Source organism: Oncorhynchus gorbuscha, linkage group LG02 (assembly GCF_021184085.1).
Source record: "Oncorhynchus gorbuscha isolate QuinsamMale2020 ecotype Even-year linkage group LG02, OgorEven_v1.0, whole genome shotgun sequence".
Classification (NCBI taxonomy): Eukaryota; Metazoa; Chordata; class Actinopteri; order Salmoniformes; family Salmonidae; genus Oncorhynchus; species Oncorhynchus gorbuscha.
The window spans coordinates 52,911,579-52,972,526 of NC_060174.1; the positions used below are offsets into that span (position 1 = coordinate 52,911,579).

The 60,948-nt window shown below is 43.6% G+C and overlaps 1 protein-coding gene across 4 annotated transcripts; it reads left to right on the top strand.

Moving 5' to 3' along the window:
- Positions 1-8,522: 8,522 nt before the first annotated feature.
- Positions 8,523-60,304, top strand: LOC124004143 (zinc finger protein AEBP2-like). 4 transcript variants are annotated; one of them, XM_046312929.1, is made up of 9 exons: positions 8,523-9,238; positions 19,231-19,468; positions 19,767-19,874; positions 20,056-20,248; positions 24,047-24,189; positions 49,181-49,248; positions 57,654-57,767; positions 59,572-59,601; positions 59,703-60,304. In XM_046312929.1, exons 1-9 carry the CDS (start codon positions 8,604-8,606, stop codon positions 59,707-59,709), a joined length of 1,536 nt encoding a protein of 511 aa, XP_046168885.1. In that variant the 5' UTR covers positions 8,523-8,603; the 3' UTR covers positions 59,710-60,304. The 4 variants fall into 4 exon arrangements, with proteins under 4 accessions (XP_046168885.1, XP_046168893.1, XP_046168890.1 ...); XM_046312937.1 differs by having other exon boundaries at positions 24,065-24,189; XM_046312934.1 differs by having other exon boundaries at positions 19,231-19,453.
- Positions 60,305-60,948: the final 644 nt, after the last annotated feature.

The window sequence follows — 60,948 nt, forward strand, 5'->3', positions numbered from 1 at the left end:
TATGTGCAGGTCTCCTACCTGGCATAACTATTCTCCCTTCTAGCCCCCCAATAATTTTTTGGGGCTGTTTTTTTTCCAACCGCGTCGCCGTGCTGCCTCCTCATACCTGCGCCTCTCCGCTTTAGCTGCTTCTATTTCCTCCTTGGGACGGCGATATTCTCCCGGCTGCGCCCAGGGTCCTTTACCGTCTAATATCATCTCCCAAGACCAGAAGTCCTCATATTGCTGCTCCTCAATTAACAGGGAGAGTAGGCTCAGGTCTGACTCCTGACTCAGCCACTTCTCTCTGCGCTTTGCCCGTTACTTTCGGGCTCTGTATAGCCGTGCTTTCCTTTTCGACTCCATTCGTCTATAGCCCTCTTCGCATTGCTGTAGGGAATCCCAGGCGGGCGCCTGCACTCGGTCGGCCGCCCACCTGTCGATTTCTTCCCACGTCGTATAATCCATGCTTCTGCCGTCCATAACGTCCTCCTTTAGATCCTGCCAGTTCACACGCTGCTCGGTCTGTGAGTGGTGGGTGTTTCTGTAACGTCGTTCGTCTGTTGAATGAAGAGAGTCAGACCGAAATGCAGCGTGTAGGTTACTCATGACTTTAATGAATGAAAACTGTACATAAAATAACTGATATAAGAAAACAACAAACGAAACGTGAAACTAATTACAGCCTAGCTGGTGACTACAACACAGAGACAAGAACAAACACCCACAAAATACAACGCGAAAGTCAGGCTGTGTAAATACGGTTCTCAATCAGAGACAACGACAAGCACCTGACTCTGATTGAGAATCGCCCCAGGCAACCAAGCCTAACTAGACACACCCCTAATCAGCCGCAATCCCAAATAATACAAACCCCAATACGAATACAACATATAAACCCATGTCACACCCTGGCCTACCCAAACATATAACAAAAACACAAAATACAATGACCAAGGCGTGACAATAACAAAAGTTTATCTCAATACTTTGTTATATATCCTTTGTTGGCAATGACAGAGGTCAAACGTTTTCTGTAAGTCTTCACAAGGTTTTCACACACTGTTGCTGGTATTTTGGCCCATTCCTGCATGCAAATATCCTCTAGAGCAGTGATGTTTTGGGGCTGTTGCTGGGTAACACAGACTTTCAACTCCCTCCAAAGATTTTCTATGGGGTTGAGATCTGTAGACTGGCTAGGCCGCTCCAGGACCTTGAAATGCTTCTTACGAAGCCACTCCTTCTTTGCCCGGGCAGTGTGTTTGGGATCATTGTCATGCTGAAAGACCCAGGCACGGTTCATCTTCAATGCCCTTGCTGATGGAAGGAGGTTTTCACTCAAAATCTCACGATACATGGCCCCATTCATTCTTTCCTTTACACGGATCAGTCATCATGGTCCCTTTGCAGAAAAACAGCCCCAACCCCCCCCCCCCCCACCCACGGGGTGAGATCTTGCATGGAGCCCCAGATCGAGGGAGATTATCAGTGGTCCTGTATGTCTTCCATTTCCTAATAATTGCTCCCACAGTTGATTTCTTCAAACCAAGCTGCTTACCTATTGCAGATTCAGTCTTCCCAGCCTGGTGCAGGTCTACAATTTTGTTACTGATGTCCTTTGACAGCTCTTTGGTCTTGGCCATAGTGGAGTTTGGAGTGTGACTGTTTGAGGTTGTGGACAGGAGTCTTTTATACTGATAACAAGTTCAAACAGGTGCCATTATACAGGTAACGAGTGGAGGACAGAGGAGCCTCTTAAAGAAGAAGTTACAGGTCTGTGAGAGCCAGAAATCTTGCTTGTTTGTAGGTGACCAAATACTTATTTTCCACCATAATTTGCAAATAAATTCATTCAAAATCCTACAATGTGATTTTCTGGATTTTTTTTCTCTCATTTTGTCTGTCATAGTTGAAGTGTACCTATGATGAAAATTACAGGCCTCTCTCGTCTTTTTAAGTGGGAGAACTTGCACAATTGGTGGCTGACTAAATACTTTTTTGGCCCACTGTATCTGACCTGAGTCAAGGTTGGTTCACACACCAAGCTTCCGGATGAAAACTTTCAGAAACAGAGACTTACTGAGACAACGATGTATCTGAAACAGAGACATATCTGAACTATCCAATAAGACATTTTCATCTTCCGTTTTAAAACAGTTTGCTACATGTACCTTGAGGATCAGACCCTTTTTTAAAATTTTCGCCTAAAATGACATACCCAAATCTAACTGCCTGTAGCTCAGGACCTGAAGCAAGGATATGCATATTATTGATACCATATGGAAGGAAACAGTTTGAAGTTTGTTCAAATGTGAAATTAATGTAGGAGAATATAACACATTAGATCTGGTAAAAGATAATACATACATTTTGGGGGGGTTATTTGTTTTTACCATCAATTTTGAAATGCAAGAGAAAGGCCATAATTGTCACGATCGTCTAATGAATGAAAAGACCAAGGCACAGCGTACGTAGAGTTCCACATGTTTAGTCAAATGAAACTCACAAAAACAACAAAGAAGAATAAACGATACGTGAAGCTCAAGCCGTGCTCACAGGCAACTACACAGAAACAAGATCTCACAAAACACTGTGGGGAAATGGCTGCCTAAATATGATCCCCAATCAGAGACAACGATAAACAGCTGCCTCTGATTGGGAACCATACCAGGCCAACATAGAAATAAATGCACAAAATCTTCCACCCTAGTCCATCCGGCCGCAAAACCTGACTCTATAGGGGAGGGTCCGGGTGAGCGTCTAGCGTCGGCTCCGGTGCGGGGCGAAGTACCCACTCCGCTCGTGGTTTCACCAGCATTGGTGGAGGCTCTGGTGCTAGACTTTGCCCCCGCCCAGACCACGGGTCCGGCCATGGTTCCGGGTAGAAGCCGTGCCCAGACTGGGCCCCGGCGCTGAAGAAGGCTCCTCCCATGGATCAGGACCGGACGCCATGCCTGGACTGGACATCGGCGCAGAGGAAGGCTCCTGCCTTGGAGCGGGACTGGACGCCGTGCCTGGACTGGACATCAACGCAGAGGAAGGCTTCTGCCATGGAGCTGGACTGGACGCTGTGCTCGGACTGGGCATCGGCACCGAGGAAGGCTCCTGCCATGGAGCAGGACTGGACACGGTAACTGGACTGGGCATCGGCACAGAGAAGGGCTCCTGCCATGGAGCTGGACCGTGGACCTTCTCAGGAGGTTCCGGACTGTGAAACGTGGACTGGGGACCGTCGCTTGAAGCTCTGGACTGGGGACCGTCGGCTGAAGCTCTGGACTGGGGAGGTGCACTGTAGGCCTGACACGTGGGGCCGGCACAGGTGGCACCGGACTGGTGACATACACTTCGGGGCGAATGCGGGGAGCAGGCACAGGACGTACCTAACTGGGAAGGCTCACTTGAGGGAGAGTGCGAGGAGGAGGCACAGGACGTACCGGACTGGGGACACGCACTTCGGGGAGAGTGCGAGGAGGAGGCACAGGACGTACTGGGCTGTGGAGGCGCACTGGAGACCTGGTGTGTAGAGCTGGCACAGATGGTGCCGGAACGATGACACACTCCGCACGGTGAGTGCGGGGAGCTAGCACTGAACGTACTGGGCTGTGGAGGCGCACTGGAGACCTGGTGCGTAGAACCGGCAGAAAGAACGGTGACACACACTTCAGGGCGAGTACGTGGAGGAAACACAGGATGTACCGGACTGGGGAGGTGAACTGGAGGCCAGATGCGTGAAACCGGTGCAGATGACACCGAACTGGTGTCACGCTCCTCAGCACGCCCACACTGCAGCACTCTCATCGCCACCACCTCTCTCCTGAATCTTTCAGGGGGGGAATTAATGTCTGTCACCTGGTCCCAAATCATTCCCTTCCCCTTGGCTCTAAGATCTGTAGATCTGAATGGTTTGGATTGATATAAGCAGTGTAGTGGTGGAGCTTACACCATATCGCTTCAACCTTACAGATCTACCTCTATTGAAGGGTTACGGCCAAGGGGAAGGGGCAGAGAGTAAATTTGAACAGGGCGTAGTGTCTGTCATTATCATCTGCTGTATCAGATCTCTAACACCATCCCATTTTCTCTCTCTCTCCCTCTCTCTAGTTGTCAGTCCCTGAGAAGGTGTAGATTCCAGAGCGTTATGTAGAGTCAGATCCAGAGGAGGCTCTCAGCCCAGAGCAGGAGGCTGGAAGAAGGTGGACCGTATTAAAGCCCTCATCGCCAAAAACAGGTACTTTTCGCTTTGTCCTTGACAGTTTGGTTGCAGGTACTATGGTGGATGTGCATTCAGACCAACACAGTACATTTTGGCTCAGCTTGGCTCCTCAGTAGTTTCAAAAGGGTATTACTGTGATAAAGAAACATGACCTATGACTCAACCACATCTACTTATCTTTCCCAGGTATCTGAATCACCCTGTGTAAGGTAATTTATTACAGCTGGTCAGGGTTGATGTTTACCAGTGCACAGTACACAGCAAATACAGTGAAGGAAGAGAGTTCTGTGTAACTAGGGCTCTCTCCGGAATAGCTGGATATCAGGACAGGCAGGCTCAAATGAGTCCCCACCACACATGCTTCCTTCCTGGTCAGTGCAGATCAGTGCATAGAAAAACCATGCTATTTTCCATTAGCTACATTCTACATTTTAAATATCAGACACAAGAAATTAACCAATTTGAAGTGTGTGTGCGTAACAAACAAGGTCCTGTGTGTCTCAGTTCTTGGTAAAAATGGGGAAGGTTGTGGCTGTGGGTTCAATCCCTGGCGAGATCAAACTCACATGTACTCACTATACTTTGTCCCTTTGGATAAAAAAGTCTGCTAAATGCCATATGTCTGCCCAGTATGCAGAATGTGCTCTCACCTCCCAGTGAGGAGGAGGCTACAACTCAAGAGCAGGAGAAGATGATCAACATCTCCTATGAACTGGCTGCTGAGGCTTCCAAACGCAGCAAGCTGGTCGCAGGTACAGTACAGCACATGACAGTATGAAGTATGGGAGGAGGTAGAGCAGGACCAACTAAACTAAGTGACAAAGATGGCGGAGATTAGACCTTTGAATCATAAATGATTGCAATCCTCTTTAATCTGTCCGGTTCTTTTTATAATAAGCGATCCATGATCATCCTGCTAATAGCAGTATTCATTTGATTTAGATCAAATGTATTTCCTTTACTTGTTTTATCATTCACTAACATCCCACAACTTGTTTGTATTTGCCATTGTGTGTGTGATTATGTGTGTATGGTCCACGTGCGTCCTGTGTGGTCCTGTGTGGTTTGCAGTGCACAGCTTGTCCCCCTCCTCACCTTTTCCTGAGCCCCAACCTTCCTCATCTCCACCTCCTAACACACAACCACCACCCCAGCTCACTGATGGGTCCCACTTCATGTGTGTGTAATAGGAGTGGCATCAGTAATTGTGTGTAGGATTGCCCGTAAGAGCCTCCATCTCTACACAGTTTCTCCTCTCTTTACACTTGCTGCCTCTCAGGCTTTCAATTGCTGTCAACATTTTTGGCATAAATCTTTCCAACTGTTCTCTCTCTCTGTCTGACCTGTCTCTCTCTCTCACACAATTTTTATTTCGCTCTTTTTATTCTCTCCCTCTCGTTTTAGCCCAGGCCCTGGCTTCAGTGAAGACCTACAGGTGAGAGATGTGACACAGAGCGATGAGGAGGCTCCTGTTTGCTGTAAAGAAGACCTCTACACAAGGACATGATACACCCAGCACAAAGTGTAGACCAAGAGAAATGTACTCGACAGACAGATAGTTGGACCACGCCCTGAGCTGGGCCTTATATGCTGTCTTTTCAATCTATGCCTCACTGTGACATCACATCCTCCTGTGCCATGGCGTCACTTCCTGTGATGTCATCACCCTTTGACGTCATCACCACCACAATCTCCCCTCTCCCTCCCTTGCCCCATGGGATCACAACTTTGCAACAAAAAACACAACAATAAGACATCGATACTGTTGTTTGCTGTTAGAGTAGTTAGTTTCATTGTCGTAATTTATATTGTTTGGAGTTTGTTTGAATGTGGCTGATGTCTGTGTCAAGAATATATGGACTGAACCCTTCTGTGATGAGGATGGCACACTATTATGCCATTGATTCTTTCATAGTTTAAGAGTTCCACTGTTCAGCATTGTTTCATAACTCTTATTGCATTTCAGTTCGTATTTGAGTTCGTATTGAGTTTACATTTTAGTTTAATCCCAGAATTACCCAATCTACACACAATACCCCATAATGACAAACCAAAAATAGGTTTTTAGAAATGTTTGCAAATGTTAAAAAAAAGAAAGAAGGAAAAATAAGGACATTTACATAAGTATTCAGACCCTTTACTCAGTGGTTTGTTGAAGCACCTTTGGCAGCAATTACAGTCTCGAGTCTTCTTGGGTATGACGCTACAAGCTTGGCAGACCTGTATTTGGGGAGTGTCTCCCATTCTTCTCTGCAGATCCTCTCAAGCTCTGTCATGTTGGATGGGAAGCGTTGCTGCACAGCTATTTTCAGGTCTCTCCAGAGATGTTTGATCAGGTTCAAGTCTGACCTCTGGCTGGGCCACTCAAGGACATTCAGAGACTTGTACCAAAGCCACTCCTGAGTTGTCTTGGCTGTGTGTTACGGGCCATTGTCCTGGTGGAAAGTGAACCTGGTCCTGAGTGCTCTGGAGCAGGTTTTCATCAAGGATCTCGCTGTGCTTTGCTCCATTCATTTTTCCTTCGAGCATGACTAGTCTCCCAGTCCCTGCCACTGAAAAACATCCCCACAGCATGATGCTGCCACCACCACGCGCCACTGTTGGGATGGTGTCAGGTTTCCTCCAGACGTGACGCTTTGCATTCAGGCCAAAGAGTTCAATCTTGGTTTCACCATCAAACTAAGAGTCCTTTAGGTGCCTTTTGGCAAACTCCAAGCGGGCTGTCATGTGCCTTTTACTGAGGAGTGGCTTCCGTCTGGCCACTCTACCATAAAGGCTTGATTGGTGGAGCGCTGCAGAGATGGTTGTCCTTCTCGAAGTTTCTCCCATCTCAGAGTGACCATTGGTTCTTGGTCATCTCCATGACCAAGGCCCTTCTCCCCCAATTTCTCAGTTTGGCCAGGCGACCAGCTCTAGGAAGGGTCTTGGAGGTTCCAAACTCCTTCCATTTAAGAATTATGAAGGCCACTGTTTTTGGGGACCTTCAGTGTTGCAGAAATGTTTTGGTACCCTTTCACAGATCTGTGCCTTGACACAATCCTGTCTCGTAGCTCTACAGCCAATTCCATGGCTATGTTTTTGCTCTGACATGCACTGTCAACTGTGGGAACTTATATAGACAAGTGTGTGCCTTTCGAAAGCATGCCTAATCAATTGAATTTACCACAGGTGGACTCCAATCAAGTTGTAGAAATGACATGGTCATTAAAGGGTATTGTGTGTAGATTGTTTAAATTCATTTTTTTAATTTTAGAAAAAGGGTGTGACATAACAAAATTTGGAAAAAGGGTATGGGGCTGAATTCTTTCCAAATGCACATCCATAACAAGCTCCAATGCTATTATTAGAGTTGGGATATGAACATTTGCATATGATCTGTTGTATATAATGTTAAATGTTTCTGATATTACACAGTGGTTGTTTGGTGGTGGTTACTATTCTGTCATATAGAGATGAAAATGATTAGTATTTCCACCTAACAATCCTAACTGAGGGCTGTTAGACAATACACTATTGTATTGAACAAAATATGCCACATGTAGCACATGGGGATGTTGGAAACTTCCTTCTCAGCCTTAAGTGTCCCTCTTGCATTGCCTCGTTAGCTAGCTTTTGAGGTGGCGTGGTAGATAAGAAGCTTGTGTACAGCAGTACACAGTGTGGTTGTGCAGAGGTCCCAAGTTCACGCCAGGTACGGGTGAATCGGGAGGAAGTGGTCCTTGCTAAACAAGCAGCATGATGTCCTTTACACACAGATAGTATTTTTATTTTATTTTTTACTTTCCAGTTGCTTGGAGAACAATAAGAAACTCAGGCACAGGTGATCTTGGATGATCCATAAACAACTGAATGGATCTCAAACCAACGCTGAAGTTGTGGCCTAAGAGGTAAAACTGCTACAGGAGACCATTATGAAGGTCTTAAAAGTGATCGCAATCTGCATGTGTTTCCATATGATTTTAAATGAGATGTTGGTCGTTTTTGCACTCGGCATATAACAATGGAATGTCACTGGTATAGTAAGGTGAAGTTCAAAGGAAACCCCTAGAACGGAAGGTTTAAAATTAGAGCAATGGCTCCCCCATGTGGTCACAGATAAAACAGCTCTGGATTGGCGTACTGCTACCCGTTTTTAGACCTGTGATTATAAACATTTGCAACTGAGATACAATTGTGCAATGTATCGGCGATTGACCTATCCGTTCAATCTCAAATATCTGCAGGCTGCCTTGCAAACCCGTTTCTCACACACGTGATTTGTCAAGGAGCGAACATATGACGTCACTATTTATCCCCGCCCCGCTACGCTTCTGTCCAATGTGTACACCAGGCCAGTCGTGCGACAAATGACGATGGGCAGTACAGCAATAGCTGTGGAAATCGTGAACGTAGCCATTGGTGTTCTGCAAACATGGCTACCGATGCTTCTGAGTTGGAGACTCCCGTATTGAGCGAGGACAACAGCGAAATGCTTACAGAAAAGACCGAAAGGGAAAAGCAGCAAGATCCAGAAGCAGTGAAAGATGAGGCAGGTGATAGCTGTGTTGATGCACCGCTGAAAATGGCGGAAGCGGTTGAGGAGTGCGTGCAAGATGGAGAAGTAGGGGATGCGAAACCTGCTGCAGAGGAGGCCGTGGCTGCCCGAGCGGTAGCGGCTGCGGAAGCGGTAGTGGTGGTGACAGTGGCAACAACAGTCGCAGCGGCAACAAGGGACGCGAATGATGACGTGGTGGTGGGATGCCAACTTGCCAAATCAGAGGAAGATAGCCTGGGCCCGGAGGATGATGTTGATACCAGTGATAATGTTTTTGACGATACGGTAAATGAAATAGAAATGAAACCAGAAGAGCCGAGAGAAGAGCGCCAGTTGCCTGTTATAGTGAGTTGCGTGAAAGGCAAAGCCACCAGTGAGGATGCCCCGGAGTCTGCGGAAGAGAAAACAAACACAGGAGGCGGGGGGCTTGCGGTTGGGGACAAGAGGAGAGCCAGTGTAGAAATGTCATCCTCGGACGGAGAGCCACTCAGCCGGATGGATTCAGAGGACAGGTTGGTTCTTCTAATATGTCTAGACAAACATCGTCATGTTTTGATTTCACACTCAGCTAGAACCCTAATCACTATAAGAAAAGTTTTTCTGCGAATATGCTGGCGCATTCATGATCCAGTACATTGTATCCAGTGCCCTCTCTCCCATGCCACATCTTGTGCTAAAGAAATGTACTTAACCTATTTTGCTTCACAAATCATTTCTACGTAGGCTTCATTCGGGTGCGGATTTTGAGGCCCAAGGCAGTGACAGACCAGTTTATAACTATCAAAATGTCCTTCTGTAGCTCAGTTGGTAGAGCATGGCGCTTGTAACGCCAGGGTAGTGGGTTCGATTCCCGGGACCACCCATACGTAGAATGTATGCACACATGACTGTAAGTCGCTTTGGATAAAAGCGTCTGCTAAATGGCACATATTATTACCTTTTAATGCCAGTCTCAGCCCAGAGCTGTTTGGCGCTGGCTTGAAGGATATTGCAAATGCAGACTGAAAAGACTTGAAATTCCCATCACTAGTAAAGTTCTTTACATCATCACATAGAAGATAAGGAGGCAGGAAAATAGATAAGGGGAGAAAGAATATTACTCTTTTAAATTCATTGGATTTATTTGATATGATTATTAATACATTATATTTATTGTCTGGGCCCCTCTTAGGATCCTCTTAAGTGCTGCTTGGTGTGTGTGCCTGCGTGCCATTTTGTGGCTGCTGTGGTTTTCTGCCTGAGTGGTGATCTTCATCAGGTCTGTCCTGTAGTGTTGGGTCTTATCCAGATTTCCATACCTTCATACAGTGCCTGTGTCATCTTGCTGGGATATAAGGTATTAGCGGTAGTTCACACAAGAGGGAGCAATTATTATTATTTTTTTAAAGCCCCAAAACTTCACTTACCAGAATATGTGGGTGAGCGCATCTCCATCTCGCTGGGAGTCCTTCAATCTTTCTACTTCGACTGAATCGAGTTATCCATCCGGCTACACACACACACACACACGTAAATAAGAGCCGAAAGGTGAAAACAACTTCAGGAGATGAAATAACGCTTTGAACACATCAACAGCGTCATTGTGCAAAATAGTACGCAGCATCATCTGGATATGTGCGCAACAAAAGCTCAACATTCACCTTCTGCTACCATTTCTGTCAAGCCGTCTACACATAGTTTGACGCATTCGTTCAATAAATCCAACATCTGCACCCCACCGAATGCACTGCAACACAATGTCGCAAGGCAAAAGCAGCGTTTCATTGGAAATTGATGTAATTCTGGTGTACCGAAATGCAATGCTGTCAGTGTGATCAAAGCGTAAGGACTTGAACCTCGGCCCTCTAGTAGACAACACCCAGAGCAACCAAGACAGCACTCCTTCCCAGGGGCTTCGTCAGGATGACGCTGTCAGTGTGATCAAAGCGTCAGGACTTGAACCTCGGCCCTCTAGTAGACAACACCCAGAGCAACCAAGACAGCACTCCTTCCCAGGGGCTTCGTCAGGATGCGATCCCCATCGCTGCCAGTCGGCTGTTTGAAACAATCACTGATCTCCTTCAAATCATTAGCCCTGCACATCAGAGCTTTAGGCTGCACCCCATACTGCTTCTCCACCAAGTTAAAGTAGTCATGCTTCAGGCTGGACAATGGAACAAGTCGAAATTCACCCAAGGCTGAAAAATGGCCAAAGAATTGTGGCTGAGCTGGAACACTAGCTCGATGCCTTAGCAAATGAATTGAAACAAACCTTTGCAGAGCCTCTTCTGACTGGAGTGATGCTTAGAATTCAATTTCCCCTAAATTGCACAAAAAATCTGTCTTTCAAAGATAATTCGTAAAAATCTAGCCATGACCCGGCAGCATGGGAACTCAAGTTTAGGATGGAAGAGTCCATTATAAATATGAACCAGTCCATGGGTGATTGACACATATTTCTACTATATGAGAAAAACATTGATTATATTGATATGAAATGTATGGAAAAACATTGATCTATTATGAATTATTATTCGGCTATAAGGATTAATTTACTTTTTTGGAGGCCTTTTGTCAACAGTATGGACTTAGTGGCTATTTTAGCATGTACATTTTGGTGGCTCAAACTCCCCCCAAAATATTGGGGACACAAACGGTGCCCACAAACTGTTAGGGCCTACATAAAGCCCAATAGCAGAGTACCAACAGCAGTCCCAACATCTTACCACTGCTACACCTGGCTATCAGCAGAGACTTGTCTGGCAGCAAAACAGTTAATTCAGCCTCATTTACTGCCTTTTAAAAAACATAGCTGATATGGCTATGTGGTTTCTACTGACAATTGAAATATACAAACTATGCCTTAAGGGGGCGATGAGCGGATAAAAGGCAATCCGTCATTTAAATGAAGACATTAATGAGAGAGCTAGGACGGACGTAGTCAATGTAAGTATTTGTTCAACACTTTTGAAATGTACAAAGACAGAATTCAGAACATGGGTCGTTCTTACAGTGTTCTCCCTGTACACCAAGTCAGCACCGTATGATAAATAAAGGGGGCATATAAAGCAGACAATAAACTCTTACAATATTCGATAATTACATTTCTCTAAAACAGGCTATAGGGTACATGTTTACCACCAAGTCAGAACAGTAGGCAAAATTATGAGGAGAAAAGTGACCAAAATATTTGGGTGAGCCACATGGGCTACTGACAGCTTACTAAACAACATACACTTAGTATGTTTGGTAGCTTTGGAATCACCTTGTTGTGCTGTTCTCACTTGAACAGGAAGGTGGTATGGCTGTCCTTCGTGGGCAAATTTTATCATTAAACTTTCATCAAAGTCTGGGATTTTCTGGATTTATGGTGCTTTCAAGACAACTGGGAACTTGGGGGAAAAAACAAGGTTGAATCATGATGACGTCAGTGATCTTCAGGTCAGAGCTCTAGAAAGAGTTCCTGACTTGCAATTCCCTGTTGGATGACCATTCAAAACATATTTTCCCGGTCGGAGCTCGTTTTCTTTCAGAGTTCCTAGTTATCTTGAAGTCACTGATGTCAGATTTCCCAGTTCCACATTTCCAGTTGTTTTGAGCGCAGCAGAAGTAATGCTGGATTAACACCATGGCCAATTTTGAATGTTTATCCTTATAAACTTGGAAAAGAGCCACTTAAACTCAGACTTTTTAAAATGTATTTTTATTTAACCAGGTAGGCTAGTTGAGAACAAGTTCTCATTTGCAACTGCGACCTGGCCAAGATAAAGCATAGCAGTGTGAACAGACAACAACACAGAGTTACACATGAAGTAAACAATAAACAAGTCAATAACACAGTAGAAAAAAAGGAGTCTATATACATTGTGTGCAAAAGGCATGAGGAGGTAGGAAATAAATAGGCCATAGGAGCGAATAATTACAATTAGGCAGATTAACACTTGAGTGATAAATGATCAGATGATCATGTGCAGGTAGAGATACTGGTGTGCAAAAGAGCAGAAAAGTAAATAAATAAAAACAGTATGGGGATGAGGTAGGTAACTTGGGTGGGGCTATTTACAGATGGACTATGTACAGCTTGGGACTACACACCCACTCCACTGAATATCAGGCTATTGCTTGCTTTGCAATGCTTGCAGTTAGCCACTGATTCCTTCTAAACCACTCATTGTTGAATCTGTGATATCCAAATTATTGTATAATGTTCATCTCCAATGGCTGATGATTAATGATACTTTTTTATCTATCATTTCTCTTCAATATTTCTCTTCATATGACAAGGATTTAATAATATTTGCCAGTAGATTGTCCACTTGATTCATGATGACTGCTAGCTTGCTAGCATAACGTGATTTGATGTAATTTTATCTCTGGCTAATGACCCTGAGCCTTCTTGAATGGGCACTTCCAATGTAATTCTATGGCAAGTGCCTCCCAAGTGGCGCAGCTGTCTAAGGCACTGCATCTCAGTACAAGAGGCATCACTACAGTCCCTGGTTAGAATCCAGGCTGTATCACATCCGGCCGTGATTGTGAGTCCCATAGGGAACACACGATTGGCCCTGCATCGTCTGGGGTAGGCCGTCATTTTAAATAAGAATTTGTTCTTAACTGACTTGCCTAGTTAAATAAAAAAGTTAAACGTAGCACCCAAGAGGCTTGAAATTTCAAGCTCTACCCTTCGATTTGGTGGTGATGTAGTGTCCCCATGAGTGACAGAACACTGAACCAATCATGGCGCGACTAGAAAACATGATCAACCCTTATGCTCTGTATTTTCCGCTGGCTGCCCCACCACAGAAAGCACTGAGCTAAGCTGAAACACCTGCTTTTTGGAGCTGCCTTGTTTGTATGCGGCTTTATTAACTCAATAATATATATTTTTTAAACATTGTTTGCAAACTGGTACAGTGGCGAGAACAACTATTTGATACACTGCCGATTTTGCAGGTTTTCCTACTAGTAGAGGTCTGTAATTTTTTATCATCGGTACACTTCAACTGTGAGAGACGGAACAAACAAAAATCCAGAAAATCACATTGTATGATTTTTAAGTAATTAATGTTAAATGTATTGCATTACATAAGTATTTCATACATTCGGTGCCCAAAAATACTGATTTCCGATTGTTATGAAAACTTGAAATCGGGCCCAATTAATCGGCCATTCCAATTAATCGGTCGACCTCTAATCTCTACCGCTCTTGCTGTCTCTAAAGAGTTGAAAACAGCAGATCTGGGACAGGTAGCACGTCCGGTGAACAGGTCAGGGTTCCATAGCCGCAGGCAGAACAGTTGCAACTAGAGCAGCAGCACGGCCAGGTGGACTGGGGACAGCAAGGAGTCATCATGCCAGGTAGTCCTGAGGCATGATCCTAGGGCTCAGGTCCTCTGAGAGAGAGAAAGAGAGAATTAGAGCGAGCATACTTAAATTCCCACAGGACACTGGATAAGACAGGAGAAGTACTCCAGATATAACAAACTGACCCTATCCCCCGACACACAAACTACTGCAGCATAAATACTGGAGGCTGAGACAGGAGGTGCCAGGAGACACGGTGGCCCCATCCAATGATACCCCCAGACAGTGCCAAACAGGCAGGATATAACCCCACACCACTAGAGGGATATCTTCAACCACCAACTTACCATCCTGAGACAAGGCCGAGTATAGCCCTCAAAAATCTCCGCCACGGCTCAACCCAAGGGGGGGGCGCCAGCCCAAACAGGAAGATCACGTCAGTGACTCAACCCACTCGAGACGCACCCCTCCTAGGGACGACATGAAAGAGCACCAGTAAGCCAGTGACTCAGCCCCTCTAAAATGGTTAGAGGCAGAGAATCCCAGTGGAGAGAGGGAAACCGGCCAGGCAGAGACAGCAAGGGCGGTTCGTTGCTCCAGAGCCTTTCCGTTCACCTTCACACTCCTGGGCCAGACTACACTCAATCATATGACCCAATGAAGAGATGAGTCTTCAGTAACGACTTAAAGGTTGAGTCTGCGTCTCTCACATGGGTAGGCAGACCATTCCATAAAAATGAAGCTCTATGGGAGAAAGCCCTGCCTCCAGCTGTTTGATTAGAAATTCTAGGGACAATTAGGAGGCCTGCGTCTTGTGACCGTAGCGTATGTGTAGGTATGTATGGCAGGACCAAATCAGAAAGATATGGAGGTACAAGCCCATGCAATGCTTTATAGGTTAGCAGTAAAACCTTGTAATCAGCCCTTGCCTTAACAGGAATTCCAGTGTAGGGAGGCAAGCACTGGAGTAATATGATCAAATTTTGGGGTTCTAGTCAGGATTCTAGCAGCCGTATTTAGCACTAACTGAAGTTTATTTAGTGCTTTAAACAGTAGCATTGCAGTAGTCTAACATAGAAGTAACAAAACCATGGATTCATTTTTCTGCATCAATTTTGGACAGAAAGTTTCTGATTTTTGCAATGTTACGTAGATGGAAAAAAGCTGTCATCGAAAACGTCTTGATATGTTTGGATATATCCATTAGCAATGTTGAAAGAGGGGAGATCTAAAAATGCAACAACTATCATGGGGTGCTAATATGACTAGGATAATGTCTTTGGCTGCTAGACAATGAAAGAAAGTTGGAGAGAAAAAACAATAGAAGAGGAGAATGCACATGAGGAAGTCTTAAATAATTGTTAAATAAAAATAAATAAATAAAATAATTACTTCTATGGTGGTGATTTTGGCTATAGGCTACTTTGAAGCAAGGTAAGACATGACTCATAATATGAAGTAAAATGTATTGGTTTCAAACTATTTAAGGAACAGGAAAAAATATAGGTATGCTAATGATAGACCTAGCTGTCTTCTAGTAGATGGAAAGGCTTTCCCAAAAACCTTCTTATTTAAATGTTAACTAGCTACAAAGTAGCCTTTGCCTACCTGGCAGATTAATATCATAATTGTCTGCATCAATCCAGTGGCCATTTGTTTTGCAATCTCTACAGAAACATGATAACCAAACAGTGCTAGGTGCCTGTGCACTTGAATTAAAGGGTAACTGCACACAAAAACCTACAATGATCATTCCTAGACCTCAAGAGGTCTCCTGGTTGTGGTTTAAACATTGTTATGGACTTGGGAAATCAAATGTTTTTGTTGTTCTATTAAGAAAGCATGACATTGAGAGCGAAAACCCGGGGGAAAAATATATCTGAAACCTGTGAATTTATGACACTGTCTCATTTCTGTTTCAATAGTAGGCCCACTATTTGCCTAGTTGCACAGTACAGCTTGAGTTGGCCTGACTGTGAAAAACCAATATGGGATTTATCATTCAGCTTGTGTGTTACTGTTTCACACAGGGCGCCTTTTCTTCCCTGGGTGTACTCTAATTGGCAAAATTAGGCTATACTCACTTCTCCAGGCACCACTACACCACTGCGAATGACCATGCTTTGTAATGTTTCTGAAACAAGAAATATATTAGTAAGAAGTAATGTGGCAGGCTATATTGTTCAATTTCATTACATTTTTTGTGACCTGAATCATTTAATCAAAATATCAGATGAGACAAAAAAAACTCTAACCAATTTACTTGCCCTAGCAGAGCTGGTTAGGCTTTTTTTAATGTTATCCAGAGTGTTGGTGACTGCAACTATGCTTCTGGAAACAATTTTAGTACGCTTTTTTTTGCTAACGTTTACTGACACCGGCCATATTCAACGGGTGTTGACCGTCCGTAAATTCGTCAGTTAATCCTCTCTCGAATATACCAGCTACGTCTATCAGCAGTTGTCTCAGTGACATCCATTAATAATCTATTGAAATGGTTACTTGCTTAGTTGAGTCTTTTGTTAAGACATGTAGCTAGTTAGCTAAACAATTAACCATAATCCCAACTCATGACGTTACTACCCTGCATGAATATGCAGGTAGATAACCAACCAGGTTCAATGTTAGCTAGCTAACTAGCAAAACAAATGGATCTGAGATATTAGTAATATTACTTCACAGATCATACGTTAGCTAGCTGACCTAACAACAGCAGTCAAGCACCCAGGCAAACTGGCTGACATTGGCTAGTTTGCTAGCTACTTCCAGATGCAAATGAGAGAACAGCTCACTCTGAACATTTTACTCGCCTTAGCAGAGCTGGTTGGTCAGTTTTTATGTTATCCAGAGTGTTGGTAACTGCAACTGTGCTGCTGGCAACAATTGAATTATTGAACATTTATACAGTAACATTTTTCCCAACGTTTACTGACACCGGCCATATTCAACGGGTGTTGAGCGTTCGTAAATGTGTCACTCAGACAAGAGTGCTCTGAAATCGGAGTAGATCGCCAGAGCAAATGTACCAGCTACGTCTATCAACAGTTGTTGCAGTGACATGAACATTTTATTGAAATAGTTACTTGCATAGTGGAGTCTTTTGTTAAGATATGTCGCTAGCTAGCTAAACAATGAACCATAAACCCAATTCATGACATTATTACCCACCATGAATCTGCAGGTAGCTAACCAACCAGGTTCAATGTTTGCTAGCTAGCATTAGGCTATAACTAGCAAAGCAAATGGCTCTGAGATACAAATAATATTACTACACAGATCATACACATAACGTTAACTATTGAGTCAGCCAGCTAACGTTAACTAGCTAGCTAACAGTATGCTTAAACTTGAAATGAAAACAACTTTCTGACACAATTATAAATGTGTAATATCTGAAAATGTCGCTAGCTACACTAGCATACCCCCGTATACATGGATGGACGCTTCTACCTCTGTCACGGATGCCATGGTTGCCCTTAGTTTGAAGATGTAATCCATCTCCTTAGCTATCATACTCTAACTCCACTTATTTCAAAACGGGGTCCTCCAGAAAGTGGAGAGCAGCACTTATGCAGATCTACTATGTGATATCTGTCACATCTACTCCTGCTCCTCCCCTCCGGTGTTCGACGTTGCATGTTTACTAACCACCTGTCCTGGAAACCATCATTACGCTCACCTGGCATCAATCATTATGCTAACCTGCGCTTCATCATGAGGCACGACCTGGATTCCATTACCTTACTAATTGCCTCCCCTTTATCTGGCACTCCCTTAGGTTCTTTCCCCAGGCAGTACTGTTTCATGTCAAGATGCTACTCCTATGTTGTATCATTCCATGTTCTTTGTTATATTAAACTTACCACCTGCACCTGCTTCTCGACTCCGAGTCTACGTTACAATATCTTTCAAAACATGCCGTGTTAGAAAAGATTACCCTTACACATACTGATCAGTTCAAATAGACAGAAGCATGCTCCATGGCAGACCAGTCAGTCTAAACTCATCTCTCGGCATGTCCAGCCCAGTCATTTTCTCAGCCAATCATGGCTAGCGGGAAGGATGCTAACTTTTTCTGTGGCTAAACCAACTAGGCTCATAATAAATACAAAATATTTGTATTTACAGATAGCATACAAGTTTGTTATTAAGGCACATGAAAGTTTTAAACACGCTTTTGCCAACAATTTCTTTTTTTACGTTCAAATGGCTCTCCTGTGGAGTAGTGACAGGCGACATATGCCTTGGGTCCTGAAACGAGTCACAAATGTTCAGCTTCCCCTTTAAGGGCGGGAGATTACCGTGGTTACGGGGCAGTCCTATTGTGTGTGTGTGTGTGAGTGAGTGAGATTTTGGCTCTAACGAGTAGTAGCTGTAATTTGTTATCGGTTGAAGCATCAGACTCAAACTAACATTGAGAAACAACCGAGCTTGTGAACAAAACATTGTAAATAACCAAGAAACATGAGGACAAAGTCTCACGTTGAAGAATTTCAAGTCATTTAGACTAACTTTTAGGCCTGTGCATTGCACCTCTAAAAATGTATCTATCAGTATCAGCACTTAACTCAGTGTGCACTGCTCCCCAGCCAGGCATGATGTATATTTCATTGTGTGATTAGCAGGTATGAAACAAAACAGCAGATATGCAGTGCTTTTATATTTTTCTGCTATAAATCACATATTCCACATGTGCTCATACTTGATCATAACTCATACTTTACTTTTTACTCTATTTTATTTTTATGATTGTAATGCTCGCACTGTAGAGCCCTAAAAATTGACCACAGTTTGTGAAATAAACGTTCTTAACAGCCAATACCTAAATGTAGCCGCATTTGGTGGGTGGCGGGTGTTCATGTTATGCCCTGACCATAATGCATGTCTAAGACTCCCAGAAATGGCATGTGTATCAAATCAGCCGCTGCAGCAGTTGCATGTGCAGCTTTGAGTACACACCCACACACACAATCTGTTCCATTAGAAACAATGCTCCACCATACTGTCAATCTTTACACACTTGTTCTTTACTGTCATGTATAGAATACAGATGTCTACTTCTTTTGCACTCTTTAATTCTTAGTAGTCAGAGATAATATAGAGATGGAGACTACCAGAACTGCTGGACTGTTTTGCTCTGGTCAGTTTGCAACAGTGATTAATTGTAACATCTCTTTAACCTCTCAATCACTATTTTTCTCATTCTCTTGCTCTCTCTCAGTGTCAGCAGTACCCTAATGGACATGGAGAGCACGGTATCCAGCGGGCGTTCCACCCCAGCCATGATGAATGGACAGGGCAGTGCCGCCCAGTGCCACTCCACTACCAAGGGCCAGGCGGTTGGCTATACCTGTTGTTGGGACCAGTGTGGCCTCTGCTTCACCTGCAGCCCTGACCTGGCTGAACACATCAGGGGCATGCATGTCGATGGACAAAGAGGAGGGGTGGGTAGAACCAGGGTAATACAGGCTGTTCTGTAGGCTACAAGTATTTAAGCTTTGTGTGTCTCTGTGGGATCACTCTCCCTCTCTGTATTCCTCTTTAGACCCACGTGTTAGCCCGCAAATGGCTGTCTGGAGAAGCGACTTCTTCTAAAATAGTTTTTGCTTGTCTGATCTTTATCTCGCCACCATATCCAACTCTTTCTCCCTCTCTCTTTTCTATTTCTGTCTCTCTTCTCTGTCTCCCCTCTCTCAACTCTCTTGCTCATGCCATCTCGCTCTCTCTCTTTCTCACGTTCTCACACTCTTCCTCCAGGTGTTTGTGTGTCTGTGGAAGGGCTGTAAGGTGTACAACACCCCTTCCACCAGTCAGAGCTGGCTCCAGAGACACATGCTGACACACAGCGGAGACAAACCCTTCAAGGTAATTTAATAATATATTCCACTAGGCAGACACTTTTATCCAGAGTACAGTGAATGCATATATTGTTTTGTATATGCATGCGATCCCTGCAGAAATTGTAGCATTGTTACCAGATGGTGACCTGCTTGTCACTGACCCTTGCTCTCGCTCTCTTTCTCTCTTCCTCTCTCTCCCACTGTAGTGTGTGGTCGGGGGCTGCAATGCCAGTTTCGCGTCCCAGGGGGGGCTAGCGCGCCATGTTCCCACCCACTTCAGCCAGCAGAGCTCCTCTAAGCTGTCCAGTCAGGGCAGACTGAAGGAGGAGTCACCCTCTAAGGCTGGGCTTAATAAGAGAAAGAAACGAATCCTGATGAACAAACGCAGGCGCTCCCTACGTATGTACCCACTACAGTGTGTGTTTGTGTTCTGTAATTTTGTTTTACTACAATGTGCCTTCATGTACATTTTCTATAACTAGTTATAGCCTACTTTATATTTGATCTATTTTATTGAAGGAGAATACATGGTAAACTTTATTAAGGAATAGCAGTGGACTTATTTATTTATTAGTGTGTGTGAGTAGTTGCTGTGTGTGCAAGTGGTTTCTGTGTGTGTGTCACTCTAAAAGAGATGTTTTAGCATGCTTTTAGTCCTCTGGGAAGAGAGGTTAGAATTGGACTGCACATACACACATAAAGTGCCTTCAGAAGGCATTCATACCCCTTAATTTATTCCACATGTTGTTGTTACAGCCTGAATTCAAAATGGATTAAATCAAATCAAATTTTATTTGTCAAATGCACCGAATACAACAGGTCTAGACTTACTGTGAAATGTTTACTGACATGCCCTTAACCAACAATGCAGTTTTAACAAAATATATAAAACAGTAACAATAAAATAACAATAACGAGGCTATATACATGGAGTACCGGTACAGAGTCAATGTGTGGGGGTACAGGTTAGTAATGTGGCTATATACATGGAGTACCGGTACAGAGTCAATGTGTGGGGGTACAGGTTAGTAATGTGGCTATATACATGGAGTACCGGTACAGAGTCAATGTGTGGGGGTACAGGTTAGTAATGTGGCTATATACATGGAGTACCGGTACCGAGTCAATGTGTGGGGGTACAGGTTAGTAATGTGGCTATATACATGGAGTACCGGTACCGAGTCAATGTGTGGGGGTACAGGTTAGTAATGTGGCTATATACATGGAGTACCGGTACCGAGTCAATGTGTGGGGGTACAGGTTAGTAATGAGGCTATATACATGGAGTACCGGTACCGAGTCAATGTGTGGGGGTACAGGTTAGTAATGAGGCTATATACACATGAGGTACCGGTACAGAGTCAATGTGTGGGGGTACAGGTTAGTAATGAGGCTATATACATGGGGTACCGGTACAGAGTCAATGTGTGTGGGTACAGGTTAGCCAAAGAAATGTATGTTTTTCTCACCCATCTACACACAATACTCCATAATGACAAAGTGAAAACATGTTTTTAGAATCTTTTGCAAATGTATTGAAAACGAAATACAGAAATTTGTATTCACATCCCTTTGCCCCGACCCTCCAAATTGAGCAAAGGTGCATCCAACTTCCTTTGATCATCCTTGAAATGTCACTCCAACTTGATTGGAGTCCACCTGTGGCCAATTAATTGTTCAGACATGATTTATAAGGAAACACACCTGTCTATATTAGGTATGAAGGTAAGACCCAGATGCAGACCACGTCGAACCATGTTTCAACAGGGGCAGGCGATTGACAGGTCAAGGCAGAAAGTGGTAAGTAAACCAGAGGTGGGGCAAGAGTACCAGACAGCAAGCAGGGTCAGGGTTAGGCAGAGTGGTCAGGCTGGTGGGCTCAGATTCAGGACAGGCAAGGGTCAAAACCAGGAGGGCGAGAAAAGAGAGACTGGAAAGAGAGGCACAAAACGCTGGTTGATTTGAACAAACAAGACGAACTAGCAACAGACAAATAGAGAACACAGGTATAAATACACAGGGGATAATGGGGAAGATGGGCTACACCTGGAGGGGGGTGGAGACAATCACAAAAACAGGTGAAACAGATCAGGGTGTGACAGTCCCACAGTTGACAGTACATGCCAGAGCAGAAACTATACCATACAGTCCAAGGAACTGTTCTTAGACCTGAGATATAATTGTGATGAGTCATATACTGTGGGGCAAAAAAGTATTTAGTCAGCCACCAATTGTGCAAGTTCTCCCACTTAAAAAGATGAGAGGCCTGTAATTTTCATCATAGGTACACTTCAACTATGACAGACAAAATGAGAAAAAAAATCCAGAAAATCACATTGTAGGATATTTAATGAATGTATTTGAAAATTATGGTGGAAAATAAGTATTTGGTCAATAACAAAAGTTTATCTCAATACTTTGTTATATACCGTAATTGCTGGACTATTAAGCGCACCTGAATATAAACCGCACCCACTGAATTATAAAAAATGTACAGATCCATTTTGAATTCAGGCTGAAACAACTCAATTAAATGTGGAGTAAGTCAATGGGTATGAATGCTTTCTGAAGGCACTGTATAGACAGACAGGCAGACAGGCAGACAGGCAGACAGGCAGACAGGCAGGCAGGCAGGCAGGCAGGCAGGCAGGCAGGCAGGCAGGCAGGCAGGCAGGCAGGCAGACAGACAGACAGACACAGACAGACAGACAGACAGACACAGACAGACAGACACAGACAGACAGACACAGACAGACAGACACAGACAGACACAGACAGACACAGACAGACACAGACAGACAGACACAGACAGACACAGACAGACAGACACAGACAGACAGACAGACAGACAGACAGACACAGACAGACACAGACAGACAGACACAGACAGACAGACAGACACAGACACAGACAGACACAGACAGACAGACACAGACAGACAGACACAGACAGACACAGACAGACACAGACAGACACAGACAGACAGACACAGACAGACAGACAGACAGACAGACAGACAGACAGACAGACAGACAGACAGACAGACAGACAGACAGACAGACAGACAGACAGACTTCCTGACAGACAGAGACAGACAGACAGACTTCCTGACAGACAGAGACAGACAGACAGACAGGTTTCCTGACAGACAGAGACAGACAGAGAGACAGGTTTCCTGACAGACAGGTTTCCTGACAGACAGACAGACAGACAGACAGACAGGTTTCCTGACAGACAGAGACAGACAGACAGACAGGTTTCCTGACAGACAGAGACAGACAGAGAGACAGGTTTCCTGACAGACAGACAGACAGACAGAGAGACAGGTTTCCTGACAGACAGAGACAGACAGAGAGACAGGTTTCCTGACAGACAGAGACAGACAGACAGACAGACAGACAGACAGACAGACAGACAGACAGACAGACAGACAGACAGACAGACAGACAGACAGACAGACAGACAGGTTTCCAGACAGACAGGTTTCCAGACAGACAGACAGACAGACAGGTTTCCAGACAGACAGACAGACAGACAGGTTTCCAGACAGACAGACAGACAGACAGGTTTCCAGACAGACAGACAGACAGACAGGTTTCCAGACAGACAGGTTTCCTGACAGACAGACAGACAGACAGACAGACAGACAGGTTTCCAGACAGACAGGGGTTGGAATGGTTTGTTACTTCAGGCACCTCCTTCAGCTTGAATGGGCCATTCTCGGGCAAAGGCTTTTTGAGCTCGTCTAGACTTCTAAGAAAGATTGATAAAGGGCCGTAATAAAGTCAGGCTGGGTCAAAATATTACTTCTGACTCGGGACAGCACTTGGGAGGAAGTTTGGATAGTGTCTGGCTCTTTGTCAGGAGAGAGAGAAATGTGAGAGTAGGACAGACACCACTTTTCTAAATATATTTTAACATGAAAATGCCCTTGATTAATTTTCAGCCAGTCAGCCAACACATCCTCTCTCAACGATATCCCTGCTCTCTAGAATAATATGTTCAGCTCATAGTAGTAAAACAGTAAAAAAGCAGCAAGGAACCATTCAGCAAGTTGTCCTATTTCACACTGTTTCATAGTAATCATCTTCGTGAGGAGACGGTAGTGTTGGTGCTGGCCTGGTCTCACTGCTGTCTCACTTGTCTACATGGTGTCTCCTCACCTCTCATCCCAGACTCTCTCTGCTCTCATCCCAGTGTCTCCTCTCCCACCAGCGAGGCCCCATGACTTCTTCGATGCCCAAACCATGGACGCCATCAGACACCGGGCTATCTGCCTTAACCTGGCCACACACATGGAGAGCACAGGCAATGGACACAGTGTGGTGTTCCACAGCACGGTTAGTCCGTAAAGGGCACACACACACACACACACACACACACACACACACACACACACACACACACACACACACACACACACACACACACACACACACACACACACACACACACACACACACACACACACACACACACACACACACACACACACACACACACACACACAGAGCACCGGCAATGGACACAATGTGGTCTTCAACAGCACGTTTAGTCTATTAACCCTTGGGATCCTGCTACACAAGGCCTGGCCACAAGGCCTGGCCACAAGGCATGGTACATAACCCCAAATTAACCTCCTAGTCCTTACCCCCTAGGCACTGGTGTAGATCTGATAGGATTGGATAGGAATCTGTAAAATGGCAACAATTCCACTTGGACTATCAAGGGCAAGATGGAGCTACCACCATATTACTTAGACATATCCAATCCTCGGAAATCTACACAAGTGTCTGGGCGTTAGGGTTTAATGGTTGATTTGGGATTCAGAGTTAGAGATTCTCTCATCCTGAAAGTGTTCTTAAGTCTGTCTGTGCGGGGTTTTTTTATCAGTCTTTTTCACTTTAGCCCTAGGGGATGTCAGAGACCAACATTTTACAAAATTGTCTCTGTTCTCACTGAAGATGTTCTCAATGCACTTGCAGTGAACCTTGTGAATGCCCCTAGGATTGATTCAATACTTTTTGAATTCGTAACTGGGTCCACAGAGAGACAATGGGTCTGTTTTGTTATTTGATGCTTGATGTAAGTAATATATTATGAATAAGTTATAACTGCATTAGCACTTTACTGCCTCCGGGGGACAATTCTTAAATTCCAAATGGCACCCTATTCCCTACATAGTGCACTACTTTTGACCAGGGCCCATAGGGCTAGGGGCTAGCTAAGTTTAAAAAAAATAGTGTACTATATAGGGTAAAGGGTGCCATTTGGGATGCAGTTAAGGAGTGGACCGACCTCACCTAGGCACTTCTTTGATTTCCGTATTTAAAAGAATTACCAGATAAGGCTGTTTCTGTTTTGCTGACTAAGGCTTTCACCTCTTGTGTGGCGATTGGTTGACTTTTCAGCCATGTTTTAATAGATGTATATTGATTAGTGATTGTCAGTGTGAATATGAATGGTGGACTGAGTTTTGTGAATGACTGTCTGTAATATCGTAGAGCATCACCAGGGGGCAGTTTGTCCCCTTCATTAAAATGGTTGTAGGTTGGTTGGTCTCTTCCTTAAAAGCAGAGGAAAGTAAAGGCTATCACAATCAACTGTGCTATTTTATCGCTCACCAGTAGCTGACTGATTCCTAGTTTGCAGAGGAATGGCACTTGTCACTGGGCAGTATCACAGGGCACCCATGCATCAGTGAGTTTGCCTGCACACACACTCACACTCGAATCAAGTCAAATCAAATTGTATTTGTCACATAGCAGATGTTATTGCGGGTGTAGCGAAATTATTGTAATGCTCTCATTACAGTACTCAAATGTGCAGGTGTAGACTTTACTGTGAAATGCTTACTAAAAAAGTAAGACATTTTATAAATAGAAATAGAAAATAGTAGGAGTACTCTTACCCAGGGGTCACATTTACGCAGAATTCTGCATTTTCAAAATAAATATCATAGCATTTCTGTTGTCATCTGATGAAAATTAAGCTATTTTCTGCTGAATGTGTTGCACTAATGTATATTCTGTGAAGGCAAATTTTTATTTTATTTTATTATTTCACCTTTATTTAACCAGGTAGGCTAGTTGAGAACAAGTTCTCAGTTGCAACTGGCCAAGATAAAGCGTAGCAATTCGACACATACAACAACACAGAGTTACACAGGAAAAATAAACAGAACATACAGTCAATAATACAGTAGAAGAAAATAAAAAGTCTATATACAGTGAGTGCAAATGAGGTAAGTTAAGGAAATAAATAGGCTATGGTGGCGAAGTAATTACAATATAGCAATTAAACACTGAATGGTAGATCGGCAGAAGATGAATGTGCAGGTAGAGATACTGGGGTGCAAAGGAGCAAAATAAATAAATAAATACCAGTATGGGGATGAGGTAGGTAGATAGCCAACCTGTAAACAGCTCATCTATGTACAGGTGCAGTGATCTGTAAGCTGCTCTGACAGCTGGTGCTTAAAGCTACTGAGGGAGATGTGTGTCTCCAGCTTCAGAGATGTTTGCAATTCGTTCCAGTCATGGGCAGCAGAGAACTGGAAGGAAAGACGTCTAAAGGAAGAATTGGCTTTGGGGGTGACCAGTGAGCTATACCTGCTGAAGCGCGAGCTATGAGTGGGTGCTGCTATGGTGACCATGAGCTGAGATAAGGCGGGGCTTTTACCTAGCAGAGACTTGTAGATAACCTGTAGCCAGTGGGTTTGGCGACAAGTATGAAGTGAGGACCAAACAACGAGAGCGTACAGGTCACAATGGTGGGTAGTGTATGGGGCTTTGGTGACAAAACGGATGGTACTGTGATAGACTGCATCCTGTTTGTTGAGTAGAGTGTTGGAGGCTAATTTATAGATGATGACATCACCGAAGTCTAGGATCGGTAGGATGGTCAGTTTTACAAGGGTATGTTTTGCAGCATGAGTGCAGGATGCTTTGTTGCAATATAGGAAGCCAATTCTAGATTTAATTTTGGACTGGAGATGCTTAATGTGAGTCTGGAAGGAGAATTTACAGTCTAACCAGACACCCAGGTATTTGTAGTTGTCTACGTATTCAGAGCCGTCCAGAGTAGTGATGCTGGACGGGCGAGCAGGTGTGGGCAGTGATCGATTGAATAGCATGCATTTAGTTTTACTTGCGTTTAAGAGCAGTTGGAGGCCACGGAATAAGAGTTGTATGGCATTGAAGCTCGTCTGGAAGTTAGTTAACACAGTGTCCAAGGAGAGGCCAGAAGTATACTGAATGGTGTCGTCTGCGTAGAGGTGGATCAGAGAATCACCGGCAGCAAGAGCAACATCATTGATGTATACTGAAAAGAGTCAGCCCGAGAATTGAACCCTGTGCCACACCCATAGAGACTGTCAGCGGTCCGGAAAACAGGCCCTCCGATTTGACACACTGAACTCTATCAGAGAAGTAGTTGGTAAACCAGGCGAGGCAATTGTTTGAGAAACCAAGGCTGTCGAGTCTGCCAATAAGAATGTTGTGATTGACAGAGTCGAAAGCCTTGGCCAGGTCGATGAATACGGCTGCACAGTAATGTCTCTTATTGATGGCGGTTATGATGTTTAGAACCTTGAGCATGGCTGAGGTGCACCCATGACCAGCTATGAAACCAGATTGCATAGCGGAGAATGTATGGTGGGATTCGAAATGGTCAGTAATCTGTTTGTTAACTTGGCTTTCGAAAACCTTAGAAAGGCAGGGCAGGATAGATATAGGTCTGTAGCAGTTTGGGTCTACAGTGTCACCCCCTTTGAAGAGGGGGATGACCGCAGCAGCTTTCCAATCTTTGGGAATCTCAGATGATACGAAAGAGCGGTTTTAACAGGCTAGTAATAGGGGTTGCAACAATTTTGGCAGATCATTTTAGAAAGAGGGGGTCCAGATTGTCTAGCCCGGCTGATTTGTAGGGGTCCAGATTTTGCAGCTCTTTCAGAACATCAGCTATCTGGAATTGGGTAAAGGAGAAATGGTGGGGGCTTTTGGAGTGATGCTGTGGAGGGTGCCGGGCAGTTGACCGGGGTAGGGGTAGCCGTAGCCATGTGGAAAGCATGGCCAGCCGTAGAAAAATTCTTATTGAAATTCTCAATTATAGTGGATTTATCGGTGGTGACAGTGTTTCCTAGCCTCAGAGCAGTGGGCAGCTGGGAGGAGGTGCTCTTATTCTCCATGGACTTTAGTGTCCCAGAACTTTTTTGAGTTAGTACTACAGGATGCAAATTTCTGCTTGAAAAAGCTTGCCTTAGCTTTTCTAACTGCCTGTGTATATTTGTTCCTAACTCCCTGAAAAGTTGCATATCACTGGGGCTATTCGATGCTAATGCAGAATGCCACAGGATGTTTTTGTGCTGGTCAAGGGCAGACAGGTCTGGAGTGAACCAAGGACTATATCTATTCCTAGTTCAATTTTTTTTTGAGAGGTGCATGCTTATTTAAGATGTTGGGGAAAGCACTTTTAAAGAATAGCCAGGCATCATCTACTGACGGGATGAGGTCAGTGTCATTCCAGGATACCCCGGCCAGGTCTATTTAGAAAGGCCTGCTCCCAGGGAGTGTTTGACAGTGACGAGGGGTGGTCATTTGGTCTCAGGCAATGAGGCAGTGATTGCTGAGATCTTGATTGAAAACAGCAGAGGTGTATTTGGAGTGCGAGTTAGTTAGGATCACATCTATGAGGGTGCCCGTGTTTACTGATTTGCGGTTGTACCTGGTAGGTTCATTGATAATTTGTGTGAGATTGAGGGCATCAAGCTTAGATTGTAGGATGGCCGGGGTGTTAAAAGCATGTCCCAGGTCACCTAGTAGCACGAACTCAGAAGATAGATGGGGGGCAATCAATTCACATATGGTATCGAGGGCACAGCTGGGGGCAGAGGGAGGTCTATAGCAAGCGGCAACAGTGAGAGACTTGTTTCTGGAAAGGTGAATTTTTAGAAGTAGAAGCTCAAATTGTTTGGGTACAGACTTAGCCTGTAGAGTTCTGTATTACTATCTATCTGACAGTTCTATCTTTGTGGTGGAGATTTTAGGGTTTTTGGTGGTTTTCCTAAGCCAGGATTCAGACACGGCTAAGACATCTGGGTTGGCAGAGTGTGCTAAAGCAGTGAGTAAAACAAACTTAGGGAGTAGGCTTCTAATGTTAACATGCATAAAACCAAGGCTTTTATATTTACAGAAGTCAACAAATGAGAGCACTTGGGGGGTGGGAGTGGAGCTAGGCACTGCAAGACCTGGATTAACCTCCACATCACCAGAGGAACAGAGGAGAAGTAGAATAAGGGTACGGCTAAAGGCTACACAAACTGGCCGTCTAGCACGTTCGGAACAGAGAGTAAAAGGAGCAGGTTTCTGGGCACGATAGCATAGATTCAAGGCATAGTGTACAGACAAAGGTAAAGTAGGATGTGAGTACATTGGAGGTAAACCTAGGCATTGAGTAATGATGAGGGAGATATAGTCTCAAGAGACGTTTAAACCAGGTGATGTCATCGCACATGTTGGAGGTGGAACAACATGGTTGGTTAAGGCATATTGAGCAGGGCTAGAGGCTCTAAAGTGAAATAAGACAGTAATCACTAACCTGGACAGTAATGAACGAGGCATATTGATATTAGAGAGAGGCATGCGTAAACAAGTGAACATATGAGTGGTTGGGCTGGCTGGGGACACGGCGATTCAGACTGTTAGCAGGCCAATGCTAACTGTTAGTAGGCCGGGGCTAAACAAGCTAGCAGTTAGCAAGCTAGGTTAGCAAGCAAGCAGTTAGCAGGGGCTAGCAGTTACAGACCGGGCAGGCAAGCTAGCAGTTAGTAGGCCGGGGCCGGCAAGCTAGCAGTTAGTAGACCGGGGTAAGCTAGCAGTTAGCAGGCCGGGTTAGCAAGCAAGCAGTTAGCAGGGGCTAGCAGTTGGGAGACCGGGCCCGGCGAGCTAGCAGTTAGCAGACCGGGTTAGCAAGCAAGCAGATAGCAGGGACTAGAAAGTTAACCTTTGGGGGACGTCGCGATGGGGGTAGTTCTGTTTTTGCCTCTTCGTGCGGTGACGTCGATAGACCAGTCGTGAAATTAGTAGGGTTCCAAGTAGCTCTAGGTAGCTAGCAGGCCTAGCATAATGGGCCTTCAGCAGGCGTCGCGCCTGAGGGGCCTGTTGGAGTCCTTGGGCAGATTGTCGCTATTCCAGTCGTAGGGGATCTGCGGGGTTCCATGCCCCGTACCGGCTGTAGAAGGGGTCCAGATATTGTAGCCCAAGAGTATGCTTCGGTGGTAGCACAGGAGCCCTGGCTGGGCTAGCTTCAAGCTAATTGGTGCTTGCTCTGGGATGGAAACGCTAGCCAGGAGTAGTCATCTGGGATTGCCGTTAGTTAGTTGTGAAGATCCAGATGAAAATGTTCAGTTTGCGGTAGGAATCATTTAACATTTACATTTCAGTCATTTAGCAGACGCTCTTATCCAGAGCGACTTACAAATTGGAATCTGGGGATAAAAATAACAGGTCCGTTATGCTCTGGTTAGAGTCATGTTGTACGAACTGGCGAGAGCTTTCCGAGCTGAAGGTTAGCTGATGACCGCTGGCAATGGTTTGCTGACTGATAGCTGGTAGTTAGCTGGCTAGCTTCAGTTGAGGGATTCCAGATCCAAAGTAAATATAAATACTTTAGAAAAAAAAGAAGATCCACGCTACATTGGGTGAGGCGGGTTGCAGGGGAGTATTTAGATGTTGAGGTTTAGCAAAAAAAAGATGTAAAACGATATATACAAGGGACACAACAGGACAAAGACGTCTGACTGCTACGCCATCTTGGATTCTTCAAATGGCAATTATAATAATGTTCATGGTGTCCAGGTCAGGGTAAACAAAACATTTCTTCATTAAAACTATCAGAAAGATTGTTGGTACTTATTTATTTTGATCAAAGCCATGAATGAGCGAGTCACATAGCTTTGTGTCATCAACCTGATAATATATAACAATATTTTGGTGCTTATTTTGCTTTCAAAAAAACAATAGAGAGCGATTGTAATCCGAATAAAGGCCCAAATAAAATTTGTAAAGGCCAAAACATTTATTTTTGTTTTTAGAGGGAGAGAAACGCTGGGTCAATTGTGCGCCGCCCATAAAGGCCAAAATATAGCCCTGCTAATAGCTATAATGGCGCTATACAACGTGTTTGAAAAACGAATTGTTGCTTACTGGAAAATATTCTATCTTCATTAGACAACTTTGTTCCAATATTATATGCAGACAATTACATTGATGGAAGCAGCATTCTTTCCGCAATATGAAGCTGATCCACCCCTAAGAAAAAAAGAAAAAAACTCCAATATTTCTGTAATTCAGTGATATTTATTCTCATAGTAATTCATTATGAATCCATAGCTTAATAAACATCAGCATTTTGATTTTTATGCTTTTGTTAATAAAATAATGATAAAGATGTTGATGAAGAGCTACTGTACTGCTGTTTTGAGTTAGAAATCGAATACATTGCCGGTAGGGGGATGTTCACACCTACAGTAGCCATAAAGAGTCTATTGTCCTGCTAATCGGGCTACAAGTGTTTGAAAACCTGTTTTTAAAAACCCACCAGCTGTCCATCACTACTGTAAATAAAACACAGCATCTTGTTTACATTATTTCTTAAATTTTTAGCCAGGAAAATCTCAAGTGTTAGTTCTTCCCAGCTGTATCCAATAAAAGCGATGTGAACTTATGACCAGGAATACGTCTTTCCCGAAGCAGACCTCCTCCCTGGACATGCGATCTTATCCCAGAGGCCTTCCCAAAACAGCCCAGTCACCACAGGAGAGGCAGACAGAGCGGCCGACTGGTCAGACTCAGAAGGCGAGCACACCATCCACCACTTCCGAGCATTTTACTCGCCAATGTCCAATCTCTAGATAACAAGGTGGACGAAATTAGGGCACGTGTTGCCTTCCAGAGGGACATCAGAGATTGTAACGTTCTCTGTTTCATGGAAACATGGCTCACTTGGGATATGTTGTCAGAGTCGGTACAGCCACCCGGTTTCTTCACGCATCACGCCGACAGAAACAAACATCTCTCTGGTAAGAAGGGTGGGTGTGTATGCCTTATGATAAACGACTCATGATATAATCACAACAACATACAGGAACTCAAGTCCTTTTGTTCATCCGACCTAGAATTCCTTACAATCAAATGCCAACCGCATTATATTCCAAGAGAATTCTCTTCGATTATAATCATAGCCGTGTATAACCCCCCAAGCAGATCCCTTGTCGGCCCTGAAAGAACTTCACTGGACTCTGGAAACCATAAATGCTGAGGATGCATTTATTGTAGCTGGGGATTTTAACAAAGCTAACCTAAGAATGATACTTCCTAAATTCTATCATTATATCAAATGAGTGACAGGGGCTGGTAGCTTTCTGGATCATTGCTACTCTAACTTCTGCGACGCACACAAAGCCCTCTTCCGCCCTGCCTTTGGAAAATCTGACCATGACTCCATTTTCTTGTTCCCAGCCTATAGACATAATCTAAAATGGGAAACGCCTGCGTTCAGGTCAATACAACGCTGGTCTGACCAATCGGATTCCACGCTCCAAGATTGCTTCGATCATGTTGACTGGGATATGTTCCGGATAGCCTCAGACAATAACATTGACGTATACGCTGACTCGGTGAGCGAGTTTATTAGCAAGTGCATCGGATATTCTTCTCTGCAGATCCTCTCAAGCTCTGTCAGGTTGGATGGGGAGCATCGCTGCACAGCTATTTTCAGGTATCTCCATTGATGTTCGTTAGCGTTCATGTCCGGGTTCTGGCTGGGTCACTCAAGGACATTCAGAGACTTGTCCTGAAGCCACTGCGTTGGTTTGGCTGTGTGCTTAGGGTCATTGTCCTGTTGGAAGGTGAACCTTCGCCCCATTCTGAGGTCCTAAGCTCTCTGGCGCAGGTTTTCAAGAATCTGTACTTTGCTCCATTCATCTTTCCCTTGATCCTGACTAGTACCTCAGTCCCTGCCTCTGAAAAACATCCCCACAGCATGATGCTACCACCACAATGCTTCATTGTAGGGATAGTGTTAGGTTTCCTACAGTTGTGTCGTTTTGGCATTCAGGCCAAGTGCTGGCCGCCTGGCCAAACTGAGCAATCAGGTCAGAAGTGGCTTGGTCAGGGAGGTGACCAAGAAACCAATGGTCACCCTGACAGAGCTCTAGAGTTCCTTTGTGGAGATGAGGGAACCTCATCATCAAGTGTTCAATCTTGGTTTCATCAGACCGGAGAATCTTGTTTCTCATGTTCTGAAAGTCTTTAGGTGCCTTTTGGCAAACTCAAGCGGACTGTCATGTTCCTTTTACAGAGGAGTGGCTTCCGTCTGGTCCGTCTACCATTTAGGTCTGATTGGTAGAGTGCTGCAGAGGTGGTTGTCCTTCTGGAAGGTTCCCTCATCTCCACAAAGGAACTCTAGAGCTCTGTCAGGGTGACCATTGGTTTCTTGGTCACCTCCCTGACCAAGCCACTTCTGACCTGATTGCTCAGTTTGGCCAGGCGGCCAGCTTTAGGAAAAGTATTGGTGGTTCCAAACTTATTTCATTTAAGAATGATGGAGGCCACTGTTTTAAGGACATTTTTCGGTACCCTTTCCCAGATCTTTAACTTGACACCATCCTGTCTTGGAGCTCTATTGGCTTGGTTTTTTACTCTGACATGCACTGTCAGCTGTGGGACCTTATATAGACAGGTGTGTACCTTTCCAAATCATGTCCAATCAATTGAATTTACCACATGTGGACTCTAATCAAGTTGCAGAAACATTTAAAGGATGATCAATTGAAACAGAATACACCTGAGCTCAATTTCGAGTCTCATAGCAAAGGTTCTGAAATCTTAAATAAAGGTATTTCTTAAAACCTGTCTTCACTTTGTAATTATGGGGAATTTGGTGTAGATTGCTGAGGATCTTGTTTTATTTAATCCGTTTGAGAATGAGGCTGTAACGTAACAAAATGTTAATGGATCTGAATACTTTCCGAAGGCAAATATGTATTTCTGAGATTATATGAACATGACTGGGCATTCAAACATTTCTTTATCTATTAATCATCATCAATAGTGTCTCCCTGGTCTTCATCACATTTTTGTTTGACATGTTTTGTGTCATCGGCAAAAGACTCCAACCCCTGATACAGTTTGGAAATCAACATTTAGAAGTTTGTTAGACTCCCTTAAAATATTTCAAATCTGTAGAGTTTCTGGCTTGTCCAGTGTTTGCTGCACAGAGAGAATAAGGTGTTGCATCTGTAAAAGTTCATCTTAGCGCCACCACAGACTGGTCTTACCTGATTGCCTGACCCTGCTGAGACCGCTGTCAGCATCTGATCCTGCTAAGATGATGCATGACAAAGAATTACATTCATTATATTTTCCGGTAAATGAAGTCAATGGCTCATTAATTGGAATTACCATTATTCCCAGATCCCAGACTGTAGCTTTAAACTAGTGTCATGTAGGCCTACCCATCAACTCAAAATGGAACTTTTATCATTCACTGGTTGCTATAATATACTGCAAAATTCACCTGACCTCCGTAGACTGGTTTTCCCTGGCTGTCTGACCCTGCAGGGACACCTGTCACCATCTGATCCTACTAAGACAGGATGAGCATAGTATTGTGTAGTGTGTACTGACTGTGCACCATGACAGTGAAGCTTGTAGAGCTGTTTATGCCGTGTCAGTGTGAAACATTGGGAATTGGCTAGGGAAACTGACAGCTCAATAATGTTACATACTGCCTCTAATCAAAAAATTCACATTGTGCTGTCGGAAAACTTCATAATATCGGTCTTCAATTGTTTGGCTGCTAGTTTCATTGTTTGATTCAGGTCTAGTGTGATTGATGCAAAAATAACAGCTGAAGTTTGAGCTAACTAGGTACATCAACTGGCGAAGACTAGCCAAGTTAATATACTTATTTTAAAACGGGACAAAACAAAGACTACAAAACCTTTCCATACACACAACAGCTATTAGATACTGCTACCTGACAGACACTGAGATAGTTAGAGCCTATAGCTAAACTGGCTGTGGTAGCTACTAGCTAGCTACTTTAGCTAGTTCATTCACTTCAGACAGAACTTCAGTTGAGAGGGGATGAAACATTAGCTAACGTTACATGTCAGTTAGCTACACTACTGTCATGGAAATGTTCAGTCAATAATATTTCTCAAATACTGGAGCCGGTGAGTTCAAATCGACTTTATTACAAAGTAATATAAGCTGAGCTGGTTCATGAAGCAACTGACTTTCCAGTCTTGGCACACACTTTTTATACAGGTTTCATCCTTAAGTCACACACACAGTACCTCCTCTTTATGTTAATGATTAATCCCCTCTGGCATTTAGCCACCATTATCTTTTTAAGCCTTGCACTAATTTTACCTTGGTTTCACATTAGGGCATAAATTATATTGGTGGTGTAACCATAGCAACAGTCAACATTAGGCCATAGCAATGGTTAAAAAATAAACAGACATGCCCACTCTTAAGACAGGTGCCTTTCTAATGGTGCCTAATGACCTAGACACACACAGAGAGTGCACTTATTGTGTGCATGTCTAAGCTGTATAATGTGCAAGCATGTACTGGAAAATTCCCAATATATTCCTCCTCTGGGGCGTACTAAGTCCCAAACCTTAAAGTTTGTTCCAGTACAAGTGAGAAGGAAAGCACCTTCTATGTTGCTAAGGAGACAATCTGCCTCCCTTACACCTTTGCTTCACTTTCTCATTCATACTGGGGAGTCGGGACCAAACATCTCCTTTCACATATAGCTAGAAGGAAGTAAAAGATCCCTCCTCAAGCCAAGTGTTCTTTAACATACAGTGTATGCATTTTTTAGCACTGCCCGAGGTTCTCGGTTATGTAAAATACAAGAATAACAAAAACAAAAAAAATAATTAACTAAACCTCAAACCTTTATAATGATCTCAATATGACACAACATATGGCCCTCCCTCAGACACCTCTCTAACAACTATTTGGTCATAAGTGAAAAAACCTGTTAAAGAATTAAGGGCACGGTCCATGGACTCTTGTAACTGGAAAACCCTATGTCACATACATGTCTAGGCCGAACAGATATTCAGAAGGTCTAACATCATTTATTACATTTAAGTCATTTAGCAGACGCTCTTATCCAGAGCGACTTACAAATTGGTGCATTCACCTTATGACATCCAGTGGAACAGCCACTTTACAATAGTGCAACTAAATCTTTTAAGGGGGGGTGAGAAGGATTACTTTATCCTATCCTAGGTATTCCTTAAAGAGGTGAGGTTTCAGGTGTCTCCGGAAGGTGGTGATTGACTCCGCTGTCCTGGCGTCGTGAGGGAGTTTGTTCCACCATTGGGGGGCCAGAGCAGCGAACAGTTTTGACTGGGCTGAGCGGGAACTGTACTTCCTCAGTGGTAGGGAGGCGAGCAGGCCAGAGGTGGAGGAACGCAGTGCCCTTGTTTGGGTGTAGGGCCTGATCAGAGCCTGGAGGTACTGAGGTGCCGTTCCCCTCACAGCTCCGTAGGCAAGCACCATGGTCTTGTAGCGGATGCGAGCTTCAGCTGGAAGCCAGTGGAGAGAGCGGAGGAGCGGGTGACGTGAGAGAACTTGGGAAGGTTGAACACCAGACGGGCTGCGGCGTTCTGGATGAGTTGTAGGGGGGTTAATGGCACAGGCAGGGAGCCCAGCCAACAGCGAGTTGCAGTAATCCAGACGGGAGATGACAAGTGCCTGGATTAGGACCTGCGCCGCTTCCTGTGTGAGGCAGGGTCGTACTCTGCGGATGTTGTAGAGCATGAACCTACAGGAACGGGCCACCGCCTTGATGTTAGTTGAGAACGACAGGGTGTTATCCAGGATCACGCCAAGGTTCTTAGCGCTCTGGGAGGAGGACACAATGGAGTTGTCAACCGTGATGGTGAGATCATGGAACGGGCAGTCCTTCCCCGGCAGGAAGAGCAGCTCCGTCTTGCCGAGGTTCAGCTTGAGGTGGTGATCCGTCATCCACACTGATATGTCTGTCAGACATGCAGTGATGCGATTCGCCACCTGGTCATCAGAAGGGGGAAAGGAGAAGATTAATTGTGTGTCGTCTGCATAGCAATGATAGGAGAGACCATGTGAGGTTATGACGGAGCCAAGTGACTTGGTGTATAGCGAGAATAGGAGAGGGCCTAGAACAGAGCCCTGGGGGACACCAGTGGTGAGAGCGCGTGGTGAGGAGACCGATTCTCGCCACGCCACCTGGTAGGAGCGACCTGTCAGGTAGGACGCAATTTATCATTCAGCAACTGTTACATTGAGTACATGGTTATATTCTGTTGTACTATGTGCACACTTTAAACACATTCCACATCCCAAGATAGGGGCAGTCCCCCTTTTGGCACATGGCACAGAAAATTGGGTCAGCATGATGAAATTCTCGCAGTTTCACATCATCTAGTTTGCACCATTTTCACAAACCTCAAACATTGCAGGTTCAGGTACTGTTAATATACCTGTCACGGGGGATTTGCTACACAGTATACAATTGTCCATTCTATGTTTTTGGGCTGGCCCACTTATACCAGCCATTTTTTGTTGCTTTTCTCAATTTTGTGTCAATGTTTCTTCATTGTGGCTACCCCAGTTTGTAACAGATGTCCAGATTTTCTGTAGCAACCCACTTTCTTGTGGTTTCATCATCTGTCCTGGTTTCCACTGTCTGTTAGGAGGACCATGTGAGGGCAGAGAAGTCGATGGTAGGGAGTCTCCTTCCCACTCTCCTGGCGTTATTTCTCCGTCCCCTTGGACAGTGCCTCCGTCAGGGATATCTGCAATGTAGGTATGTCATCAGTAGGTATGTCATCAGGAGTAACAGGCATGTCACTCCTCTTTATCCCTGGACTCTGGATATTCAGGAGAGAGTGTCTGTTGGCTATTGGGAGATGCACCTTGGTCCTCTTCTCCTTCTGTTTCCTCCAGGCTCCTGCCTGGTGTATCAGCATCCTCTTCTTCCTCATGGCTCGATGGTCGCTCACCGATCCCCTCCGGAACTCTGGTACAGTGGTTTAAATGGTACCATGTAGTGCTTCCTGTCACCTGGACGGCTGTTGGTGTTGCTAGGACCACTTCGTAGGGACCCTCTCACCTTGGCTCGTTCCACTTCCTCCGAAACACGAAACACTCTGATGTAGACCTGGTCCCCTGGGATCACCGGACAGGGAACCTCTGGTCCTGATTCAGATTTTCACCTTTTTTCCATGAGGTTTTCAAACTCAGACACTTATGGCCTCTGTTCTATGGTTACACCATACATAATCTTATTTCCATCTCTCATCACACAACAAAATGACATTCTAGCTGAAGCTGGTGGATTCCTTCACTTCAGCTGGGCTGCTTTTAGTCTCTCCACGTTCTCCTTCTGGTTCCTAAGAGATTGGTAGCATAATAAGTATTGGAAAGCAACGAAAAACACAAAACATAACAGTATTAGCAATGTAAGTTATGCATAATTATATATGCACGAAGACCAAAGACTGAGACCATGACAATTCCCACTCTCTCTTTACCGGACTCTATACTGCCAGGATACTTTTCTGCTGGACACCACAAAAATGAAGGCCCTAAAAAGCCTCCTCATGCTTTCGACCAGTCTTACCCTTTCCGGCCTCAGGTTCCGAGAGGTGTACCCAAGCTATGTCATTTCACTTTGTTCCCCATCTCCTTCATTGCCACTTGATAGGCACGTCACCTGATAGGAAAGTGTGTATCCCTAATCAACGCTACATTCTATTGAGGTAACTCAGCACTGCATATGCTTTCACATAAATTCCTTCAAAATATTATTTAGAATGCAATTACCTCTACATCTATCCTCATTCATATGATGCATTAACCAATAAAGCAGCTAACCCAACTACGATATTAGAGTAGCTCCCAGACCCAACCCATCTGCATTTCTACAGTGGAATCTGGTCTCTCTCTTTGGCTCCACTTCCTCTGTCTTCAAGCTCACCCATTATGCAGCTGGACCTTCTCGTGAGAACTATACACCCACCGGGGAGAGACATGACGATCTTCACCGCTGCAGGTGCTGTAAGGAGTACTGTGTGTGGACCAGAACAACGATGTCCCAACACCCCCCGCCTGGTGTATCTTGATGTACACTCAATCTCCAGAATTCAGCCCATGCCCTTGGTTATCTCTGGCTCCTTATGTGCTGCTTTCACCTGAGGACATACACAATGCAACACATGGGTCATTTCCTGACAACATAGACTCTCCTCCAATGGCAAGATCACTAATTTGTGATATTTAAATAACAGCCCCCCCCTGTACTCCCATCGGTGTCCCAGTTACCAAGCCATGTGGCAGAGGTCTTCATAAACTGATATCCCAACAATGCTACTAAAATAACCCCTGCTACTACTAACATGGCCCATGCCTATGCCTCAATTACGGCCCCTAACGCAGCTGCCGTAAGAATAATTCCGGCATGTAATCTGTCAAGTGTGTCAAGAATATCCAACTTAACAAAAGTCTGAGCCACAGGTTTCTTGAAAGTTTACCATAGTGTCTGAAATGCCACTACTATCTCTTTTACTCTCACCATGCTCTGGGTATGTGTAATTTTCTATTTAACTTCATTAACTCCCTATATTGTGCAGTTGGCTGTCCTCCCTCTCCTATGCTATCTCCTGTAACGATATACAGTCTCTGGGAATGACACTTCTATATCACCACAACCTTAATTTATGAGCCCCCACAGATCTTTACTGCAGTCACGTTCAATCCCACTTAACAGCCCTGTGTAAACATTCTGTCTCAAACACCTCCTGCTACAGATACATTTGCACATATTTCAGTCCATCAAACCCATAACACACTCGTCACTACTCCTAATGCACTTCTTCAGTTCTAAACATTCTACAACATTCTCAAGTCAATTAGTCAATATACATCAGTCCCTCCTCTGGAACAATAATCACTCTTATGGTGTTAAATGCTGAGCTGTAGTTGGCGAACAGCATTCTTACATAGATATTCTTCTTGTCCAGATGGGTTAGAGCAGTGTGATTGCGTCGTCTCTGGACCTAAGCAAATTGGAATAGGTCTAGGGTGTCAGGTAGGGTGGAGGTGATATGATCCTTGACTAGTCTCTCAAAGCACTCCATGATGACGGAGGAGAGTGCTATGGGGCGTTAGTCATTTAGCTCAGTTACCTTAGCTTTCTTGGGAACTGGAACAATGGTGTCCCTCTTGAAGCATGTGGGAACAGCAGACTGGGATAAGGATTGATTGAATATGTACATGAACACACCAGCCAGCTGGTCTGCGCATGCTCTGAGGGAGCGGCTGGGGATGCAGTCTGGGCTGGCAGCCTTGCGAGGGTTAACACATTTAAATGCTTTACTCACGTTGGCTGCAGTGAAGAAGAGTCTGCAGGTTTTGTTAGCGGACCATGTCGTTGGCACTGCATTTTTTTGTAGTCTATGATTGACTATAGACCCTGCCACATACCTCGCGTGTCTGAGCCGTTGAGGGAATAGCTACACTGTTTGTATTCGGTCATGTTTCCGGTCGCCTTGCCCTGATTTTAAAAGCAGTAGTTCGTGCTTTCAGCTTTGCATGAATACTGCCATCAGTCCACGGTTTCTGGTTGGAGAAGGTTTTAATAGTTGCTGTGGGTACAACATCTGTCGGTGCTGGACAACATCTGCTAACCATGTGTATGTGACAAATAATTTGATTTGATTTTGAATATGGCTGAAAAAAACTTGCTAAATAGATATTTTCTTAAATTAACTTCATGACAAAAATATGCAAAATCGTTTGTCTCTACATTAACCAACATATTCCTCTCAATTGTAAATGTTTTGCTTGACTCGTTATGACGTTATAACTGCGTACATTTGCTTCCCCGTAATGTTTTGTCAGCCATCTTTGCTGAAGTCACCAGGGACGGGTGGCCTGCGTTAAATTTGTCATTGGAATCATTCGATCTGATTGGTCATATAAAAACCTTGTGATCCAATTGCATAATGACTGCTATAACTCCCCCTTGTGGTGGTCTGGAGCAATGAAGCTGTGACGCTGGGTACCTCTAAGTCCTTGGTGTAAGCTCACAACTTTTAAAGGAGGAACTACTGTATATTCACGTCATCAAATAATTGATTATAACACACTGTTTTGCAATGAAGGTCTACAGTAGCTTCAACAGCACTCTGTAGGGTAGCATCATGGTGTAGGCTAGCATCTGTCCGCCTCTGGGTACATTGACTTCATACAAAACCTAGGAGGCTCAAGGTTCTCACCCCCTTCCATAGACTTACACAGTAATAATGACAACTTCCGGAGGACGTCCTGCAACCTGTCAGAGCTCTTGCAGCATGAACTGACATGTTGTCCACCCAAGCAAAGGATCAGATAATTAATATACACTGCTCAAAAAAATTAAGGGAACACTTTATCAACACAATGTAACTCCAAGTTAATCACACTTCTGTGAAATCAAACTGCCCACTTAGGAAGCAACACTGATTGACAATAAATTTCACATGCTGTTGTGCAAAAGGAATAGACAACAGGTGGAAATTATAGGCAATTAGCAAGACACCCCCAATAAAGGAGTGGTTCTGCAGGGGGTGACCACAGACCACTTCTCAGTTCCTAAGCTTCCTGGCTGATGTTTTGGTCACTTTTGAATGCTGGTAGTGTTTTCACTCTAGTGGTAGCATGAGACTGAGTCTACAACCCACACAAGTGGCTCAGGTAAGTGCAGCTCATCCAGGATGGCACATCAATGCGAGCTGTGGCAAGAAGGTTTGCTGTGTCTGTCAGCGTAGTGTTCAGAGCATGGAGGTGCTACCAGGAGACAGGCCAGTACATCAGGAGACGTGGAGGAGGCCGTAGGAGGACAACAACCCAGCAGCAGGACCGCTACCTCCGCCTTTGTGCAAGGAGGAACAGGAGGAGCACTGCCAGAGCCCTGCAAAATTACCTCCGGCAGGCCACAAATGTGCATGTGTTCTGCTCAAACGGTCAGAAACGGACTCCATGAGGGTGGTATGAGAGCCCGACATCCACATTTGGGGGTTGTGCTTACAGCCCAACACCGTGCAGGACGTTTGGCATTTGCCAGAGAACACCAAGATTGGCAAATTCGCCACTGGTGCCCTGTGCTCTTCACAGATGAAAGCAGGTTCACACTGAGTACGTGACAGACGTGACAGAGTCTGGAGACGCCGTGGAGAACATTCTGCTGCCTGCAACATCCTCCAGCATGACCGGTTTGTGTCAGTCATGGTGTTAATTTCTTTGGTGGGCAGAAACCACAGCCCTGTGCGCAGCCCTCCATGTGCTCGCCAGAGGTAGCCTGACTGCCATTTGGTACAGAGATGAGATCCTCAGACCCCTTGTGAGACCATATGCTGGTGCAGTTGGCCCTGGGTTCCTCCTAATGCAAGACAATGCTAGACCTCATGTGGCTGGAGTTTGTCAGCAGTTCCTGCAAGAGGAAGGCATTGATGCTATGGGCTGCCCCGCCCGTTCCCCAGACCTGAATCCAATTGAGCACGTCTGGGACATCATGTCTCGCTCCATCCACCAACGCCACGTTGCACCACAGACTGTCCAGGAGTTGGCGGATGCTTTAGTCCAGGTCTGGGAGGAGATCCCTCAGGAGACCATCCGCCACCTCATCAGGAGCATGCCCAGGCATTGTAGGGAGGTCATACAGGCACGTGGAGGCCACACACACTACTGAGCTTCATTTGGACTTGTTTTAATGACATTACATCAAAGTTGGATCAGCCTGAGGTGTGGTTTTCCACTTTAATTTTGAGTGTGACTCCAAATCCAGGCCTCCATGGGTTGATAAATTTGATTTCCATTGATAATATTTGTGATTTTGTTGTCAGCACATTCAACTATGTAAAGAAAAAAAGTATTTAATAAGAATATTTCAGTCATTCAGATCTAGGATGTGTTATTTTAGTGTTTCTTTCATTACATTCCCAGTGGGTCAGAACTTTACATACACTCAATTAGTATTTGGTAGCATTGCCTTGGTAGCATTTTTTTTAAACTTGGTCAAACATTTCGGGTTGCCTTCCACAACCTTCCCATAATAAGTTGGGTGAATTTTATCCCATTCCATTCCTCTTGACAGCTGGTGTAACTGAGTCAGGTTTGTGCTCCCACACACTTTTTCAGTTTGCCCACAAATGTTCTGTAGGATTTTGGTCAGGGCTTTGTCATAGCCACTCCAATACCTTGACTTTGTTGTCCTTTAGCCATTTTGCCACAACTTTGGAAGTATGCTTGGGGTCATTGTCCATTTGGAAGACCCATTTGCGACCAAGCTTCAACTTCCTGAAATATGTCTTGAGATGTTGCTTCAATATATCCACATAATTTCCCTGCCTCGTGATCCCATCTATTTTGTGAAGTGCACCAATCCCTCCTGCAGCAAAGCACCCCCACAACATGATGCTGCCACCCCCGTGCTACACGTTTGGGATGGTGTTCTTCGGCTTGCAAGCCTCCCCCTTTTTCCTAAAAATATAACGATGGTCATTATGGCCAAACAGTTCTATTTTTGTTTCATCAGACCAGAGGATGTTTCCCCAAAAAGTATGATCTTTGTCCCCATGTGCAGTTACAAACCGTAGTCTTGCTTTTTAATGGTGGTTTTGGAGCAGTGGCTTCTTCCTTGCTGAGGGCCTTTTGGGTTATATCGATCGATTTAGGACTCATTTTACTGTGGATATAGATACTTTGTACCTGTTTCCTCCAGCATCTTCACAAGGTCCTTTGCTGTTGTTCTGGAATTGAATTGCACTTTTCCCACCAAAGTGCGTTCATCTCTAGGAGACAGAACACGTCTCCTTCCTGAGCAGCATGACGGCCGCGTAGTCCCATGGTGTTTATACTTGCGCACTATTGTTTGTACATATGAACGTGGTACATTCAGGCATTTTGGAAATTGCTCCCAAGGATGAACCAGACTTGTGGAGGTCTACATTTTTTCTGATTTCTTTTGATTTCCCCATGATGTCAAGCAAAGAGGCACAGAGTTTGAAGGTAGGCCTTGAAATACATCCACAGGTACACCTCCAATTGACTCATATCATGTCAATTAGCCTATCAGAAGCTTCTAAAGCCATGACATAATTTTCTGGAATTTTAAAATCTATTTAAAGGAACAGTCAACTTAGTGTATGTGAACTTCTGACCCACTGGAATTGTGATACAGTGAATTATAAGTGAAATATTTTGTTTGTAAACAATTGTTGGAAAAATTACTTGTCATGAGCAAAGTAGATGTTCTAACCGACTTGCCAAAACTATAGTTTGTTAACAAGAAGTTTGTGGAGTGGTTGAAAAACGAGTTTTAATAACTTCAACCTAAGTGTATGTAAACTTCCGACCTCAACTGTAGTAGCCTAAACCTATCAAAGTTACATTAAACGGGGTGAATGGAACATGATTGACGGTCATAGAATATGCTGTAATAGAAACAAGGCCATGTTCATAAAAAAATGATCATCCTCCCTCATCTTTAATGGCACCGACCGCCACTGATCAAAATGCATATTGGGTTCATTCCAAAACACGTGAGTTTTTCAGTTTAATACATTGACATGAAACGTGTTTAATATTTTCTGCCACTAATGGTCCATTTTCTCTCTTTGTTCACAAGAGATCCTTTTGACTCTGCATTTTTTCTTGTGCCCTTTCCACGGAGCAAGGTCATGAAGGAAGGGGGGGGGGACAGATGAGCGATGGTCTTTGGTGGCCTTTATGGCCCCTTCATACAATGAAGCACATTCCAGCTCTTGTAACCCAATGGTAGGAAGGGTGACCCTGGATTCTGTTTGAATGTGACATTTTAAATGTCCTCCTCGTGGGCCCTCGTTACAACACCTGTCTTCCATGGCATGGGCCTGTGCCAAGTTGTGGTGTCTGGTTGGTATTATGCTTGGGTGGTATACCGTATACCAGAGTATTTGGAAATAGCCACAGGATGTGTTTTGTATACCATTAAAACTATTTCTTTTAAGTTTTTATATACATTATAATATCTGTTGCTACTTTAAGTAAATATCTGCATTCAGCTGTGCAATATGTGACCCACCACCTGGATTCGGGTCCTATGTAGCAAAATAAAAAATACTGCAAAGTTGGTTAGGAGCCAGGAAACTGGTGACCATGTCTATTGGCACCATCTTGTCCCATCTAAAGTGTCTTCAGAAAGTATTCACACCCCATGACGTTTTCAAAATGTTGTAGTGTTACAGCATGAATTTCAAATGTTTAGATCACTGGCCTTTGTTCACGCCCTCTTAATCCTTAGCCCCACCCATCTCTTTAAGGATTCATTTGTGAGGCCCTGTGCTAAACAGAGTGAGTAGTGTAGTAAACAACCAAAGATTTCAAGACTAAAAGTGTGAAAGTAATAGCCTACAATAATGGAAAACTCCAGGTAAAAATACACTTTATCAAGTCCTTGGCATATATCCTAATCTGACTTTGGTGAAGGTCATGTTGTTCTTCACATTAGTCTCTGGTAAACACACACTATATCAATCAAATCTAGGTTTATTTGTCACATGCACAGGGTACGGAAGGTGTGAACGGTACTTTAAAATGGTTACTTGCATAGTAGCAATATCAAAAACAAAGTGTCCAGATAAAAATATGTTATAATTATTTTATGATGCTTTCCCAGACACACTTGTCTAAATTGATTGGTCATGTGAAAGAAATGGGTGAATGGGTCACTATTGTCTAGACATTTACACGTGTAAAATACAATAGATGGCCGTACTCACCCCCAGCCAAACCTGGCTAACTTGATGGGTCATGTAATCATCGGAAGAAGTGGAGTCTTTTGTTTAGACATGTAGCTAGCTAGATAAACAATAAACTGGCATAGTCCCAACTCATTCTACTACCACCAACCCAAACTGATTGTCATAGCTGTAGTATGAATCTGCAGGTAGCTAAAGCTAACCAACTAGGTTCAATGTTAGCTAGATAGATAACATTAGGCTATAACTAGCAATGCAAATGGATTTTTGATTCAAATAATATTACTACCGTAATTGCTGGACTATTAAGCGCACCTGAATATAAACCGCACCCACTGAATTATTAAAAGATATGTATTTTCTACATAAATAAGCCGCACATGTCTATAAGCTGCAGGTGCCTACCGGTACATTGAAACAAATTAACTTTACACAGCCTTTAAACGAAACACGGCTTGTAACAAAAATAAATAGGCTTTTACGAAACACGGCTTGTAACAAAAATAAATAGGCTTTAACGAAACACAGCTTGTAACAAAAATTAAACAGTAGCCAAGAAAGTCATTGGTCACTATCTTCCTCCTGTGCACTGAGTCAGTTCCTCACGCTGCTGTTTCCAACGTCTTATCATCGACTCATTAAGGCCAAGCTCCCGTGCAGCAGCTCTATTTCGTTTTCCAACAGCCAGATAGATCGCCTTCAACTTGAAAGCTGCATCATATGCATTTCTCCGTGTCTTTGCCATGAGGGTGACAAAATTAGTACCGTAATCAGAATGTAATCAGAAAGTTTGAGCGCGCTCGATTTACATCACATTATGTGACGGTGCTCAGTTATTTGGCGGCATGAATCTTGTGAAAGCGGGAAAAATCCATAATTTAGCCGCGTCATTGTATAAACCGCGAGGTTCAAAGCGTGGGAATAAAGCAGCGGCTTATAGTCCGGAAATTACGGTACACATATTATACATGTAACATTCGCTAGCGAGCCAGCAAGCTAACGTTCACTAGCTAGCTAACAGTATGCTTTAACTTGCAATGAAAACCATATAACTTTATGAGCTGGACTGCATGTTTGTGCAATTATTATTTTTGCAGTCGTTAGCATATTTAGCTAGCAGCCTCCATGGAAATTGTTATTACTTGTGCTAATGTAACGGATGTGAAACGCTAGCTTAGTTAGCGGTGGTGCGCGTTAAATGGTGTTTCAATCGGTGACGTCACTTGCTCTGAGACCTTAAATGGTGTTTCACTGCAAGGGCGGGTGAGCGATGGATAACACTGGGTGACTCTGAGACCTTGCAAGTAGTGGTTCCCCTTGGGCGAGGGGCGGTCTGTTACACAATGCTGGGTCAAAAGGGGGTGAGTGTAACGAATATGAAACACTAGCTTAGTTCGCGGTGGTGCGCGCTAAATAGTGTTTCAATCGGTGACGTCACTTACTCTGAGACCTTGAAGTAGTGGTTCCCCTTGCTCTGCAAGGGCTGCGGCTTTTGTGGAGCGATGGGTAACGATGCATCGTGGGTGACTTGTTGATGTGTGCAGAGGGTGCCTGGTTCGTGCCCGGGTATTGGCGAGGGGACGGTCTAAAGTTATAGTGTTACACTAATTTTCTTAGCATTCTGGTAATAGACACCCAATAAGCTTTTTTTGTGCCTTGTGTACTAAAATGGTAATACCGTAAATCCCGGGATGAGAGAAGGATGGTATGATGTTATGAAAATCTGGATACTGCACAACCCTAGTTGGTGTCAGTGTGCCACTTTGGTTCCTGCCACCCTGTTCCCACTGCAGCAGTCTCCCAGCAATCTTCCAGCCAACAGGGCGATCCTCATTCATTACCGTCCCAAACCAATTCCAGAACTTTCTGGCATGGTGCTCTGCCAGGCTGTGGTGTCTAGTGTCTCTCTCAGTGTGCCTCTATCCCATGAAAAAGATAGCCACTTTTGGTTTTGTACAGGCAAACAGTAGGACTTCAGCTTGGCTTGTGGCCTCCTGAGAGCTATGGCTTCAGTTTATGCAGAATTACACACAGAGAGAGAGAGAGCTGCTGAGTCTGGTCTGGGCACTCAAGGCTAGAGAGGGGGATGGAGTCAAGTGTACAGGACGTTGTGAAAGAGTGGGAATGTTAGAGCCAGGTGGGGAGGCGGAGAGAGGGAGAGTTGCAGGAAGATAAAAAGTAGGAAGAGGTGGACATGGTTGTTAAAAGGAAACATTGAAAAACTAAGATAAGGTACTCTGTGGTGGGCAGAGTTGTGAAGACAGGAGTGTGGAGAGAGAGATTCTAGGTCCCTTTCCTTCGCTCTTCACTCTTCCCCCTCACTCTCTCTGGGCCTCTCTCTTCTCTCTCTCCCTCTACTCCCCCTCTCTTTTTCTCGATCTCTCTCCCTCCTCCTGTCCTTCAACCAGTTCGCATGAATGCCTCAGCCATTCCCTTGAGTGGGGAGAATCATTTAAAAATATTCTCGTGACTAGGACAAGTTCTTCACATACCTTTTGAGCAACACTATAAAAAGACTTAACCGAATAAAAAAATAAAACACTTTGACGCAAGAGTTTATATCTGCAACTATTTTTGAGCATTCTAGTTCTTCTACTCTCCCTCTCCGGCCTACTCCCCACTGACAGTGTTTGGGTGAGTGAATTCTAGATTTCAGAACTGTTGCTGGAAACTTGAGTCCTTTTGATCTAGTGTTTTTACAAAAAAAAGTGTGCCAAATGTTCAAACAAATCGTATGATTGACTGTATTTTTGGTGGGACGGTGGATTTCTTAGCCTGGTCTTAGATCTGTTTGTGGCATCATGTCAACTTTTTTTGGTTATTGTCATGCCAAACCAGACAGAGATGGCAAGACAATTCAAAGAGACCTCGTTCCAAGCTATAGATTTCTGGCTTCAGTAGGCTGAAACATGATGAATGAGTCAATTTATATTTTCCAAATTCAAATGTCCCAACCCCAGGACAGTGTGTGTGTGCGATCCGTGTGGGATTTGAACCCACAAACCCATTTGAAGTATCTACTCTACAGGACTGAGATTTTCCACAAACATCAGAGTTTTTTTATGAGGCTAACTGCTCACTGTCTCTCTAGATTCCTGTGTCTGTTTCTAGCACCATGGAATGGGAACTATGTGATAAGAATTCCTTTAGCATCAGCCCTGGAATGGAACCTGAGATATTCCAAGATCTCTGGCTTCTGTCTGTCTGGATTGTGGAATACCATGTGCTTCTTACTGTACTGTACATCACAGAAAGGGGAATGTAGAAGAGATTCCAAAATATAACTGTTACTCATTCATCCCTATCAAACTATTAAAGACTTTCGACTTCCGTCTGTCTTTGCTCATTTTCTCCACTGTGCCCCAGCTCTGCTGAATGTCATTTATCTCAGTCAACATTTTTCTCCACCAGTGTTGTGTTTTGGTATTACTTTAATCATCTAATGAATATTACAGCATTCCTGACTCATCTTCTCCATTCACCAGGTGATAGCCAGGAGGAAAGAGGGCTCTGGGAAGGTAAAGGTGCTACTCCACTGGACTCCAGAGGACATGTAAGTAGTATGGACTATCTTGGACACCCTAATTGACTCTGAAGGGAGTATTATGGTCTATTGAATTTGTCTTTGTGTAACCAGGATAGGTCACTTAGCAACAGCCCTGGCTGTTTTCGAGGGATCCATAAAAACATTGCATTGAATAAATCAGAAAAATTCACAATAAAGCAACATAAGAAATTGGTTGATAGGCAGGCGATGGTGTTTGTGTGTTTGTATCTGTTGCTGATGATTTTATGCATGTCTTTTCCATCCTCCTCCATACTAGGCAGGGATATCCTTGTCTCATCGCACACTAGCGACTCCTGTGCCGGGCGCAGTGCGCGCTAACCAGGTTGCCAGGTGTACGGTGTTTCCTCCGACACATTGGTGCGGCTGTCTATCTGTCTATCTATAGAGAAGAGTTGAGAGGGAGGAGATATCACTTACTGAGACTTTTACTGATGGGGTAGAAGTGAGAGAGGGTGGGCATATTAGATCGGCATAATCTTCAGTCCATTCTGGGAGTGTGAGTGGATCCATTACTCAACTGGAGTAATGTACGCTCACTGGATCTGTAGGGGACGGTGTTCATGTGTTTGTGTGTTCGTGTCGCTTTCAGGGAAAAGTTTGACTTCATGTTTGTTTCAAATCAAATTGTATTAGTCACTTGCGCCCGAATACAACAGTGAAATGCTTACTTACGAGCCTCTAACCAACAATACAGAAGAAAACAAACGGATATGAATAAGAAATAAAAGTAATTAAAGAGCAGCAGTAAAATAACAATAGTGAGACTATATCCAGTGGGGTACCGGTACAGAGTCAATGTGCGGGGGCACCGGTTAGTTGAGGTAATATGTACATGAAGGTAGAGTTATTAAAGTGACTATGCATAGATGATAACAACAGAGAGTAGCAGCGGTGTAAAAGAGCGGGAGAGGTTGTGTGTGGGGGGAGAAAGCAAATAGTCTGGGTAGCCATTTGATCAGGAGTCTTATGGCTTGGGGGTAGAAGCTATTTAGAAGCCTCTTGAAACTAGACTTGGTGCTCTGGTACCGGAGAGAACAGAACAGCAGACAGAACAATGACTAGGGTGGCTCGAGTATTTGACCATTTTTAGGGCCTTCTTCTGAAGTTACAAATAATGAGAAAAAAACACATAATAGCACAATTGGTTGTGTAACGGTTTTCTTCCTGGGAAGGAGAGAACGACCAAAATGCAGTATTGGTATGGTTGAACATCTTTAATAAAGATGATCACGTGAACAATATACATATACAAAATAAGAAAACGTGGAAAAACCGAAACGGCCCTAACTGGTGCAAAACACAGAGACAGGAAACAACCACCCACAAAATACCCAAAGAATATGGCTGCCTAAATATAGTTCTCAATCAGAAACAACTGTCTCTGATTGAGAACCACTCTAGGCAACCATAGACTTAACTAGACAACTACACTGAACACAACCCCATAAATCGAATAAACCCCCAGACAAAGACAACACAAATAAATCACCCATGTCACACCCTGGCCTAACCAAAATAATAAAGAAAACACAGAATACTAAGGCCAGGGCGTGACAGGTTGGGCGCCCGTAAAACTGCTGCCATTTCTTCCGGCACCATCTTACATTTTACCACAGGTGGACTCCAAGTTGTAGAAACATCTCAAGGATGGAAACTTAATTTTGGTATTGGTGTTTTTTATTTCTAATACATTTGTAAAAATGTCTAAAAACCTGTTTCGTGTGTAGATTGATGAGGTATTGTGTGTAGATCGATGAGGAAATCTATTGAATCAATTTTAGAATAAGCAACAAAATGTTGAAAAAGTCAAGGGGTCTGAATACCCTCATTTAGCCTCCATCTATCCCTCATTTACTGAAGTGTTTCCTTTATTTTAGGAGTTACCTGTAAAATGGATGGAGAGGTATTGCTTAGGTCGCAACAAAATGAAATATGATGTAGCATAGGTAGCATTGATACAATTTTATGTGTACAACATCTAAAGACCTTTGCCGTTATTAAAAGGATGTATTTGGGTGTTTTTGAAGCCTTTGTTCATGTTTTTTCATACACAATAAGGATGAATAATTTATTTTGGTATGTTTCTTGAAAACAAGTGAAATAACAAAAAAGTTGTGTGGACCTTTCTATGACATTCCATTCACATCAAAAATAGAGATTTGGTTGTAAAATAATTACTTGCCCATTCAGGATTTTAAAGGATATCACCCAGCATGTCAGCGATGCTAGCATGTCACAGAAATGGGTCCTCTGTCTCCAAGATCTCATGTCAGGCTATGTACGATTCACTTAGTATAAAGCTAGTTGTGTATTATTTGTCTTCTGGAACTGTCCAACTGGCAACAGCTCTGGTGGACATTCCCCACCTTTGTTTGTACACTGCTGCTACTCACTGTTTATTATCTATGTATAGTCACTTTACCCATACCTACATGTACAAATTACCTCAACTAACCTGTACCCCCGCACATTGACTCAGTGCCGGTAACCCCTGTATATAGCCTCGTTATTGTTATGTAATTTTAGTGTTACTTTTATTTTATTAAGTAAATATTTTATTAACTCTATTTCTTGAACTGCATTGATGGTTAAAGGCTTGTAAGTAATCATAATCCTTATATGAATAGGCCCTTTTAATTTTGTCTGGCTTGCCATTCCAAATAAAATGGAAACATTTTTGCTCATATAATTTAAAAACAGGTTGCTAGGTGTAGGCAAGACCATAAGCAAATAGGTAAATCGGGATATGAATAAAGCGTAAATCAGGGTTATTTTTCTACAAATAGACTGGTATTTTCCTTTCCATGGTAGCAAAATCATCTCATTTTTGCTAACTTTTTATACAAATGTATTGGATTGAGAATTTCTTTCTTTCGGGATATGTTTACAGAGTATGTCCACATAACCGTCAGACCATTTTATTGGTAAACTACACGGTAATGTTAAGGTTGTATTTGTTAGTGATCCAATATGTAATATTCTACAGTAAAGGAGGGGCTCATAAATGGCTCATAAGGCCTCTTTGGCACTCTGCCAGTGATTGGTCTGGCGGAGTGCCACATCCTCGGTCGGGCGCGTTCACGTGAAAGGTAACTACGTTCCACTTCATTTGTACAGACAATGGATTTGTCCGGTTGGAACATTAATGAAGTTTTATGTTAAAAACATCCTAAAGATTGATTCCATACTTAGGAGGTTGGCAAGGACATTTTTTGAACTGTTTGTCCGATGTTCAGGCGCTACCTGAATGCGTTTTTGGATTTGTTTACCAAACGCCCTAACAAAATAATATATTTGGACATAACTGATAGACATTATCGAACAAATCAAACATGTATGGTGGAACTGGGATTCCTGGGAGTGCTTTCTGATGAAGATCATCAAAGGTAAGTGAATACTTAAAATGCTATTTCTGAGTTATGTTGACTACCCAATATGGCGGGTTATCTTTTGGCTGCTTTGTTGTCTAAAGGCTGTACTCAGATTATTGCATGTTTCCTTTCTCCGTAAGGTTTTTATAAATATCTGACATAACGGTTGCATTGAGGAGAAGTTTATCTCAAGTTCCATGTATAATAGTCATATGGGGCGGCAGGGTAGCCTAGTGGTTAGAGTGTTGGACTAGTAACCGAAAGGTTGCAAGTTCGAATCCCCGAGCTGACAAGGTACAAATCTGTCGTTCTGCCCCTGAACAGGCAGTTAAACCACTGTTCCTAGGCCGTCATTGAAAATAAGAATGTGTTCTTAACCTGTTAGTCCTACCCACACCGTATTCGGTAGCGTAATCATAGCCTCAAGCTCATTACCATAACGCAACGTTAGCGATTTCTAAAAATCGCAAATGAAATGAAATAAATATGCCTATCCTCAAGCTTATCCTTTTCTTAACAATCCTGTCGTCTCAGATTTTCAAAATATGCTTTAGAACCAGAGAAAATCAATAATTTGTGTAAGAGTGGTGATAGCTAGCTTAGCATTTAGCGTTAGCATTTAGCACGCAACATATTCACAAAAACCAGCAAAGGGATCAAATAAAATAATTTACCTTTGAAGAACTTCAGATGTTTCAATGAGGAGACTCTCAGTTACATAGCAGATGTCCAGTTTTTCCTGAAAGATGCTTGTGTAGGACACAACGTTCCGTTTTGTTACTATGCATTTGGCTACCGAAACTAACGAAAATTCAGTCACCTACACGTCAAACTTTTTTTCCGAATTAACTCCATAATATCGACTGAAACATGGAAAACGTTGTTTGAATCCATCCTCAAGGTGTTTTGTCATATATCTCTTCATTGAAATGCCATTCCTGGAAGCCTGCATTGTTCTCAGATTCGGATGGAAAAATACTGGTACCTGACTTTTGCGCACCAATTTCCACGCAGACACCGTGCGGGACCCCTGGTAAATGTAGTCTCTTATGGTCAATCTTCCAATGATATGCCTACAAATACGTCACAATGCTGCAGACACCTTGGGGAAACGATAGGAAGTGTCCGTTCATTCCTGTCGCATTCACAGCCATATAAGGCGATCATGGAAAACGTGCCATCAGAAATCCTGTTGATTTCCTGGTCGCTCAAACATCTTGGTTTTGCCTGTAGGTTTTGTTCTAAGGCACTCACAGTAAAAATCTTTGCAGTTCTGGAAACGTCAGAGTGTCTTCTTTCCAAAACTATCAATTCCAAGCATAGTCGAGCATCTTTTCGTGACAATATATTGCGCGCTAAAAACGGGCACGTCTTTTTATCCAAAAATGAAATACTGCCCCTAGAGTCTTAACCGGTTAACTGACTTGCCTAGTAATATAAAGGTAAAATTTACAAATAAAAAAAATGAAATAAAAAATATTGTTATCAATGTTTATTATGAGAATTTCTGTAAATTGATGAGGTTCTCTGCAATATCACCTCATGTTTTAGAACTACTGAACGTAACACGCCAATGTAAACTCAGATTTGTTGATATAAATATGAACTTTATCAAACAAAACATGGTGTCATCTGATGAAGATCATCAAAGGTTAGTGATTAATTTTATCTATATTTCTGCTTTTTGTGACTCCTCTCTTTGGCTGGAAAAAATGGTTGTTTTTCTGTGGCTTGGTAGTAACCTAACAATCATTTTTGGTGCGTTCGCTGTAAATCCTTTTTGAAATCAGACACTGTGGCTGGATTAATGAGAATTGTATCTGTAAAATGGTGTAAAATACTTGTATGCTTGAGTTATTTTAATTGAGATTTTTGTTGTTTTGAATTTGGCGCCCTGCACTTTCACTGACTTTCACTCCCAGTCCTAGACAAGTTAAAAGTGCTTTCCTCACCATCTTAAATAAGCATGCCCCATTAAAACAATTCAGAACTAACAGATATAGCCCATGGTTCACTCCAGACGTGACTGCCCTTGACCAGCACAAAAACATCCTGTGGCATACTGCATTAGCAATGAATAGCCCCCGCGATATGCAACTTTTCAGGGAAGTTAGGAACCAATATACACAGACAGTTAGGAAAGAAAAAACTAGCACTTTCAAACAGAAATTTGCATCTTGTAGCACAAACTCCAAAAGTTCTGCAACACTGTAAAATCCATGGAGAATAAGAGCACCTCCTCCCAGCTTCCCACTGCACTGAGGCTAGGAAACACTGTCACCACCGATAAATACACAATAATCAAGAATTTACAATAAGCATTTCTCTACGGCTGGCCGTGCTTGCACCTGGCTACCCCTACACCGGTCACCAGCTCTGTACCCCCCACAGCAACTTGCCCAAGCCTCCCCCATTTCTCCTTCAACCAAATCCAGATAGCTGATGTTGAGAAATTCTAAAAGAGCTGCAAAATAAGGACCCCTACAAATCAGTTTGGCTAGACAACCTGGACCCTCTCTTTCTAAAACTATCCACTGCAATTGTTGCAACCTCTCTTACTAGCCTGTTCAACCTCTCTTTCGTATCGTCTGAGATCCCTAAAGATTGGAAAGCTGCTGCGTTCATCCCCCTCTTCAAAGGGGGAGACACTCTAGACCCAAACTGTTACAGATCTATTTCCGTCCTGCCCTGCCTTTCTAAAGTTTTCGAAGCCAAGTTAACAAACAGATCACTGACCATTTTGAATCCCACCGTACCTTCACCGCTATGCATTCTGGTTTCCGAGGTGGTCATGCCACGCTCAAAGTACTAAACATTATCATAATCGCCATCATTAAAAGACAATACTTTGCAGCCGTCTCCAGCAACGTGGCCAAGGCTTTTGACTCTGTCAATCACCACATTCTTATCGGCAGACTCAACAGCCTTGGTTTTTCAGATGACTGCCTCGCCTGGTTCACCTACTACTTCTCAGATAGAGTTCAGTTTGTCAAATCGGAGGGCCTGTTGTCCGGACCTCTGGCAGTCTCTATGGGGGTGCCATAGGGTTCAATTCTCGGGCTGACTCTTTTCTCTGTATACATCAATGATGTCGTTCTTGCTGCTGGTGATTCTCTGATCCACCTCTATGCAGACGGCACCGTTCTGTGTAATTCTGGCCCTCCTTTGGACACAGTGTTAACAAACCTCCAGATGAGTGTCAATGCCATAAAACACTCCTTCCGTGGCCTCCAACCGCTCTTAAATGCAAGTAAAACTAAATGCATGCTCTTCAACCGATCGCTGCCCGCACCCACCCGCCTGTCTAGCATCACTACTCTGGACGGTTCTGACTTAGAATATGTAGACAACTACAAATACCTAGGTGTCTGGTTAGACTGTAAACTCTCCTTCCAGACTCAGATTAAGCATCTCCAATCCAAAATGTAATCTAGAATCCGCTTCCTATTTCGCAACAAAGTGTCCTTCACTCATGCTGCCAAACACACCCTTGTAAAACTGACTATCCTACCGATACTTGAATTCGGCGATGTCATTTACAAAATAGACTCCAATATCCTACTCAATAAATTGGATGCAGTCTATCACAGTGCCATCCGTTTTGTCACCAAAGCCCCATATACTACCCACCACTGTGACCTGTATGCTCTCGCTGGCTGGCCCTCGCTTCATATTCGTCGCCAAACCCACTGGTTCCAGGTCATCTCTAAGTCTTCGCTAGGTAAAGCCCTGCCTTATCTCAGAACACTGGTCACCACAGCAGCACCCACCGGTAGCACATGCTCCAGCAGGTATATTTCACTAACCATCCCCAAAGCCAACATCTCGTTTGGCCACCTTTCCTTCCAGTTCTCTGCTGCCAATGACTGGAACGAATTGCAAAAATCACTGAAGCTGGAGTCTTATATCTCCCTCACTAACTTTAAGCATCAGTGTACAGGCTCTGACAGCTATCTGTAAATAGCCCATCCAACTACCTCATCCACATGTTGTTATTTATTTTTTTATCCTTTGCACCCCAGTATCTCTACTTACACATTAAACTTCTGCACATCTATCACTCCAGTGTTTAATTGCTAAATTGTAATTATTTCGCCACTATGGCCTATTCATTGCCATACCTCCCTAATCTTACTACATTTGCACACACTGTATATACTTTTCTATTGTGTTATTGACTGTACGTTTGTTTATCCCATGTGTAACTCTGTGTCACACTGCTTTGCTTTATCTTGGCCAGGTCGCAGTTGTCAATGAGAACTTTTTCACAACTGGCCTGCCTGGTTAAATGAAGGTTAAAATAATACAATTCATGAAAATATATATAAATATATCCAGTCATACTTTTTCAAAAGCCTTTTCAAAGTCAGCTGTGAATACCAGGTGTGATTTCCCAGATGTTTCATAATGTTCTAATGTTTCTCGTACTTGTCTTATATTATCTCCAATGTAGCGTCCATGTAAAAAAAACGTGTCTCATTAGGATGAGTAATATCCGATAATACCTTTTAAATTATATGCGCTATGCATTTTGCTAGAATTTTTGAATCACAACACTGAAATGTAAGAGGCCTTTAAAAGGACTGGATCTTTATATTTCCCAATTGTATCCTGTTTCAGTAATAATGAATCATAAGGTTTGGTATACCTCCACTGGTATGCCATCCAGTCCTGGACTTTTCCCAGACTTAAAGGCTTTAATTGCATCAAGAAGTTCCTCCTCTGTAATTTGGCCTTCACACAAGTCTTTCTGTATAGCTGTTAATTTGATATTATTTATAGAAAGAAAATCCATACATTTATCTTCGGTTAGTGGAGATCCCCCATCGTCTCTTGCCAACTCTCCCTTCCCCTCTGTTCCGCCATCTTTCTCATTCTCCTCTTACCTGCTTACCTGCTTACCATCTATCACCCCTTCTCCCCTCTCTCTTTTTCTCCAACCACATGTTCTAACAAAGCCCATGCTCTAACCACATGTTCTGTGTCTCTCTCCCTCTGTGTTTGTGTGTCGTCCTGCAGCCTGCCTGATGTGTGGGTGAACGAGACGGAGCGTTGTCAGCTGAAGACAAAAGTGGTTCACTTATCCCAGCTACCACAAGACACCGCTATGCTACTAGACCCCAACATCTACAGGTCAGTGTGCGTGCGTGCGTGCGTGCGTGCGTGCGTGCGTGCGTGCGTGCGTTGATCAATAAGTTGTGATCACAATACAATCTGGATGCCCCCAAAATAAAGTACACTACATGGCTAAAAGCATGTGGACTCCCCTCCAATTGAGTGGATTCGGCTATTTCAGCCACACTTGACTGGCCTGCCCAGAGCCCTGACCTCAACCCCATAGAACACATTTGGGATGAATTGGAACACCGACTGCCAGCCAGGCCTAATCGCCCAACATCAGTGCCTGACCCCACTAATACTCGTGTGGCTGAATGGAAGCAAGTCCCTGCAGCAATATTCCATCATCTAGTGGAAAGTCTTACCAGAAAAATGGCTGTTATAGCAGCAATGGGGGGGGGCATCAACTCCATATTAATGCACAGGATTTTGGAATGAATGTTCAACGAGCGTACTACTTTTGGCCATGTAGTGCCTTAATACCATAAGCTCTGAGTGGCCATAGAGAGGCCCCTGTCCGTGATCTGTGCCATCTCTCTGCACGTTACTGCTACCCACCAGGTGGCGCCAACCCTTGACTTCCCCTCTAGAAAACCAGGCCGCGAAGAAACACTGAGCCTCTTCACATTCACACCACTCACCAAGAACAAAATATGTCAAGCCCCCAAAAAATAAGTGGTTATGAAACTGCCATTTCCCATGTGAGATGTGTGTTCTCTGTGTATGTGAAGAGGCAGGTGTCCTATGCTCATAATTGTTGTCCCAGCCTTCTCCAATGCTATTGGCTGCAGTGAAAGCTGGAGAGGAATATGAGGTGAGGTATAAGCACACTGCCATTAGAACTAAGGGCAAGGTTCACCATGATAATGCATGGTCAAGTGGCTTTAGCTAAGACCTGAAGGCACTATAGCCCCCTCAGAGTGACCAGGCTAGCAGCTTGAATCCCCCTCATAGTATGCATTATATTAAGATTTCTGCAGCACTGTGCAGGGCAGGGCTATCCTTCACTGCGGCGTACTTCCATAGCCACGTCAAGGTAATGGAAAATAAGGTTAGGTTTATGACCTGCCATAAAATACTGAAAATTATTACTGAAACAATGTGCCTAAAATATCAAAACGGCCATAAATTCGGAGATATATGGCACGCAACAGAGGCACTGCTCCAGTCCTGTCCCAGCAATTTTAGGGAGAGTGGGGGCAGGTACTGATGATTTTAACTTTGCATGATGGCGCGACAGAAAAAAAAGACTTCCGGCCAATGGATGTAAAGGACTTTATAATCCAGTTTACCCCACCCGTCGTCGTCTGACTGTCTTTATCAGGCACATTCATACTATCTGACACACACACACACACACTCCCTCTCTCTCTCTCCCTTTCTCTCTCTCTTTCTCTCTCTCCCCTTCTCTCTCTCTCTCTCTCTCCCCCTCTCTCTCTCTCTCTCTCTCTCTCTCTCTCTCCCCCTCTCTCTCTCTCTCTCTCTCTCTCTCGCCCCTCTCTCTCTCCCTTCTCTCTCTCTCTCTCTCTGTCTCTATCTCTCTGTCTGTCTCTCTCTCTGTGTCTCTCTCTCCCCCTTCTCTCGCTCTCTCTCACTCCCCCTTCTCTCTCTCTCTGTCTCTCTCTCGCTCTCTCCCCCTCCCCTGTATGGCTCACTTGGTAGAGCATGGTACTTGCAAAACTGCCGTTGTTGGTTCGATTCCCACAGGGGTCCAGTATGAAAATGTATGCACTCTACTGTAAGTAGCTCTGGATATTAATGTCTGATAAATGACTAAAATGTAAATGTCTTTCACATATGCTCTGTTATGTCTCCTCAGAGCGTTACCACAGAAGCAGCTGAAGCGAAGGTAAGCATTACATGTCAAGAGCTGATCCTTTCATTGTCCTTACAGTCTGAACTACTGGTGAGGTCATATCTACAATCTCATATCTTTTTCCTTATTTGCAGTCTGTAAGGAGTCTTCTGTGGACAGAGGACTACAGAAGGGAAGAACTCCTGTTCTTAGGATGTGGGTCTATATGGGAGCCTCTACGTCTGTCGTTCCTTGAAAGGAGGAGACTAGCAGAAGGGACCGTGGACAGAGGAGAGATGTTACATCCTTTTTCTGGGTAGAGTAGAGAATGTTTCCTCTTTCCTCTGTATTTTTAAACCCACCACTGCATCAGTCTGCAGTGAAAGTGGGTTAACCATTTAAAATGGTTCTGTTCTTTAAAAGGTAATGAATGTTTTATATTAAGTTCTAAACTTGAAAAGAAAAACATGTATAAATGATTTTAAGTGTACTACTAAAACTATGGTTTGGTTGTTATACACAACTGCGTAAAGAAATAGTTTAATTGTGTAGAAAGTAACATACAGCATTTTTTGTAGACATTGTTCATCTTGTAAATATTTTTTGCAGATTTGTTATTTTTATACCATGAAATACTGTAGTTTATTGTGAATTTTTTATTTTTAAGCATAATGTGTAATTATTGTTTCAATGTGAAAGCTCTTTTTGTAACCTATTATTGTTGAAATTATGTCAAATTAAATCATCAATCCATATAGTGTTCATGTTGTCTCCGATGATTAAAATTAAGATAATATTAAGATAAATATTAAGATAAAATGGGTAATGATGACTTGTATAGGCAACCCATTATTGCATGACAGTGCTTATTCTTGGGCTCTCTTGCTGTTGTCAACAATTTGATAGTGTCTATCTTCACTAGTTACCACAGCCACAAAGTCATAAACCCTGGCCATCTCTACAATTTATCTCCTTACAATTTGATTTTAAACCTAACCTTAAACCATATCCACACTGCTACCCTTATACCCCAGCCTAACCTTAAATTAAGACCAAAAACCCATTAAGTTTTACGATATAGCCTATTTTGACTTTGTGGCTGTGGTAACTAGTTGAAACCGATCGATACAAACGTGTACATTGAAGCATGACCTCTAACCTTCTAGCACCTTGTGACCACTAACTACATTAGTGTTAACTAGAACTTCTGAACCCCAAGGCATGGTTAATTCATGAGTATGGTAATACATTTGTGTTATCATTATAGACTATTTACCATGTGTATGTATACAGTTCAACATTCAATATGAGGACTTGTGAACTTAAATTTCACTCTGTATGTTGAAAGTGGAATATATCACCAATAAAACAAAGACAGAAAGGTAAAAGGATCTTGTTGAA

Bases quoted from the DNA above. Each gene is read 5' to 3' on its own strand.
- LOC124004143 (XM_046312929.1), top strand. From the start codon at position 8,604: ATGGCTACCGATGCTTCTGAGTTGGAGACTCCCGTATTGAGCGAGGAC. The intron at 49,249-57,653 runs GTAAGTAGTATG...GTCGTCCTGCAG, and splicing joins CACTGGACTCCAGAGGACAT to CCTGCCTGATGTGTGGGTGA. The intron at 57,768-59,571 runs GTCAGTGTGCGT...ATGTCTCCTCAG, and splicing joins CTAGACCCCAACATCTACAG to AGCGTTACCACAGAAGCAGC.